General features: G+C 40.0%; 3 protein-coding genes across 4 annotated transcripts; 2 read left to right on the plus strand and 1 right to left on the minus strand.

Moving 5' to 3' along the window:
* Window positions 1–11,801: 11,801 nt before the first annotated feature.
* LOC309707776 (transcription factor JunB-like) lies at window positions 11,802–14,977 on the plus strand. 2 transcript variants are annotated; one of them, XM_082535292.1, is made up of 2 exons: window positions 11,802–12,260; window positions 12,521–14,977. In XM_082535292.1, exon 2 carries the CDS (start codon window positions 12,559–12,561, stop codon window positions 13,447–13,449), a length of 891 nt encoding a protein of 296 aa, XP_082391418.1. In that variant the 5' UTR covers window positions 11,802–12,260; window positions 12,521–12,558; the 3' UTR covers window positions 13,450–14,977. The 2 variants fall into 2 exon arrangements, with proteins under 2 accessions (XP_082391418.1, XP_082391417.1); XM_082535291.1 differs by having other exon boundaries at window positions 11,802–14,977.
* prdx2 (peroxiredoxin 2) lies at window positions 14,804–21,804 on the minus strand. The gene is made up of 6 exons (XM_082535293.1): window positions 21,667–21,804; window positions 20,621–20,741; window positions 20,347–20,500; window positions 18,213–18,335; window positions 17,955–18,085; window positions 14,804–15,199 (listed from the first exon to the last, which is right to left on the minus strand). Exons 2-6 carry the CDS (start codon window positions 20,721–20,723, stop codon window positions 15,117–15,119), a joined length of 594 nt encoding a protein of 197 aa, XP_082391419.1. The 5' UTR covers window positions 20,724–20,741; window positions 21,667–21,804; the 3' UTR covers window positions 14,804–15,116.
* A 4,129-nt stretch (window positions 21,805–25,933) lies between these two features.
* On the plus strand, window positions 25,934–34,102 carry LOC309708227 (protein Wiz-like). Its single transcript, XM_082536043.1, has 9 exons — window positions 25,934–25,997; window positions 26,522–26,615; window positions 26,774–27,262; window positions 27,865–28,674; window positions 28,846–29,202; window positions 30,806–31,020; window positions 31,099–31,240; window positions 31,339–31,498; window positions 33,274–34,102. The coding sequence occupies exons 2-9, from the start codon at window positions 26,603–26,605 to the stop codon at window positions 33,428–33,430; spliced, it is 2,343 nt and encodes a 780-aa protein (XP_082392169.1). The 5' UTR covers window positions 25,934–25,997; window positions 26,522–26,602; the 3' UTR covers window positions 33,431–34,102.
* Window positions 34,103–53,658: the final 19,556 nt, after the last annotated feature.

Here is a 53,658-nt window from a genome sequence, read left to right on the forward strand (position 1 = left end):
AAACAAAGGGAAACAGTTTTCCCGAGAAAAATCTCAAAGACTGTTTTTTCACGCATTGCCTAATGGTTACTATCATACCCATCTGATTGATAACACCCTCCACCTCATTTCTGGGCATCAGGCTCCACCAGTAATACCAGACAGCTGGGAGGCAGAAAAAGCAAAAGTGCAGTTTAACCGTTTCACTGCCAGACAGAATTGAGCTGGCTGTGGTTATCTGACTAAAAGCTTTCTCTCTCAGTCTCTCTATATTAGTAGTTTCATTCTAGTGAGTATTGATGAAAGTGTCCCTAGCCCTCTCCCAGTCACGCCCGTCTCTACTGCTACCTGATACCCAGCTGAACGCTATGAGGACGCATTTTTAAGCCTTGCGCCTCATCGCTAACGGCTGGGTGTTTGCTCTATAATTTGCACCTTTCTGAAATGAATCCAAATGTTTTGATAAACTCAAGAGTTCTCAAGGCAAACGCATTTCCTTCACGTCTTGTGAAATGCTGATAAAGTGTTCACCACTTATGTATTTCAGTGCTTGTGCAGGAGGGTGTTTTTTTATGACTACAAATGACTCTGCATTTCCCCCTTGCTCTATTTCTGTTTCCCTTTGCTCTCATGGGAGTCTAAGGGGGTAAATATGAGGGGTGAAACTATGTAATGAAAAACAGATGAGGATAGAGAGTAGACAAATGAGTTTTGCTAGCATTTACAAATAAATGTGAATAAGGAATAAGCAAATTGGTACATTAACTGGCATGTACATTGCACTTTCCTTGAAGCACTCTAACTCTTCAAACCACATTCAAACAGTCATACAGCTCGTATTTTACATGTACACCACATTAACTGTCACATTCACACTCATACACTGATCGATGCATCAGGTGCAATCTGAAGTTCAGTACCTTGCTCAAATGCACTTGGACTCCTTTTTTCTTTTAATTTGTGGAGCAAACTGTGCTAACCGATTGATTAAATGTCGTGCTATCTGAATGAGGAGGCTTGATTTCACAAAATCTTTGCTGTACTGAACATTTTTGCCCGTGCACTGGCCAATGGAATCAGGAAATTATGCTATCAACACTGCTCGATTTTGCAATAGTTGTGCAAACTGAAATTATAACACCAAACAGAGTCGTGGTTAATGATGAAGACGTTTATGAAATCAAAGTTAATGCAGGCTTTCGGTAAGTTCTGCCTTACTTCTGTTTTAAAGTGAGTCTCTGGAACTTTGGCTAACAACCACAGTATGTGGTCAGAAGTGACATTTCTGAGGAATTCTGAGCTGTTAGAAAAGAGCAGATCAGCAACACGGTGAACTTACTCAGTAACAGCAGTCAACGACAGAATCCCACTCACGGTTCACCATAAACTACTTGTCATAACAGAAAAAGTGGGTCTGTGAGGGTGATTTACTTGAAAAAAGAAAGATATGGTGGAGTTTTTAAAAAAAAATTATTTCTAGGATGAGCATGCTAATTAGCGCTAACTTGCTCATTCATAATATGCAGAAGATTGTTTAAAAAGTAATCAGACCGCAGAAAGCTAACCACAGTGGAATCCACAAAAACTGAAAACAAGTAAAACCAAAACACTTCACACCTATGTAGTTGCACATGTATTTTTTTGAGGTGACGCAGCTGAAAGAGTTTTGCAATCCCACGGCCTTGAAAACCAAGTTTAAATTCATCATGTAAAATTACATGCAAATGCAGATTCAATCTACATTTGCTCGGTTTAACAAATCTGCTGCACAGGGATAAAAAGTTTTCATTCACATTAACACTTGTTTCCAATTGTAGACCACTTCAGTGCAATCAAGTTAGTGAAACTACTTTTTCTCTTGACTCTCTTTATCTTGACTCTATAAATGACAAAAGTTTCCTTATGTCTGTTTTGCAGGACTTGTTTCAAAACTGTAGTGCTTCGGAATCAGTGCAATGAGTTGGCAGCTATTAACTGAAAAAAGACAACACGATCACCTTTGCTTTTCCCACTGATGGTATATTAACAGTTACTTTAAAAAACAGACTCTTAGTTATTCGGAAAATGTTTTAACTTTTCCCCCATAAAGACAGCATGTGACCTCCTGTGTACCCTTGATGACGAATTTTGACACCACAGTATATACATCAATAAAGACGTGGTTTGACAACCATTAGAATAGGTTCTGGGTTTTTCCAAGGGTACCCCTAGTACGCTGTATAGGCAGAGATCACCCTTACTAACTTCTGATGCACACCCAGCCACTTTGTTCTGAAAGCAGGCCTGAAATATGACAGAAACTTCTCATTTCAGAAAAGAGAAACAAGGAATTCAAGGGGGAAAGAGTTAGAGTCACGTTATCAATAGCAGCCTCCCCTGGAGAGCCGTCCGCTCTGTCATATTGCAAAACCTGGTCAGAAATGGTTCAAGCCAGGAAGCTTCCACCTCCTCTGAACCCAAAAGAGCTTCTGCGGGATGTGCTGGAACAAACTCGATTCACGTGGGTCTGCAACCCACAGAACCCAAAGGATCAGCTGCAGACGTCATACGCAAACGCCCACAGTGGACTCATACCCACGCCCCAAAAGGGTCGGGGTCGTTTAAGTGGCACAGGGGCAATCCACGGAAGATTAGGCAGGTGGTTTTAATGTTGTGGCTGGTCAGTATTCCTTGTGGCTAGGCAGAATTTTACAGCGGTACAAATATGTCTTAGATTTGGTTAAATACTGGGTGCTAAAATGGCTTTCTGATATGTGTCACATGATAATTAGCATATCTTTCCCTGCACACTGTGTGGCGGATCAAGGCAGCCACCTATACACCTTTACATATGTATTACACTACAAGATCTGTAGGCTGCAATATGATGGTGAGTAATTTATCAGGAAATTCTTTTTACATCAGAGAGCTGTCAGATAACAGGCATCCCAGTACAAAAGGCTGACAGAATTATCTCTCTCTCTCTCACACACACACACACACACACACACACACACACACACACACACACACACACACACACACACAGATTCACACTCACACACACACACAAACGTCAGTAAAAAGACTTGAAAACAGCAGATCCAGTAAATGATGGAGCAGGCTGCTCATTTAAGGACTGAAATGCCTCTTTTCACAGTTTGATTCGTTTACAGGTTGGCCCAAATTATTGCGGAAGCCAGTTATAGCGCTGCGTGAAGGCATTCAGTGCATGTAGATATAAAAAGCAATCCCCTTTGACCGCCTTTGTACTCTCTCACTTGGCTTTCTTAGTATGAGAACAACTATCCTTTGACAGGAAAGTTCCTGTCGGCGTGTGTGAGTGTGTGTGTGAGTGCGCGCACATATATGCGACTGTGTGTGAAAACCCAAGCTGGTGAACCACTTCTGGTAAGTTAAATAGAAGTGGGCTTCACTTGCTGGTGTCATCGCTACATTGCTGTGAAACAGACAGTAAATAATGAGGTTGAGTGAAACGCTTCTTACTCCTGAATTCAGATGAAAGTTTGAGGGGCTTGAATGACTAATTAGGAGATTAACTTAGCATGTATTATGACTGTAACCCCTCTCACTGTAAGAAATTTGAATACGAAAATAATATTATCTTAGTTTTGTGTTAAGTATTTGATATTGTTGGTTGGTACGCTGTAATGAAATTGCTTTAGAAATCGAAACAGTAACTTCGAAGTTGCACATGCTTATTTAAAAGTTTAACAACATCAATAATCTGATTTTGAGTCTCTTTAAGAAGCGGTCATCTGGAACAGAGTGGCCATCAGGATTCAGCACTGTTATCAAAATGTACATGGCTGCATTGAGTACAGCATGATGAACTTGCTGTTCTGATGAATGAATCAATGGGTGGGGAACCACCGTTGAACCACTGAACCCACTGAACGTAAATTAGCAAGTCGTCTAGATTCCCTCTCTCTGTATATATAGCTCCCGTTTGCTGGTGCACAACATTCAGACTTTGATGATAATGGCAACAGCTATATTATTATACCATGGCATCTGTTTCTATGCACGTCTCTTTCTTTTCCAGGAAGCAATGGAGTTCAGAAGTGCTGAGTTCAATGATCATCAGTGACAGTGAGTGCATCAAAAATGCGCTTTTGGCGCCTACACAGTTTCACCAAGACTCGCAACATTGATCTCTAGTAAACACGCAATTAGATAGACTGTCCTCCCCCTTTGTGTGTCTCTTTGGTAAACATTTCTCATAATGAAGGTGCTCTCGGTTGCATGGCAGTTAAACTTCTGAGGTCTAAGTCATCATCGGTGATGACCTCAAGCCTTTACTCTAACCCGAACTCTCACCACTACTCAGAATATTTCATTTTTGTTTTTATTAAATTGTTCCCTCACGTTTTAGAAATCAGGGAACAAAGAAAATTACACACAAATCAAAAACTTTTAAAATTGAATTTATGTAAATACAACACACGAACAGATTTCCAAGATATCCTGGAAATCTGTTTCCTGGGTATGCTGTTTGGGTTTCAAACTTTTTTCTATATCAGTAACATAATCTAACATTAGCAACACTAACTCTGCCCTGAAAGATAAACATAGCTACCATTTCTCATTTAAATTACCTGCTGGGAAATTGTGTAGGCTGAAGTGAGGCTCTCACCTCAAACCAATACCACAGCTTCTCATTTGACATCCCGAGAGTAAATAACCAAGTCATTTACCCGCTACTGTGATTAATGTTATGATCAACCATCATGTGAATGAGTTCTCTTTCTCACAGGTCAACATATATTTTAGCTCTTTCTTAATTTCACAGGAGCGATTTGCTCCTGTGAAATCGCATGCGCACAAATCCAAAAGGCACAGATAAATTCATGCCCACAGATGAAGCCTTAACATGATGAAAATAAATCACAGCCCTGCTCCTGCTCTCAATAATAATGTTAATTACAGTAATCTAAAATCCAAGATAGACATGCAACAGCATACTGTGTCACGAGTACATGAAGTAAGTTACTCACTACAAAGGAAAGCTATGTGAGAGCTTATTGATAGAAAGACATACCGTCTGCATTGAAACATTTTTGGAAATGGTTGATTTTCTGCCAGAAGCTGTGACTGTATTCCCAGATATGCAACAGAGCTTTTAAATGGAAAACACAGATATGTAGCTTTCCTTAGTCTTCTGGTCATCTTGGAGGTTTGTGTCTGCAGAGAGAAAAATTATTCCTCTCCCAAATTATTATATAATTATTATTATATTATATTATAATAGAGCTATTGCATGAATTGTCAGACAGGCTGTTCAGATGCTTGTAGTGATGGACTATTTATGCACAGAGTCACTTCCTTTTTTGAGTTTTAGGTGGGTTCCCTTGCAATTAAAATAAAACACTCTCTCAGCAAAGAAGTTTACATCACTCAGATCCTGTTGGATAAAAAACAATCAATAGTAAGCCTGCCTTAGCATAAAGACTGAAAACAGGAGGGAAAACCGCCATGCAACTACACTGAGTTGCAGTAAGACATCAAATCATATATCCACGGCAACTAAGACATGGCAAGCAGTTACAGCACTGCAATAAGGACTACTGCGTTATGACTTTGTTTATGACTTTTGAAAGTCATTTGTGACTTTTAAAGGTCAATAAAGTCCATAAAGCACCTGGAGTTTCTCATTGAATCATTAATATTTGTTCTCAAATGTATTTTGGGCTTGCGCGTCCTTTTGCTTGATTCCTGACCTGAACCCTTCCTTCAAAGCTTGCTGCTGCCACACTGGTACCACAGCTGACCCATTACTGCAACTTACTGGGGAAATGAAAATGTGGTGTACCCAAATCCTCCACACCCTGGCCCCCTGCCAGCTCACATTCACTTCTCCAAATTTCACACAAAGAGGAACTCTCGGTTGGTGTCAGACAGGAATCAAACATCCGCAATACACAGCATCTCTTCTCCCTGATCCAGCAGTTTAAAGAAAGCCTGAATCCCACTATAATCTCAGTTCAAATTTTATCTGACGATTGTATTGCCTTGTATTCACAATGACATGGGCGTATGTACTAAAGGTTAAGCCACTCTTTATGTCACAACAGTCTGAGTCTTTTAGTCATTTACAGTATGTCAGCCCTCCCTCATAGTTTCACAACAAAGGTTTGACGTGTCTTGTTTGGATGAGTTTGCGGAAAATGGAGTGTTTGACTTTTTGCTCACCTTTTTCATTTTAGCACTATTTTTAAAAAATCATTAATACAAGTCACGGACCATTTTGAGACAGTCTGTGTGTTTTGTTTTAATTGTTGCCACGTTTACTGCAGGAACAGGAACAGGGGTTATAAAGTCAGGGTTTTGTAATTAATCAAAAAGTCACAATTTTCCTTTAATGTTTGAGTCAATGACAGGGGAAATTTGCAGCTTTGCAAACAGAACCATGTTTGCAAAGCTGCTGAAGGACTGAAAATGAATAAGATAAGATAAGATAAGATAAGATAAGATAAGATAACCTTTATTAGTCCCACACGTGGGAAATTTGTTTTGTCACAGCAGGAAGTGGACAGTGCAAAAGTTATGACGCAAAAATTAGAATACAATAAGAATAAATACAGTACACAGCTGTACAGAATAGAATAAAATAATATACTATATACAGTAGAATAAAATAGAATAAAAATATACAATAAGATAAAAATAGAATACGAATGCTATATACAACTGAGTAAAAATACAACGATGCCAGAAAGGATTATTGCACTTAGTGTTATTGCACATGTGTGGATGTGTGTGTTTGTTCAGTTAAAGTCTTTGTTGTGGAGTCTGACAGCAGTGGGGAGGAAAGACCTGCGAAATCTCTCCGTCCCACACCGTGGGTGCCGCAGTCTCCCACTGAAGGAGCTGCTCAGTGCTGTCACAGTCTGCTGCATGGGGTGGGAGACGTTGTCCAACAGGGATGACAGCTTAGCCGCCGTTCTCCTGTCACTCACCACCTCCACTGGGTCCAGAGGGCATCCTAGAACAGAGCTGGAATGACATTTGTGATCATTATAGGATGTGTTTTATTGATTTTTGGCTAATTTCTCCCAAATTCCAGTATAAAGCTGATATTTGTGGTTTTGAATAAAATTTCTTTTAAATTGTTGAAGGAATTTTCATGTTAAAAAAAAGAAGAAAAAGAGCTGTTTGTGTTTCCTTTCACACTTGTGGCACAAAACAAGAAATGGACTTTATATTATGAAACTAGAGCGTTAAAACATTTTCATAACTGATCCACTGATTGTGCCAGACATTCGTCCTCTCACTACACCTCAATCAGGAAATCTCTAGAAAACTTCAAAGCTGCAGTCCGAAAATGACTTTTGGTTTATTTCTCTATTTGTGACAAAACTCCTGAACTTTATGTTAGAGCTAATTAGAAAACATTAGCATGTTCCCACTAAAAGTTAGATTGTGAACATTAACGAGTTAACACGTAACACTGTCATTGTTCATGTTGTTATGTAGCATTTAGGACACACTCCGCGTAGCGCCTCAAGAAGCTGCCAGCAAGGCAATATACTCGAGTTCTGGTATTAGGTAACAGATCAGTAAGCAATCATTAATAATGGATTGACATTGATATTGCAGTCTCCAACTGCTTTGATTGAAAAGTGACGCATCAAACGATTCTGAAGCTCGTGGTTAACGTCACTGCACTCACAGTTCTCTTCCTACTGATGATAATTATGATATTTTCATCTTTTTGAAACAAAAAAGCAACAAGGAGCCAGCTCAATTAATAACCAAATGAGCATGTAAAATCAGATTAGATCTAATTGCCCCACTTCCTGCTGTTTGCCTTTTTTCTTTGAGACTGGCAGAGTGACATGGAGTTAAAGCATCCGTGTAGATGGAAAGGAAGTGGGAAAGACAGCTCCATATGTGTTACGTCAGCCTGCGGGGACAGCTGGGTCTGACTGTCTTTTCCTGCCACGCTCATTTGGCCCCAGCAGTCATCATGCCTTGTGCTAAAGGTCTCTCGTTGCTACAAGGCTACTTGGCACTATCTGGGAGCTAAAGATGAAAAATATGCTGATTAAACATGCATTCATTAAAGCGATTACATGCACAGGGCGGCTCAATTTCCCACAGGCAGCCAAATAATAATGAAGGGGAGGAAGAAGGAAAGTAAGGGGCTGTTGGTGTATGGAGGGGTTTAGTGCGGAGGGAAGGGTAGGGGGGTGGCAGAGAAATTGATTTAAAATGCGTTGATTTAAAATGACCCTCACAGTCTTTAAGGACTGACTAACAGTCCTTTGACTTATTATGCTGCGCGGGGCAGTGAGCTGTCCACTCCTTAAGGGGACAGCCAGCTTTTTTGCCCTGATGAACACCCCCACCTTACTCACCATACCTACAGGCCCCTTCCAGGTCATTGAGCTTCCAGCATGGAGGACCTTGCCAAAAACACAGGAGAGATGTTAGTTCTAGTTCATTTGCTTAAGCAAGGAAGTGTTTTAGTGCCTGAATAAGCTGTGTAGGAGAGAAGGACAGGAGGGAGTTAAAGTTGAGATCAAGGCCAAATGAACATCAGCAGCTTACAGGCATTTTTTCACTTTTGTCCTTTTTAAAGTTTTGTTTAAAGTCAAACAGACGCATAAAAGAAAATGGTTAGAAAAGACGCAATCAAACAGCATTTTCCTTCTGGCGAGAGAACATTTACACAAAAGAAAGGAATTCAAGCCATCACTTTTCCTGTTAATTCTTCCAAACAACCTGAATTTTGCAAATCAGACTCTCTAATTTCCTGTAAACTCATATTGGCTCTAATGCTTCAATTATTGCACTTCATCTCATACTGTGGTTAAATGTCAGCAGTGCAGGCAATATCCAGATCGCTCAATTCTCAGTAAAAAAAATGTTTTGGAAGTCTGACTCAGAATTAAACTAATACAGGTGTCTCACTGACATTATAGACTTTCTTCTAAATGACACACTTTACAGCTGTGACAAATTTAATTACTTTCTCTTATGTGCTGTTAAGGACTCCTACCTCACTTCAGTGTCTCTGCTGGGTTCAGTCAGTGATGTGCTAATAGCCACTGACAAACCAAACAATCAGAAAAACCAGAAACTATCTTTATACAGTTTAGCCACAGCTTCTGTCGACGCTGATGTGGTTTATATCACCTATATGCTTCTTGGATGCTTTCATCCTTTACTGTTCTTAATTTTTCTGGCTGCTGCTTTTGTTCTTTGCCGTCCTATCTGTCAACCTGAATCATACCAGTGTTCAAAGAAAGTGACAGAATTGCATGTATGAGGTGTTTGCTCAGTAATTCTGTGAATTTCTGTCTATTGCCATACATAATCATGTGCACGGGAGCAAGAAATGTTTCGGAACAGAACAACGATGCAATTAGGGATGCCAAATAAGAAGCTTTATATGCTGTAAATATCCCAGCCAGAGAAAGCATTTTCATTTCCTTGATTAGAACAGGTATGAGATTCTCAGTCTCCTAATCTGCCAAAAAAAGAAAAGACAAAAAAACTCAACACAATAATATACATTAGATTATATCATATACAAAAATATTACCAGAAATAATTGCACTATTTACCATCTTATCTGAGTCAAACAGCTGTCAGTATCAAGCCATGAGTGAGAAGAGGTCACAATTTTGTGCTATCTCAAAGCAGTGACTATCGTGACTTTTAGTAAGTGGATGAGATCACTCTGAAAGTGGAACTGACCACTGACTGATACCTTGCCCTGTTTCCCTGAACTACTTCTGTTTCTCTGTTTCCCCTGGTGTTGTCCACACTGACAGGCTGACCGCTGCATGATAGCTGACCAAACTTCAACTTAGACTCACATCATTTAAAAAAAAAAGTAAAGTATTGAGGATAATAAAACAGTAAAAGTAACAGCAACACCTAGAATGTGGTAAGAGGCACAGCTGAATCAAGGTAACTTAGAGCTGTTTTCAAGTAACTACTGCAATTTTCAACCGAGCCTGTCGCTGATGTGGACGCCGCATTCAGTGAATGCAATCTCATGAAATTTGTGTGGCCGCTAATCAGTACTAGGCATCCTTCAATCAGGAGGTGTGTGTTTTGGGTCCATTTAAAAAACAGAATCGGTAGCATTTTTGGATGGCTACAAACTTGGATCTTGAGATGAAACATTAAAATGGATATATTGTTTATTTTCCTTAATTTCTGCAGCAGTTTTAGGTCTTAAAATAGCCTCAGTAATATCAGTGTCTCTGTAGTCTGTAATTTGGCTTCGATCAAGTGGAAATAAAAATGCAAGTGCACTCTGGAGTTTTACCACTCTTCCACTGGCCTCGTAATGGGGACTGGGAGGTTTATTGTATTCATTGTATCCAAATTCCCCCAAAAGTCTCTCAGCCATGGAGATCAAGGTTGTTCATTTTATTGCTGTGGAGATATTTCAGACTGAATTTGAGTATGTTCATTTTTCTTCTTGGAGGGTTTAAGGTTCACTAAACCAATTTTCCACATGAAGATCAGTTTTTTTCACCAGTATCTTCATGCATTGCTGTATTTGTGTATTTTGAGGAGCTCACAAAAGTCTGACAAATAACCCTGACAAATAACTGTGATAACATCAGGTTATCTCACAAGAGACTTAAAATAATAATCAGGTATTTTCAAACATGGTGTGTGTGGCTTGAATTGCAGAGGCAAAGAAAGATGTAGAAAATGTAGGATTCAGAAGTAGAGTTGTTCAGATTTATGGAGTTCTGTGAATTTCATTTCCAATAATTCCATTCTTGGAAATAAAAGTCAAAATATCTCACCTTGTGTTTTCTGTGCTTTCTACATTGAGTTTTCTTATTTAATCTGCCTTTTGTGATCAAATTACAGCACTAAAATGCTGAAGTAATTCTTTGAAACCACAAATGCAGACAAAATTGCTCAAATTGCCATCCAAAAGACCTGCAATTACCCAGCTATCACCCACATTTTCCTTACTCACATGGCGCAGCCTGGCAGAAGTCTCTAATATTATACAAGATACCGAAAAAAAAACGTTTTAAACGATTAAAGAATGCAGCTAGACTTCTTCTGGTTCCGCCATAACGGAAACACATGTACACTCATGATCAAAACAGAATGTGACCTAAGGACAAGTGTAAGCAGAAGACAGAAAAAACTGAAGAAAAAATATGGATGTGCGTGTGCGCATGGCCTTCTGGGTCGTGATTCAGAAGTCATTACCATACGGGGGAGACAAAGACGTCTTTCTATCAAACAGGTGTTGGGGGCACGTGACGTGTCTTTAGCCTGAAATACCTGAGAGGTTGTGTCATGTTTTCATGCTGCCATAGGAACACAGTAGGTTCAGAAGGCTACACTTACACTGTTAATTAAACATAAATAACACATGAGCAAGTAAACATGGTAAATTCAAAGTACCGAGCACTGAATTCAAGTTGGCTGACTATTATCTCCCTCAATCTTATGAGTATAAGCCTTAAAGGTTGTTTATTACATTTTTTTGCTTTTTTTAATGCACTAATAGTTTGCTCTGATTCACCGAACATGTCCTCCCTTGCCAGACACCCGTTAGGCTTCGTGCGTTTTTGAAGACATCTCGCCCAAGAGTTACCCATCCTCTCCCTGCCTGCGGGGTAAAGCGGGGCAGCGACGAACCTCCTCCCCTTCTCCTCCCACATCCCCCAGAGATGGAGCTGGAAGTGCGCCAGGATGGGATTGGCTTCCTGCTCCTGTCATTGAGGAACCGGTGCGCCAGGATAGCCAAATATGGACCGGCTGATATCAATTTGTAGCACATGACTCAGCACCAGATTATATATCTTCACTGGTGGGATTACTGTTAAGGATGAAAGGCAAAGTGGCAGCGGTTTAGGTGTCCGAACAGAGCTGGAAAGCGCTCGTTGCCGTTTGTGGTTGGCTTTGAGTCGCTTTTGGGCTGTTGGTAACATTTCAAGGGACTTGTTAAAAATGACTATGAGTGTGAATGCTTGAGGGAGCCTATTTTATGTGTTTATGCTTACCTGGACTCAGTTTCCCCCGCGCCGAATACGTCTTGTCGTGTTTACAGTCCGTTTTTCCTGGAAGCTGCGTCAAGTCAAGATCAGACGGAGACAATACAGAAACAGCCAATCAGAGCGTCTTCTGGAGGGCTTATATAAATACAGCAGAGCGCGTCAGCCGCCTGTCATTAACAAGGAAACACAAGTGGAGCGCACACTTGTAGAAGAACAGACTCTCCTTCTCACGAGTGGAATGAAAACATCTGAGTTAGTCACTGGACTCCGCTTTGATTCCAACTAAAGGTACAAATCGACGACTTGGTACAGTACAGTTCCACTATTTGGAAGTTTTGCTCTGTTTTGATAGCTTTGGTCTTCAGTATAATAATACAGCGGGACTTTTGTGCTGGAGATTGACTCATTTTGGGACACTGAAGCCTCGGTGTCCGAGCAACATCTTTTGCAGCGCACTCTTGTATTTGACTGTCTGATTTGAAATATGTCCACAATAATGGAACAGCCTTTTTATGACGACTCGTTTCTCTCTGCTTATGGCCATCCAGGCGCAGCCCTGCAGGACTACAAGCTGCTTAAGCAGAATATGAACTTGAACTTCTCCGATACATATCGGAACTCAAACTTCAAGTCACAGCACCTGCGCGCCGACAGTGATTTCTATCCAGCGGGGACGGCAGAAGTGGGCTCTCTGAAGCTCGCCTCTCCTGAATTAGAGCGACTGATCGTCCAGAGCAGCAACGGGGTCATCACTACGCCGACACCTGCTCAGTACCTGTACAACCGCGGGATCACGGAGGAGCAGGAGGGCTTTGCCGAAGGTTTTGTTAAAGCGTTGGACGACCTACACAAGATGAACCAGATGGCTCCTCCAAACGTGTCCATCGGCACAGGCGGGATTGGCTGCTCGGCTCCAGTCTCGGTGTTCGGCTCATCCATGCAACCGGAGCCGCTTGAGTATACAACCCTGAGCAGCTGCACCACGAACCCCAGCCTGACCTCTGCTGCCAGCTATCCCTCCACCACCATCAGCTACCTGCCTCATCACCAGTACCACCAGCATCCTCAAGCCGTTGCGCACGGATCACACCACTTCCAGCACTCACTGTCCGGGGCCGGCATCCACCCTCAGCGGTTCGGAGGGATGAAAGAGGAGCCCCAGACAGTCCCCGACATGCAGAGCAGCGACAACAGCTCTCCGCCCATGTCCCCTGTCGACATGGAGAATCAGGAGCGGGTAAAAGCGGAGCGCAAGCGGCTGAGGAACCGGCTCGCAGCCTCAAAGTGTCGGAGGCGCAAATTGGAGCGCATCGCCCGTCTCGAAGACAAGGTTAAAGTGTTGAAAAATGACAACGCTGGGCTGTCAAGCACGGCTTCTCTACTGCGGGAACAGGTGGCCCAACTCAAACAGAAAGTCATGACGCATGTGAGCAGTGGCTGCCAGCTCATGCTAGCACCCAAAGTAAAGTCTTATTGAAGAAATAATGCACTTATTAAAACACTGGACAGTACCTGGACTGACAACCCAACCTGGTCTTTATACGTTTTTAGTATGAAAACTGGATTATTGTGATTTCTGCCGTCTAAAGAAACATCACCCATACACAGAAATAATACAAGACTAAAACACTTAGGGCATTTTTGAATAAGTTTTTGAAAGTGTCGTCTTGGCGTTTCCTGTTTACATTTTCTTTAATTGCTATTTGTGATGCTTTTTATGTAAGTTATTTGTGTTAGAGTTAACCTCATGGACCATTCTTGTTGTTTTTTTGTTTTTTGACCTGTACAGTAAATATTTAAGTAAATGACATTATGAAATTAAGAAATGTGTTGCTTTGTTTTTGAGGTCGTGTATTTTTTAAGTGCCACTTCAAAAATTATTGTATTTCTCGTGAGCATTAAACCACACCGCTGTCTCTGATCAGCAGTGAAGTTTACAACACCAGAAGTTGGTTGACGTTGGAGACGTCCCAGCGTAGGATTTTTCCTTACTGACGCACAAGCGTCAGTCCATATATGGTGCATGTTGCTGTCAAACGTCACATCACGATAGGTTTCCGGGAACTCCCTCCCACATTGCCCGTCAGAAGGGCTGCGCGCTCCCCTTTACACCACAGTGTGTGTGTAATTGAAAAGGTTTGTCAATGAGTGGTTTATTCGCGTTAAGGGAGTTTCCCCATTCTGCTTTCATTTTCCCAAAACAAGCCGTGAGAACACTAGGTGAGGAAAAATGGTTAAAAAAAAAAGTTCCAGATAAACATGTTAGACTGATTACTGAGAGCTAGTTTGAGTTACAAGAATCGGCTCGCGTAAAACTGAGAAAATGTTCCAGTAAGCCGAGAACATTCGGTAAAACAAGCAGGATTGTGTACTGGAGCGTTGTTCTCTGAATTAGTAAATAAGACAAATGTTATCAGGAAATCGGAAATATTAAACAGTGAGATATCAAAAATGTTTGTGGAACTGTGAAATACAGGTTGTGGTTAGGACGGTCATATAATCACATCCAGTAATCTTTCCCAATGTGCTTCAGTACCATTTGGCAATAACAGGCTGTTGTGCTGAGTCAAACACAGCAACTCCAATATTAACCAACTCTTGGCAGCTTTGTGACGCACTCAGATCTTCTGCCAGGTACAGGAGCCAAGAATGATACACCACAATAAAAAACACAAATAAAAAGGTTTATTCCAAGAACTAAGTTATCAGTCACAAAGAAAAAGAGCCAAGAGTAGCTTTAGAAGAGTTCTGCCGCCACCTAGTGGTTGCAAGTGGACAGGCATTCACATTTTGATTTAAAAAAAAAAAAAAAAGCCACACACACTTGATCATAACTTTCCTCCATGTTTTAATAAAGATGGTAGCAAATTATTATCAACAGCCAGGAAACAAATTTCAGTGCTTTCTTTGAAAGCACAGGAACAACAAAACTATACTTTCAGTGATCAAGACGATGAGGTTACCCAAAAGTTTGTACACTGGACATGAAAGAAAAAAAAAACAAACATTTCCTCCCCCCTACATGAAGCTGAGGTGTGTTTTAACAGGTTAGTCTGGACGTGATGATACTGCTTTATAGGCATCCCTCTCATCTGAGGTCAAGTGCTATGTTGAAGAAAACAGCAGAGTAGGAGACGTTCACATTTACTGCTTGGAGAAGAATGCTTTGCTCTTCTCGACGTCGGGGACGATTGTGTCGCTCCCGGGTTTCCAGCCAGCAGGACACACTGCGTGAAGTGGCAGGAGGGACAAAGTTTACTTTAAGCTGACATTTATACACACTGAACTTGGTATAATCTAAAGGACAAAGTACATATGTGACTGGTTGGGAAACACAGGAAGGACTAAACCGCCAAATCTAGCCACAGCTTCGCAGTCAATTTTACCAATCAGCTATTTCCATTTTAAGTGTGTGATGTGCAGTTTAGAGCATCTGAAGTTACAGGTAAAATTAATGACATGTATTTGGGTTATTTTTATGACAAATGCATGATTACAGTTTTTGCTCGTTGCTTGAACACTATAAACCCATGCTTAGACTAAAGTAACACAACTTGAAGCTTTTGTTACCATACCTCAAACACCATACCCATACCTTAAACAAAAGTGCTGCTTTGCACTCTGGTTGCAATTATGCAACACACTTACTCCTTTATGCAACACACATGGTCCTGCATAGTACACTCTATTTTATACATAAGACACTTCGTTCAAAAATGAAATTTCAGGATGCCATTTGGAAAACACATGTATCCAAAATACAAAACACATTGGGTAATTGCAACCACTCAAATATACACCTGAAGGCACTTACTTGCAAAACTGAACACCAATTAGCCAACCACAAAAAGCCCTCAGTTTAGCCATTTCAAGAACTTTGCAAGCATGGATGGAGGGAGAGCAAGAGGAAGAGGAGGTCAAAGAGGCCATGCACGGACCCATATTTCTGATGATATAAGAGCAACTTTGGTGGACCATGTCATCAACCACGGCCTGACTATGAGGGAAGCTGGGCAGAGAGTCCACCCACATCTAAGCCGCTTCACAGTGGCATCTGTAATAAGAAAATTCCGACTAGAAAACAGGTCTGTCTTCATCTCACTGTCTTCTACTCTACTCAGATGGTTTTTATAGTACTGTTCTACAGTTACCATATCAAGTGTACAGGGTATTGCAGGGTGCTAATGCTCCTTTTGCAGCCAAAGTGGTAGTTTCTGTGAAACATACCATGATTACTTATATTGAAGTACAGTGTTGTACAGTGGATGATACAGTATATACAGTAAAGTACTGTAAGAAAAATAAGCAAACCGATGACAATATGTGGTTGTATTTCTCTAGAATGACTCGAAGACCTTCTGGGGGAGGACGCCAACGCCTGCTCACACAACGGCAGGAACTTGCCGTTGTGGACCTAGTGAGGGCAGACAATGCTATCCGTCTCCACCAGCTACGAAAGCAAATACTTGCAGACAGGCAAGTGTTCAACAACATAAACCATGTGAGCATCACCACCATCAGACGCATCTTGGGAAAACACAGCATCACCATGAAGCAGCTCTACAGAGTCCCATTTGAGAGGAACAGTGACAGGGTCAAAGGACTTCGAGCTGAATATGTACCATATCAGTACCACATGAATACATTCTGAGAGCTACACAGGTACCCGTGTGATGGGGTGAGGGTTCTGTATGTGTAGCACTGTAGTACAGTAATATGTTCTCTTTTTTTTTTTTTTTTTTTTTTTACAGAGAATCTTGGCCATGGATGGAGCTGCACAGCCTCATGAATTCATTTTCATTGATGAAGCTGGATTCGACCTGTGCAAAACAAGACGACGGGGTCGTAATGTAATTGGCCAAAGGGCAATTGTGCACGTTCCAGGGCAGCGCAGGGGAAATATCACATTGTGTGCCGCCATAAGCCTTCGAGGGCTTCTGCATCATCATGCAAAACTAGGTCCATACAATAGGCAACATATACTCACATTTCTAGATGCTCTCCATGATATAGTTGTACAGAACAGACCAGATCAGCCCAGGTTTGTGGTGATATGGGATAATGTCAGTTTCCATCGGGCTGCTCTGGTCCTGGTTCTCCAACCACAGTCAACTTGAAGTGGTATGCTTGCCCCCTTACTCACCATTTTTAAACCCTATAGAGGAATTTTTTTCGGCTTGGAGATGGCGTGTATATGACCGCCAACTACATGCCTGCATGCCTCTTCTGCAGGCAATGGAACAGGCCTGCGGCGACATTCAGGTGACAGCAATCCATGGATGGTTTTGACATGGAAGAGGATATTTTCCCCGGTGCCTAGCAGGAGGAGACATTGCTTGCGATGTTGATGAGGTCCTGTGGCCAGACCCCAACAGACGGCGGGATCCATGAGCCCACGTATGCACAATTGTCATGATTTTTTGTTTACAGTATAGTGTTTTTTCTATTACTGTATTATGGGTTTTTTGTTTTTGTTTTTTATTTTTGCTTTATCTGAATTCATGGTACTGCAATGTACAGTGCTGCAATGTACAATATTGAGTAGGCCTATTTGCTTTTTTGGTTGTTTGCAAATGTGTCTCCTGAAAATATGCCTTCTGAATGAACAATGGAAATCAAAGACTGCAGTGCTTTATATAAAGTAGACTAGTGTGTTCCCCCTGCTCTGTAAGTGTTTGCATATGATGCAAGTATGTGTCATTTTGTCAACAGAGTTACATTTTGACAAAGGAATGTCAGGTTTTGATAGCAGAGTTTAGGTTTTGAGAGTAGAGTTTCAATTTGGTGCAGATGTGAATGGTATATTTCCCAGTGTTGTGTCATGTTTACTTGTGTTTAGGGTTTTGGCACAATGAGCAAAGTTTTGCAAAATGTGTTCAGGCAACGGGCAAAAACTGTAATAAGTTATACCACTAAACCTGAGCACCAGTGTATGCTGAGTAAACACGGATGAACTGAGGGAAGGTACGGCAGTTTACTCACCCTCTCCATATTTGTCTGTGTGCTTGAAGGCTTGAACCAGGCGCAGAGTCTCGTCCACAGAACGACCCACAGGCAAGTCGTTAATGGTGATCTGCCTCAAGACACCCTTGTCGTCAATCACAAAGAGACCCCTGAAATTCACAAGATGTTGCAGTTTTTACAAATACTTTAAAGTATCAGTAGACCAAGCTGCTTTTTAACAATAACCAGTGGGTTTTTATTAAAATAATTTTATATTAAAAAGGGCATTTAACTGACCTGAATGAGATGCCCTCATCTTCCTTCAGCACACCATACTCTTTGGAGATTGACTTGCTGAGGTCCGATACCAGGGGGATTTTCATGTTACCCAGACCTCCCTGTTTTCTTGGTGTGTTGACCCTGAAGAGAGAGAGGGAAAAAAACCCCAAAAACAAACAAACATTTTTTTTTTATATTATTAACAAGTACAAAACACGTAATGTCCACAGGGAAGGTCTCCTGGTTGATAAACCTTGCGTTTGCCCCGCCACCCCTTCGACCTTGTAGTTCTCTGAAATGGGAGAGTCATTTAACACGCCGTTAGAGATAAGATACAGGCGGTGTCTGAGAGGATAACATATCAGTTGTTCAACTTTATGAGGACACACTGCATTCAGAGGTTCTCCACAATGCTTCAAAAGACAGTCTGACAAACACCAAGTAGCAAAATAATAATGTGGTGAAAACTCTCCTCATACTGCAGTTTTATGTAGTTTACAGATGTCCCACTTCTGGTCTCTGCTGCCTGTTGTGAGATTCAACACTCTGAGGTTAACTAAACCATCTTCAGCGAAGATACCACTTTCCTCTGCTACTGGTTAGCTTTGACCCTGAAATATCTTTCTAACCTTAACTAGCCAATCAAACAGAGTAGCACAGGGCCTAATAGAGCAGGCAAAGATGACGGTGAGGAGTCAGGTTGGGTTTAAATTCAATATCACCTAAAGTTTTGAAACGCAAATCAATATTTGTCAGTCTGCATATATCCACTTATGTAATATTAGTTGGCTACACCCATTCCTTACAGGTAGTAATACAGCTTTTCTTGCACGTGCTCTGGTTACGTGCCAGATTACCTATTGTAATTTTATCCTCTCTGGTATACGGCACAAACTTCTCCAGACTTCATCTTGTTCATGCAGCTGCTGTGTCATTACCAGAGCATGCGCCAACATATTACTCCCATCCTATAACAACTTCATTGGCTTTCTGTACAATGCCACATTATTTCAAGATTCTGCTTGTCTCCATAACCTCATACCTCATCTGTCTCTGATCTACATACGTTCCCATACTCAGTTCCTCCTCCTTCATTGCTCTCACCACCTGCTTCAGAACTTTCACCCAAATTGCTTCTCATTTTTAGAACTTGCCTGCACCACAGTCACAATATCGATTCTCCCCATCTTTAAAAGACGTTTTTATTAAAGCCTGTCCATTGTTGACTTTTTAAAAATCTATGACACATTGATTTTAATGTCTTGAAAGGCATCTACGGTATTAAATTCAATAAAATGATAAAGTGTCTGACAGACTGACAAAACTAATCGTTCAGTATATTTAATAGCAAATATGTTGTGTAGAATTTTAACTATGAGCTTTAGCAGTTAACTGTTGGTTATAATATATACTCATTTTGCTTCAGATTGAATAAGCTGTAAAACCTCCATTCATCAATCTCTTCTCATTGGAAAAAAAACAAACAAAAAACAAACCCCAAAAATATTATATACACTTATTTTAAAGTAATGAATCCGATCAGGTGAGTGAGGAAACATACCGACTGATCTTCCTAATCAAATATAATGCATTTAAACTTTAACACAACATTCCAAATGAAGACCTGTGCAGGTTGTGTAATGCCGCATGTCTTCTTATGCCTTCTAGAAGCTGCTGTATGCCGCCCTTATCAACACGTTGCAGATAAACTGGGCTGGGCACTCCTTCACAGCAGCCAAAATCCTTCACCCTTAACTGTCTAAACAGAAACGGCCAACCGAGGATAGTTTGATGGACCTTGTATAAACGTCTGATAAGTTCAGCCTAAGACGGCCTCGCTATAAAAACAGCAAGACAGACAAGTGCACAGAACAGCTTTCACTTAACTGTTTTGTTAAGTAGATTTTCAAATGCACATGTGAAGATTCACTAAGGTCACCTCTTCCCAGTTAGTTTAAAATTACAAGAGTCAGCAATACAGTTCACCTGCGAAGATAATCACTGTAATACAGGTAAAAAGTCTTTTGTTGAAGTTCTGCTTAATCCACCTGCTAACATGTGAGCAGTGTGGATGTTATTATTGGTAAAGAGCTCAGGAAGTAGTCAAATTCCCACAAATGCTCATTATGTTTCATTATCCGTGAGTTCTTACCATGCCAAGTGAGAGAAGTGAGAGTCCACGGAGCAGCCAATAACCTCACAGCCGATGTTGCGGAACTCCTCTACCCTGTCGCTGAAGGCCACAATTTCAGTGGGGCACACAAATGTGAAATCCAGGGGGTAGAAAAAGAAAACTACATATTTCCCTGCAGCACAACAGGAGGAAATAAAAACAATGTTAAGTATTAATTCTAGTCGAATAAGCTGTTAGTGTATAGGCTTATAAAAGCCAGAATGAGCCAATTAGAACAGATGTAGCTACAAACCTTTGTAGTCTGACAGCTGGATGTCCTTGAACTGTCCATCAACTACAGCTGTGGCTTTGAAGTTTGGGGCAGGGAAGCCAATCTTAGCGTTTCCAGCAGACATGGTGTTTGAGACAAATGACTGAAAGAGAAACAGCACAAACAGTTACCAGAAAACTCCTAATGCTTGCAGACCACCACAGATAAATTCAGCTGGGTGGTGCCTGAGATGAAGCTCTGATAAACAAAAAATATGAGATTTAGACTGGAAAAATAAAAATAAATGCGGTGAGGTTCAATCCAAGAGCCATGTTTTACAGCTCTTAGGAGGCCCAGAGGTTCAAAGACTTGGTAACTTAAGCAGACCCAGATAGTGTCACATGCAAGTCATGTTCAGCCTGCAGGGAACAATGGCCTATTAGCAAGGTTACATAACCATGATACGCACAAACCAACGGCAGGGTTCTCGCTGTGCCTATAAAGACTATTTCCGAGGATTATTGCGCGGTCAGTTACTTTGGATAGTTATTGCCTGTATGCAAAATTAATGTGCAAATAAACGATAAACTTGCAAATAAGATACGCTGTACTAAACAAATAGCAGTCGGTATTAATCCAAAGGCCTATGCTTTTCAGTGATGTATGAATAAATCTGGATTATTTCTCCCTCGTCACAATTTATACGAAAAAACGCTAACAATCGTCAAGGAACTGTGCTTGGTTTTAAAGAGATAAATGCACGTAATGGGTCAAAGTTCAGTCATAAAAGTTAAGCTTTTAATGTTTAAATTTCGTTTTCGAAATGAAACAGAAAAAGCTGTAGTAGAACAGAGCGGAGAGGAAGTGAGTAGTGCATTCTGCAAGCTGCAGCACAGGGACAAAGAAAGAAAACATGGCCAAACACTTCATGAAGGAGCCAGCCGCTCACCCGCCTGACAGGCTAGCTTAATGTTAGCTTTACGTACGAAACTGCTTTCTTTAGTTTCGGTTTGTTTCAGAGGAAATACAAAGTCGATTTTACAGACACGCTGTAAACTTCTGACTAATCCCATAAACATCCTACTCACCTGTCTTGACGTAAAGCGCGAAAGAAGTTGGAAGCAGAAGTCTGCAGGCTGCAAGAGAATAGAGGAGTCAAAGTGGAAAAGCGAGCGTGCGATAAGTACGCAGAGACGGCTGAGGCCACCCGGAAGTAAAAATCAATCCCTTCAGAGTAAAAGTGAAGATAAAAACGATTAAAAGTAAAGATTAGCTGTTTCTAAATATGTATATCTCTGATATAAGATCATATTTTCTAAGTACACCGTGTAAACACTGTCATATGAACAAAAATGCAGGGATGTCGTAGTGAGGGAAAAGTGTGACTGGCTTCTTGGGGCCCCAGTGTTAATGTCAGGGTCAATGACAATGTCAGTTTTATATATAGAGCTCAATTATTACTTGTAAATTCAATGTTCTTAAAATAAAGATAAAAACAAAAACGATGTATGTCTACGACACCTTAGGGCCGGAGTGTCAAGGCTTTGGAAAATGTGAAGATGGAAAAACATTTTGGTTTTTTAACTGTATTTTCACAAGTTTTACAGCTTTTTCTATTTCATGGCCATTTTTACTTGAGACATTAAATATAGATTTATGAATTATGAACTTTTAAAAAATATTCAATATAAATAACAAAGATCACAATGGTTTTTCAGCCTAACCACCAACCGGCAATACTGTTTTGATTAAAAAGTCCGAGAAACTAACAATAATTCAGACTTCTGGCTTGGATGAAAATAATCCATTTGTAAAACCAAAAACAAAAGTCCAAAACAATCCTTGTTTACAAGATTCACTTTACAAAGTAATCCAGTACCCTTTAGCAAGCTAGTTCTGGCACCTCTAGATTAAACTGATGTGCATGTATATGCGCATGTAAGTACATGTAATTTAGGAATTAAGAAAATGTTAAATATTTAAAATCATTTTTAGCTCCTTGGCTACCAAAATACTTTCTGTGTAGTCACATTTTTTTTTAATTGAATTAGATTTTTGTTTCCCTTTTTCTAATAAAACTTATTCATTTGAATTATAATGAAAGTCAGTGGAAGATGTCCTTGTAGCAACTATTCTATATTGTATTAATGGCTGCCTGATCCAAAAAGAACCCCTACCTTCTTCAAGGCCTCTAAAGAAGTGAGACAAATAAATCTAGTGTCGCTATGGTGGTGCCCAGTTTCTTTGTAAAAGTCTATAAAGAAGTAGTGGTTAAGTTAGACAAGTTAGTTGTAGGTAGGTAGGTAGGCAGGCAGGAAAGGAGGACCTTTAATCTCCAGGTCTCCTGGTTACATCTGTTTTCAAGGTGAATGAACCTTGGGCTTTTTTGTCCACTGTTCAACAGATTTCCCACGTGAGGGACTAATAAAGGTTATCTTATCTTGTCTTAACTGATAATCTGGTGGCTGACTCAGACTGTCCACAATGAACCTCATCTGGAAAAAGCATAAAGATTTGATTAAGTAGCGCTTATTCGCCTTCTGTGCAGAAGATATCTACTACAGCATATTCATTGTTCCCAGGAAAAAGCGGGAAACCACTGAGTTCTCTTACACATATCTAGAACTGTAAATAGGTTTTAATGTATCGAAGAGGTTGAAGTGAAGAACAATATCTCAAATCCACTGTTTTAAGTTCACTTTGCAAAGTGAAGCAGTTGCATATAAGGGCATTCATTATTCAAAACTTAAAAATGCAGTTTTCAGCTTTCTGTGCATATTTTTAACATTATTTGTTAGGTTAACCAGGTTGCATGTACCACATGGACTGCACACATGATCTTTGCACAACATCGGAGACATGGTGAGCCAGGCCAAAATCAATGAGCATGACTTGCAGTGGCTGTTGTCTGCAATCCAAAACCATAATATTTTGAGGGTTTATATGAGCATGGATGATTTTCAGGGTCTCGAGCAGGAACAACGCTGTGGTCAGCTGGAATCACACAAATGTGTTCTAACTAAACACATCTGTGCAAATTAGTATTTTTTTTTAAAGTTTGTATTTACACAGTGAAATAGGTAAAGATGGCAAACCTGATGTGAAACTGGGTGAGAGTCTCTCTTGCATATACACCTTCAGACTAAGATCAAGGAGCTCAAATTCAAGACAAATGAATCCTTCATGGAAGAATGATCTAGTCCCCCTTACAAAATCACAGGGCTTGAGATCACGGGCTTGTCTTCAATTTTTTTGATAGGAACCTCTGTGTTGGATACAGTGTGGACACACTTGACGACTTTTCCAAAGCTTCCTTCCCCGAGAAAGTTTTGCACCTCATTGCTGGAACTCAGTAGGTTTAATTGAGAGTCTGAGAAACAAACTGTTACAAAGAGCATGTCAAAGCCAACATATAATTATATTGTCAACACATAAATCCACATACACAAATTCCCCAGGGATTAATAAAGTTTTCAGATTCTGATACATAGATTGATAGAAACATACATTCTGATACATATATATGATTTCAATTTCATATGTCAAAATTATGTTAATTGCTTGCAGCAAACTGATCACACTTTGGCACTCTCAGTTTTCAACAGAAACATTACAAGATACTAAATCATGTTTCCATTTCTGATAGAATAGCCCGGAAATCACAAAGTTCTGTGTTTGTTGAGATGATTATCTGCCACAGAACCTAATCCTTATTTCATAACCATCTAGACTTGAGCTTTGTTCAGTATTATATTTTAGTTTTCCAGGTTTACTGTTCAAAAATGTTATTTTTTTGGCGTAACCTGATAGGCTAGTTGATGCCATGTTTGAAGACAAATGTTGAAACATGGATGAAAAAGATGACAGAAAAGTGTCTGTGTGGGTTTTCAGTTGCTGTGAGGACTGATGGCTTTTCTCAGTACTGTCTGTGATTCCATCACGTCACCCTGTTCTACATCTTTCAGGTCACATAATGTCCCCACTGGTCAGAATGGAGTTCTCCACCTTTTACACCAATTACAAAAAAGTACAAATACTGAATGTTTATTCAATTGTGAGACATACGCCTCAGATTTACCATTTTATTATTTTTTTAAAAAAGAAGAAATATATATTTTACATAACAGTTAGTAACCTTGTAACATTTAGGCAAAAATGACACGAAACATAAGTACAAAAGCCAAACTCTAGGCATGTTCATTTTAATTTACCTGAATGATTGACTGCATTCATATTATCAACCTAAAATTATCATCATTTAATTATGTGAACACAAAAACACATATTCTTTACAGATGTCAAGAGTATTACACCGTACTTCCCATCTTAACACTCAGTTTGAACACAGGCTATCTTGACTATATCTATATGCCACAATGGAGTTGTGGTTGTGCAGTTAGAAATGTTTTGGTTGTCTAGACTGTATTCTGAACAGCCACGTTACAAAACACCTAGCCTACCAAAAAATGTCTGATGTGTGCTGATGCTGATGAGAAATTCAAATTTTAAAAATAGACCTTAAATGTGATGCTAGCAACTTAACAGTCTGCAATTTACCGTCACAGACACACAAGTTTCTTCTCTTCTTGTGATACATTTGGGTCAAAACTAGTTTGATTTATTTCTTTAAATTCACTATACTGGAGAGTTTAAATAAATACATAAATACATTCAATCAAACTATAAAAAAAGTTGTGATATTAAAGTTAACCCTTTAACTTGCTAAATCTGCCTAAGAGGTGAAAGTTAAAGGGTTGAACACTTTGCAGAAATCGGATTCACCACTAGATGGTGACAAACATTGTGACATTCTAACTGAACTTAAAGGTACAGGCAACACCCTGCTAGCAACAAAGTGTCTGAAGACACTACTTAAAGTTGGTTCTTTGGTAAGCTGTCGTGTGTAGACACAACGCTGATTCATTGGTTGATTTAGGTCTCTTTTTGTGCTTTGATAATTTATAGGTCAATATCTGAAAATGGTCAGGTACAAAAACTAGTCTGACAATGAATGAAAAAGCAGCCAATGAACAAAGTAAATGAAACTTTGAAAGACCTCCAGAAAGGCTGGGGAACTATTTCTTAAGACCACTTTACCTGAAAGTTTAGCTGCTTATAAACAAAATGTAAAGAAATAAAGGGTAGCTCAAAATTCTTTCCAAGTACACTATGCATGTGGCATATTCAGCTTAAAAATGTTCAATCAAATCATAAGGGGAGGATTAAAATCACATTTTTATTCAAATATGTTCACATGTCTGTCAGTTTTGTATTGTATTTGTTTGACATGACAAATACCACCCATATAATTCAAAAGACATTATTCCACCACTTTTATTTTGGAAAAACATACAGCCAGGAATGTGTGGAACACTACTTCCGCTGAGCTTGTTACTATAAGGAAAACAGATGCACACAGGTAGTATTTTGGGTTTTTTGGCAAAATTTGCTATACTTTAAAGAGAGGATTTATGATTTGTTTCCATTTAAGGCTTTGGCATTTGTAGCTTGTCTTCTCTAAGCTTGAATAAGATTATTTTAAGGCTAGCACAACAGCTAAAGTTAGCATTATAGAGCAAAACAAAGGCTGTAACAGGGTTAGCCCGAGTTAGCTTAAAGTTACAATGTCTTTCAACTGCTTACAGATGGTTTTGTTAAAGTGTGTACAGTAACATTTATAGTAGATGAGTTTATTTAACTGTAAGCTGTGTTAAGAGATGCAGTCCGGTTTTCATCCACGGCTGTGAAGACGTTTGTGAACAGGGCTTTCTTCATGCTAGGTGTCAGTCGAATCGTGTTGTTTAAGCAGCTAGTTTGGATGTTTTTGTTATAAACTGTAGGATTTCAGGGAAATTGCATTGCACGTTTATTTAATGAGCTATAAAAATGACCTGCAAATTGTTGTCAACACTAATACAGCTCCTCTGCCTTTAAAAATTTCAGCTTTCATTCAGTATTAACAGGATCCAGTGGAAGACGACACTTTCATCTCTCAGAATAAACCAGCAGCATTTTTCAGCATCAATGGATTCACAAGGTAAAAAGACAAAGGATGCTTTTAGGTGAATTACCAAAAATTGCATTATTCCAGGTAATTGGGTTTAGAGTGTCATTTAGAGTCTGCTTGTGCGGTTTCTGCCCATTCTTGTTAATTTCATTTCACTGGTCATCATTAACTTCTAACTCCCCCCACAGCAACCCCACAGCCAGTAATGTGTGAAGTCTGTGGAACGTACTTTGAGACACGGCGAGGACTTTCCAGTCATGCCCGACTCCATCTGCGCCAGCTTGGTGTGACGTTGTCAGAAAGCAGCGGGGCTCCCATAGAGCTCCTCTACCAGATCATCCAGGAGAGAGATGGCTGCCTTCCAGATTTCAAATCAAACTCATCTGCACCTGGGCCAGTGCCTCAAAAAAATACAATGCAGCAGGAATCAAAGACCCCTTCAGAAGAAGAAGACGCTAATACCTCTTACAAGGCCGGGGTTAGACTCACGACAACCCCACAAAAGGTAGATCATCAGGGATCTCCAGCAAAACTGAATGAATCTTCAACAACTGTCCCCCCATCATCTCCTTCTCCTGTTAAGCCAGCTGAAGGCGGCAGCTCATCTTCCTCAGAGCATACAGCCCCAGCAAAGCCACTGTGGGCACCACGGGAAACTGACGCTCCTATCACGTTAGGTATGGCTGAACAGAGCTGTTTTCTTTAACATAATATAGAGATTTCTTTTACAAAATATCTAAACTTATACATAGAAGATGTGTGTGTCAGTGTATTTATCTGCAAAGACCGTGCCCTGTACTTTGAATCTCTTTCTTTCTTCTTATTTCAATGTGTTTCGGAGAATCCACAGATATGCAAACATAAGACAGGAACTTTACGCTTACAAACCTCTGTTTCCTGTAATCTATCTCCCAGTCCTTCTGCCCATGTGAGACTCACATTAATTATTCAAATTAATAGTCGTGATAGCAGGCTTCCAGGTTATCACCAACTCACTTCTCAAAAATGACAAACTGAAAATGATTCTCATTCTGTACTGAAATGAAACCAGGACACACAAACTGGGTAAACAAAAATTAAATATGATTGACTTACAACCTCAAGACGGTTGTAAGGGAAGCCATGCAAATGTTTTATAAGAAACATAAAATTTTGAAGGAGAGTAGCTGCAGGTGCAAGGCACAACTTAATAAAGGGTATTTAAATTTGTAATGTTGATCTTACATTAGTCTCCTGCTAACTTTGTATATTTCTCTCACCAATTTCCTCATTCTTTTAGCTTCAGACCCCCACGATGAGGTCTACGTTTGTGAACTTTGTGGCTGCTGGTATGAGACACGCAAGGGCTTGGCTAGTCATGCTCGGGCACATTTGCGGCAGATTGGAATCTCTGACAGTGACATCAAGGGTAGTCCTATTGATCTTCTTTATCAGGTCATGGAAGAGGAGGACCTCAAGCCTATTGATTTAGAGAAAAATGAAGAGTTTACTTCAAATAGTCCACCTAGAACTTCATCCAAACGCCTTTCTACTCCACCCGAGTCATCCTCGAGCAAACGGCCTAAAGTATCTGAGGAGTGCATCTGCATTCTCTGCGGGGAGGAATTTGAGAATAGAAAAGGCCTGGCAAGCCATGCACGCTCTCACCTGCGTCACATAGGGATGAGTGAGTTAGTGGGGAAAAACTCCGCAATCAATGCCGTTGAGGATCTGGTATCCAGTGGCATGCTAGAAGCTGTACACCCCCCCAAAACAAACAATACAGCCAGCTCATCTGCAGCACCATCTCCAGCCCCACCCTCTCCTGCAACTCAGTCTTCAGGTCCAAGCCAGTCTTGGACCTCTCTTTCCTCTACACCCCTGTCTACAACCCCTGAAAAGGTCTCTCAGGCTTCTCACCCTCCCGTTTACAGGGCACCAAAAGCTAAGAAAGGTTTTCGGCTAGCAGTGGACCCCCTTCATAGAAAACCCAAGCCTGAGCCTATAGAGACGGAGGTTTCTGTTCAGCTGAAGACATCCACCAATGAGAGCAGCTCCCCTGTGCAGAATTTGTCTGCTGGTGCCATTTCTGCAAAACCTTCTGAGTCAGGTAAAGCAAAAAACGTTTAATCAAGTGCTTTATGTTTGGTACCATGTTATACTATAACAGGCTTAATTTGTTATTTTCTTAATCACACTCTTTGCTTTAGCATTTTTCCATCTGTTTGTGTGTGTACAGTGAGATCAGATGTATAAAGTTGTAATATATAATTTTCCCCAGCTTGTACAGATGTGCAGTCCCCACCAACAGTCCTTTGTGATTTCTGTGGCCAGCTATTTGACACCCGCAAAGCCCTGTCTTGCCACGCCCGTGCCCATCTACGGCAGCTCGGTCTCTCTTGGTCTATTAAAACATCACCAATTGATCTTCTAAAACAAGTCATGATGCATGGTGAAGAAGGCAGGAAAGAGTTGGGGCCCAGTGGGTCTGCAGCATTGGGCAAAGTCTCATGGGGTTCTCAAAGCTCCAGAAGGTCCCTAGACAGCCTCACATCTGGGGAGACAGCTTCGAACTCGCCTCTTGATTATTCCATGAAAGAGAAATCACCATCTAGCAAGGGTGGAGTCATACACCTTGGTAAGTAAAGTTTGTTACTTTACTTACCAATATTTTGTCATTTGTTATCATAGCATTTTTCCCAGACGCTTTAGTGAATTATTGAAATGATCTAATTATTGAAACTTTTTGGTGAAACTATTTCCTTGTGTCACTTTTATGTACTCAACATTTGAATAGTGTATAGTGTTGGCCTATTACTGCTTTCAAATATGAAGTGTGGTTAGAATAATGTCCTGACTGGACCCTTACTTGGGGACTATAGACTCTTAAATTGACAGAAAGAACAGTGCTCTTAACTTCCAGAAAAAAGTAGAAAAGCGTATTTTAACTAAGTACAGAACTTAACCACCTACATAAAAGGAAACGTTTTGGGTGTTTACTGATCTGGAGCATTGAGATCAGACTGTACAGACCTAAGTTAACGATAAAAGATAAAGTTGATAACAGTAAAGTTAGAAAGCAAAAACAAGTATGGCTTGTTTGGAAGGTTCATCAGGAGAAAGGCTCTTCTTTCTTAAAAGAACATAATGGGGTTGGGCGATTGGACAAATATATCGACTATTGATAGTTTTTACAAGGGCGATTTATTTCTTTATTTCCCCATGAGTAAGTTTGTTAATAATGATGGAGCTAATTGAGGCAGTCAACAAAAAATAAATAGATAAATAATAACGCTGTTTTAACAGCACCCTCTTTCATCTGCGAACAAATGCACCCTTCTCAGAGTGCGCCCAAATGCTTGTTGATGGAGCTGCAGAAGCTGGTGATAGCCCAGCATACTCAGCCAGATGGTAGACACGTACATGCTCTAGCAAGTTAGTAGTGTACTTTGCTCGCATTATATGTCTGCACAGGTGGCACACCCCTTTGGTTACATCCATAGGTTTACCTCTTTCGTCTGGTTTAAAGCCAAAGAAATCCCAAATTTTGCACCGTCATCACGACTAACGCAATTACAAATGAACCCATCTGGAGCGCAGACTGAGTCAAAATCCCTGAAATGTCTCTGTCAACGCATTTTGGGCAGTTTGTCAAAAGTTTGTTCATTCTGCGCTTCAGATGGGTTGAGCGCATTAAAAATTGTAACCGCATTAATCGTAATGACTGCGTTAGCGCTGCATTAACTCTGACAGCCCTAATTTTTTTTTGTAAATTAGTTCGTCCATGTTTGGACTTCTTCTGTGTTGTAAACATGCAACTCAGTCCATGTGTGATTACATTGTTCCGCCCATCAAAAAGTCTGTGCATGCGCGACTATATCGCCCATCGTCGATTATTGGACTGACAATTGTCAGTTGGAAACTTAGCTTTGCATCGTTGCATCCGAACAAATCACAAGACTTCTGGAACAATGCCCTCCTCTTTCCTCTGAAATGTGAACTCCTCTGCATACCAGAGTATTCTAGAGTCAAATGTGAAGCCTCCCCATGAGCTAAAGCTTGGCCAAAATTGGCTCATGCAACAGGACAATAATCCCAAGCACAACAGTTAGTCTCCAAGAGAGTGCCTGAAAGATAAAATAAGTAGGGTATCGCGATGGCTCAGATATATTTCACACCTCAACTTGATTGAAATAGTGTGGCAGCAGAAGTTTACATGTGTGCCATCTCGTTTGTGTCAGACACATCCTGTGAGCTTTGTGGGTTCGACTTTGAGAACCGTAAGGCCTTGGCCAGTCACGCGAGGGCCCACCTCCGACAGCTGGGCATCATCGAATGGAAGGCAGATGGAGCGACTTCACCAATTGAACTCCTTAGTGAGCTGATCAGGAGAGATCCGGCCAAGGTGTCGGAAATTACCAAGCGTTATCGCATGGGAGACCTTTACATCAAGAAGGTTGGCTGTGCTCTGAGATATTCAGATAAACATCAGTGTATTACATTCATTCTAATTTACTGTAATTTTCTTTTTCAGTCCCACAAAACTCCTACATCCCCATCGCCATCCACAGAATCTGAGTGTGTGGCTGGCGGTAGTCTGAAGTCTTCCATGCAGCGCTATGAATACAAAGTAAACAGGAAGGACTACAGCAACCACAGCGTGCGCTCCTCAAGAGGTGAAGTAACGGGACTAAAGGGCTGTGGAAGATAGCTGGATACAGATGCAGTGTAATAGATTAAAAAGCAATACTAAAACTTCTCTGTGGGATTTCAGGGGTGCATTCACAAAAGCACGGGGCCTCTGCAGGTAGAGAAAATCAGAACGGCAACTCCCAGCAACCACCGCGGTCTGGCAATATCCCTGCTCTGGTGCCAAAGCCCCCACTAACTCCACTGGTCAAACTGGTGGGTAAAATGTATTCCCTCAAGTGCAGGTGAGTCTCTATTTGACAGCTGTAGAAATGCTTTATAAAATTTTAGGTTGTCTAAATCTTAAATTTGATGGAGAGGTAAGCTACATTTGAACAATATTTAAACATATTGTCAAAATGTCTGAATGTCAGATGCATTATTATACATTTACTAACCCCTTAATGAGATACACCTTTGTTCTACTGGATTGGATTGGATTCCTTTTGCCTTTCCAGTGGCACACATTCATCTCCGATGGAATCATTCTTTAGACATTTTTGTCCAATGTGACATGATGTCAATCTCCTGTGTCAACACATCCCTGTTGGATTGAGATCTGGTGACTGTGGAGGCCATTTGATTACAATGAAATCATTGTCATGCTCAAGAATTCAGTTTGAGAGGACTTTAGCTTTAAAACATGGAGTATTATCCAGCTGGAAGCAGGCATCACAACAAAGATAGGGAGCAGCAATACCCAAATAGGCTGTGGCATTTAAATGATGCTAATTTGGAACCAAGAAAATACACTACACTGTATTCACTTACCCATCCAAATAATTGAATTTAAGTGCTCAGTCAGTTCCATGGACACGTGTATAAAATCAAGCATCTGGGCATGCAGACTGCTTCTACAAACATTTGGCAAAGAATTGGTCGCTCTCAAGAGCCCAGTGAATTCCAGCATGGTATCGTAATAGGATACCACCAAATCCAGTTGTAAAACTTCCTCCCTTCTAAATATTTCCACAGTCTACAGTGGTGTTATAACAACGCATTAAGCATTCCAGTGAAAGGAACTCATAATGCTTCAGCATACCAAGACATTTTGGACAATTTCATGCTCCCAACTTTGTGGGAACAGTTTGGGGATAGCCCCTTCCTGTTCCAACATAACTGCACACCAGTGCATGAACCAAAGTGCATAAAGACGTGGATGAGCGATTTTGGTCTGGAAGAACTTGACTGGCCTGCACAGAGTCCTGAACTCAGCCTGACAGAACACCTTTGGGGTGAATTGGATAGGAGACTGTGAGCCAGGTCTTCTCGTCCAACATCAGTGTCTAATCTTATAAATGTGCTTCTGGAATATTGTTCAGAAATTCCCATAAACACTCAAACTTTGTGGAAAGCCTTCCTAGAAGAGTTGAAGCAAAAAAATTATCCAAAAAAAAATCACGTTAAAGCCTCTGGATTAAGAATGGGATGTCACTTGGACTCATATGCATGTGGAGGCAGACAAGCAAATTCTTTAAGCACTGTAGTGTGTCTCACACCACCATCACCTCGAACCATCGATACTGAATGGATCATTTTTCTAATAATTAGTTATCCAATTTTGGCGAGCCTGTGTGAACTGTAGCTTCAGTTTCCTGTTCGTTGCTGGAAAAGCGTTGCACCCGCTGTGGTCTTCTGCTGCAACTCATCTGCTTCAAGGTTAAACATGTTGTGCATTTGGAGAGGTTCAAATGCAGTGAGTTACTGTTGCCTTCTCATCAGCTCAAAGCAGTCTGGCCATTTTTCTCTGGTCTCTGGCAGCCCATTGGATATTTTCTGCATAAATGCTGTTTGTGCTGGTAGAACAGCACACATACCACACTTCAACTTCAGCAGGTTGTGTTGACCATGTCGACATGGTTAAATGCACTGGCCTAATGAGGAGCTGTACAAGTGTCTCGAATGAAGTGGCCAGTGAGTGTAGACTGAGTTAATATCAATGTTTGTTTTTGTGGGGGGGGGGGTTCTTTTTCAGCTTCATATGATGCAGTTAATAAAACTTCTCTATCCTGCTGTTCAGGTTCTGTGAGGAAGTATTTCATGGACCTCTGTCTGTTCAGGAGCAGTGGATCACACACCTGCAGAAACACATTCTGTCGCTGGGCTATAAAGACAAAGTGTCTCCTCCCGCTACACCTGTGACAACTCCAGCGCTGGTCCATCCAGTAGCTGTCTAGACATGTATTTATTCAGTTTTTCTTCTCAGTCTTTTAAATGTCAAAGTGCAAGAAGTTGTGTTATCCTAATGTCTACTTGATGTCAGCAAATTGTCAAAAAATTAGTTCCTTCCTTGTCCTAAAGAGGGCAACCATGAGCCATATGAGAAACACAGCACAACCTAATACACTCAGGTTAAATCCATTAGATATCATAGATCAAAGTAATGTGGATGTGGGTTTTTTTTGACAGAGCTTTTCTACGTGGGCTCTAAAATTTCTTCCATTTGAACAGATGTTAAATGTATTTTAATGGTATTCAGCCTTTGATGTTAAGAAACTAGAGAGACTGACATGAATTTCACTTTTTTTTCTTTTTTTTACAGTGTGTGTAAACTGCTGTGGTGGTCATTTCATTTCAAAATAGCTTTTTTCTTTTAATTACCTTTGAACTTTGTTTTATACATAAATGTTTACGGCATTTTACCTTAAATATGTAGGGCCAATGTTTTTCATTGTGTGTTCTGTACACAACAACACTGTTACCACAAAGCTTAATGCCATTGTTGTAGAAGGTAGTTAAGTGTTTCCATTCTTTTTCTTTACAAAATGCAAAACAAGCTGACAGTGGATGGAGATTTTACATTTTTTTTAACACTTGTATAAAATAAATTATATCTTGTATATAATTAATATCGTGTGTGATATGCTTTTTTCTAATCTCTATAGGAATGAACTTCAGGAACATTGACTTAACCAGATATTCTGAATGGTATTTCCTCCGTTTCCAATACTACAGCAAGAAAAGTGAATATATTTTAAAATTAGGATTTAGCATTTAATCCATACTCTAAACCAGGGATCACCAACCTTTCAATTGAAACAGCCATTTGTGCGCAAACCAAAAACATTTGAACCATATGAGTGTCTCACGGCACATAGTCATTATTTTCTACTTTAACTTTGCACTTTTCATTATAATAATATTTTCTGGGGTTTTTTTTTTTTTGTTGTTGTTGTTGTATTTATGAACTTTTAAAAGTAACATAAATGGCTTACTCATTTTTATTACCAACACAAAAAACTGTAAAGCTGTAGAAGTTACTTTTTCATACTTTTTTTGTATGATATAAAACATAAACCGCCTGAGAGTTTTAAAAAAAAAAAACGTTTCAGTTTTAACTCTAAAAGTTCAGCAGGTTTTGCTGTAAAGGATCACACAAATATATCCCCACACAATTTTCCTACTGCAACTTTTATTTATTTATTTATTTATTTCAATTTTTGATTTGGAGAGAAATCCCAAAGCCCAGTACTGAGGCTTATCAAAAGTAAGAGTATAAGAAACTATACCTCATAAAATATTCTTTTGTTTTAATTGGTTGTGTAAGCTAAAAATTTTAACTTTTGGACTGGAATAATTTAATCCCTTTCTATCATGTTGTCCCAAAAACTCTTTGAAAAGTCTTCTGTAGATCCAAAATGAAGCAGATTTTATACAGTGGCCTTTAAAATCCAGAATTGATTGATTTAGAAATTACTGCCATGTGCAAAAGTGACAGTCAGAGTCTCATGCTGTGAGATCCCTTTTCTCTTGAACTGGCTTCTTGTTTGGGTTCAGCCACCTTCTCTACTTTTGAGATTGAGCTTCAAACGTTCCTTTTTGATAATACCTAGAGTTCTCTCACAAACTCAGGCTGCTGGGTAATTCCCCGTGATGCTTCTTCTCCATTCCCCTCATTCCCTGTGCTTTCATAAGCCACTACTGCACGCGATTAATGTTTTCTTTTTTCTCTCACATAGTTTGCACTTGGTTCTGTGTTGTTATCTCTTTTTTTTTTTGTCTCTTTCAGTTAGCATAGAAAGATGCTGCCAGTTTCTGGACCAAGAAAGGCCTTTTTTAGAGCCATGTGATTGCTCATAGAGGATGGTTGACTCACTGGATTTCTATCTATGACTTTGTGGTTTCTTTACATTATAATATAAAGTGCCTTGAGATCACTTGTGATGTGGTGATATATCACTGCTTCTCCTCCGTTTTGCACCCCACTTTCCTTTTGTTGTGTTAGCTTGCCGGTATTGATGGTTATTTAAAAGAGCTGTTTGGGAACTCACTTCAGCTGATTTTGCTTTATCTACTAATTAATCACATCTTTGTTTAATGATAATTTTCAAGGCATTTTTAGTGCTTATTACAGACTATGGGAATGACGTGAGTCTCCTGCTGGATATAAACCTGGGACACCACAGGTAATGAACACGTAACAAGGGTTTCCTGTCATACTGTGGTTTTGAGGTCTTGTTTGCCCTTGCAGTTGCACGTGTTTCAGCATTAATCATCACCCCAACATAATCAAACTAATTTATAAGAAGATGTTAATTTAACTTCTGAGGACATGAAAAAAGGTGCATCTTCATCCAAGCTCCTCTAAACTCCTCTTCCCTGTGACCAACCTGTTCCAAACATGGCTTTATATTTAATTTCCTCCACTTTCCAGGCTGTAGCCACCATTGTCTTGATGATGGAGTTTATGAATCTTACTACCTTTACAACCTCTGCAGCAGTAATTCATCCTTTAGTGATGAACTGTGGATGAAACTCTACACTGTCCCAAAGTAATAACAGTAATCATCTGCCCCTCTTTATCTGCTCAAATTCGCATAAACTGTGGTGGATTTTTTTTTTTCCATCAACATAAGCTGAGAATGAATTTTAAATAAATATAATTATTTAATTGTGCTTGTGTTCAGAGAGGAAAATTTGTTTTTTAATTGAAAAAAAGTATTGAATTGTTGATGATGGGACCCTCTTCTGTGCAGTGATTGAACTGAGAGGAAGATCCATTAGAAGTTTCCAGGCAGCATAATATTACTCCTGTTTTCTGCCGGTGCAATAGATGGGATATGATCATCACTCTCCGCTGTCTCTCTGTTTCTGTCTCTGTTATATTTTTTGCAGCAATGGTCCCTGGAGTGTCATTTTCTGTGATTTACTACAACCAAAATTCTGCCTCCAACCACAGATGGATTAATCTGATCTGCACTCCTCTGCTGCTGTGCCAACCTTTAAGGCATTTACAAAGCGAGCAAGTTATCCTACCTGACAGGAACTAACCAGGCTGTTGCTCACAGCTGTCAACACCTGACGGTTCAAAGGCAGGCATAAGCATCTCACTTTCAAGGGACAGAAGTTTCAAAGTGCTTACTGAATTGGGAGCCCAAATTAGGAGCACATCTGTCTTCCATGGGCTGTGGGATTTGGAAGACGTGGCCAACAATTTTAGGTTTCCTGACTGTGGTTCATGGGTTTTAAAACCAACATGGCTTCAGTATGACTGCTTTTCACAATGAAGCTGGTCAGTACAGTTCGATCATTTACGTCTTTTTGTCAGGCATCATCCTTATGAGGCTTTCCTAACAAATGTACACCTGAATATGGACTAGTAATACAGGAGTGATCATCAAAACAAAATCCTTGTTTTTTTTATATCCTTATAAGAGCAATAATTAATTAATAAGGATTTTATTAAGTTAAAGATAAAAGGCTTTCAATGGACTTTTAAATTAACGTTGCATTCAAGGCAGCTGTTGCGGTCTTTGTAGTTTAAATTAGATTATCAGCTACATATGATCAGCTGCAGGCAATACAAGTCATGATGCCTCTAGCGTCATCTGGGCTAACTTTAACATGACATGCTTTTTGAAAAATTTAATTATATATATTTTAGCCTCACTGTGCATTATGACATTTGTCAACCTAAAGATACAATATTTTTCGCAGTGATTTATTGAAGTAAACCTGCTGTGAGACTAAATGGGTGCCAAAACATGGCTCCATATTAATGCAAAAAAATGTTGGTCTTCAATATGACAATAGCCAGAGCATCTATGTCCCCTCTTTGCATTCAGTGCAGACATGCTCGTTCCTCTCTGTTTCTTCTCTCCCCTCCCTCGTTCTCTGTCAGTTTGTCTGCATCCTTGTACAATAGGTTTGGTTACTCATCAGTTCCTGTTAAATACTGGCCGGGACAGCTGACTGTAGAATCAATTAATCACCCACCTGCTTATGTAAAGACCAACTGAAAATCTTCTGGGCTGAAAAATGAAGCTAACACTGAAGTGCCAAATACTTCTTTTATTCCAATGGCCACTTGAGGACCCAAAAGATAAAAATGAAATAAAATCCACAAATAGAAAGGGAACCAATCAATATAGCAAACAATGTAAAAGACAGGAATAAAAAAGAAAAATGCCTGAAACCATACACCAGAAAATCTAACCAGAATCAGAAAAACGAACAAAAGTAACTTAAAAAGAGAACAAATGTGAAGGGGGAGTGGTTGGAAAGCTTCACTAGAAGTTTCAAGAGAAAGATGCAAGCCTGCTAACCAAACTAGCTTGCTTTTGCTAATAAGTTAGCATTTCAAGTTCTCTAGTTGTGTTGATTTGTAGCTCCAAAACAACAACAAAAACCCCTTTTCCATGGCTACATCTTTATTTTGAATACAGTCAGTGTTAAAGAATGTCGTGTTTACCCATTTCTGTTTTTGCTCCATGATCTCAAAATTTGCCTCACCTGCTCACTCTCCCCAACTTCTTGTACAGAATTCCAAGTTTTTGTTCAAGTTTAGTATTTTAAGGTTATGTCAAGATGTGAGGGTTTCAGAGTCAATCAAAGCACTATAACTGCAACATTATTTATGTAGTGTTGTACTGTCACTTCTGAATACTAATGAAGAAGACTTCATTCCATTAGGGAGTGCATGCTATACACAGAAACTAGAGTCATAAACTTCACCACCACCGTAACCACCACTGACAACATGCAGTCCTGCACTTTGACCAGAATTTGCCTACTTAAATTTGAGATAGCTGCAGAGTGTCTGTACATTCACCAGATAGCTTGTGTTCCTCACACCAGCAGTAAGTCTGGTGAAACACAGTGGTAAGAAAAAAGCTTTAAGTGGTTCTTAAGTTTCTATTTTCATAATTTAACCATCTTTTGCAAAAATTTTTTAATGGTTTTATCACTTGCTGTGTAAAAGGTGTTTTGCACACTTTACAAATATCCAGAGATAAAGCGTACTAGCAGCTACACGGTAAATCATTTTATGTTTTTGTTCTAAAACTAGGAAGCAAGGGAGTGTATCGGGAGGGAATAAGGTTTTCTTTCCTTTCTCGAGTCTGTCTGTGAGTCATGTTTCTGGAAGTAAATTCTTCCAGCATCTCTAGTATGATTTATAGTTTGCTTTGGGGGCTTGGCAGAAGATGGAGTTTTATCACACAACTTGTGGCTTTGCAGACATCTTTCCAAGAGGACAGATTCCCCCAAGACTGTGCAACTCTGGCACCGTATCTGTACTTTTCCGTTTAGTTGTTTCCAGTTTTTGTAGCACATACATTGCAACACTGGTCTGTGTTCAAGGACAACTCACACACGCATACACACACACAGATGGACGGTTTTCAGCACGTATACATATTTGCATATAAACATGTCTGATTAGAATTAATGATTTGTGATGAAACAAAAAAGGTAAATGATTTTTTTCCCTCCAAAGGAAATCACATGACCTCATTTGTCAGTTTACTGCAAGGTTATTTTCGTGCAGGAAGATTTTAAGATGGTCGTGAGTGTACTTGGCTGTAGTGACACTGGAAACCAGAGATGAGCGCACAGCTTTTTTGGGTGGGCTGTCTTGCTGCTGGTGTCATAACAGTGCTCCTCTAGCTTGTCAGGTGATCTTGGATGACTCCTGCATTAAGGTCACTTCAGATCACGGATTGGCAAAGAGAATCTGAAACCTATTTGCCACCAACAACTAATTACTACAGTGATTTTCAGTGGAACAACTGGATGGCTTTCTGCCAAAATGCTTTCTGGAAATGCAGCCCAGACTCATATTTGTGTATCACAACTTGGCTACACAAGAAATTAACAAGCGAAAGCTGTGCAGCACCAGAGAGCAAAAACAAAGTACCAGGTCATCAAGTGAACAGATGCAACAGATGCAGAGCAGGCCTAATGCAACTTTACCCCAATCCTCCCTTTGTAAAGGGACAAAACAAACTTTTGTATATTTTCACCCTCTGTGAAAGTTTTTCATCATTATTATGTTCATTATAGAAACGTTTTGTTTTTGCCAAAATGTCAAAGAATCCGTATCCCCAAGTTACAAATTGAGCATAGAGCTTCTTAATTTTCATCCCTGTTATTTATTTTCTGAAGAGTGATGTGTGATAATGATTACTTGAGTGTTTTAGATTTATTATTCCACCCCAAGACAGACCGGACCATAAATCTCTAACCACTGTAAATATTCAGAACAGACAACGGTCACACTGCATTGTTTCTACAACCAAAGATTTGAGCCCCATCTTAGCCTGGGTGCATACACAGTCAAACACACATCTGGTTTGTGTATGCACAGATGTGTCGGTCTCCTGTGTGCAGTAGTAGCCTTTGGATGTAGAGTGGTGTGCACACATTAAGTGAGGTAAGTAGGTAAGAAGTCCTATTTATCAGTTGTAATCATCCAAAGTAGCGTCTGTGTTTGAAACTCATTTGGAGCTTTTTCCCGTATTTTGGTAACTCAACAAAAAAAGTTTCCACAAGTAGCTACAGATTAATAGGTGTTTTGTCTGGTTTTTACTCTCTTGAGACCCATGCATGTTGTATACGACCCCTGAGTAAAGCACATACACAATGTCTCTGGTTACGCTCTAGGTTTCTATCAGTGTCAGAAAAAATGACTCAAATGCAGAGTGAAGAAAGAGGTAGTCAAAAGTCAAGTTTATTCGAGATAAGTGATTCTTACTCAGGTTCCAGGTTTAGCTGAGGCACGGCTAGATCAGGCTATACAAAGACTGGAAAGCTCTATGAAGCATTAAAGGACAATCTGGCAAAAGCATGACTGATTGGCTGCTAATATGTGCACTGATGGCATTTATGGTTGAAGCCTATTTCAGTTGTCATTTGGTAAGAGTCAGTCGGTCACACAACACAATTCATTCACAATGACTTGCACACCAAAATTAAGAATCACTAATTAACCAAATAAGCACGTCTTTAGGTTGTGGGAGGAGATTGGAATATCTGCAGAGAGCCCACACAGGCACAGGGAGAACAAAAGACTCCAGCCAGCCAGCAGGACCTTCATGCAGTTAAGGAAGTTAGTGATTGATGTGTAGCTACTATGTGTAGCCACTATGTGTAGCCATGTGCAGTGGTTGTGCCATAAGTTTTTTTGGCTATGCTGCTATGCTGCAGTAGGTGTAGGCTGCTGGGGGGATACCCATAATGCACTGACGTGTTTTGTGTCCTTCCTGAGTAGATTAAAAACAACACCCATCCCTGACAAAAAGCAGGAACAACTTACCAGGTTTGTCAACCATGTCACATTCAATGTGCTCACCACACTCCATGTCCAAATCTAAAGCAATAGTATTCACCTTTTTAGCCCCAGTAAAGCACCCTGTAGCCCAGAGTACTGGGCAATTCATCTTCCATTGAATTGACACCTGAAAATTTACACACACTCTCTGCTCTTGCTTGGAACTGCCCTGGACCCCTTACCTGGAAACCTCACAATAATCACGTAACTTACCATCACCTCTACATCCCTCAGGCTTCCCGAAATACTCACACTGGGTCTTGTGAATAAGAAAATATTTATCAGCCAAACATGCAGCTCCTGAAGCAGTTTTAACCCTGCGTTCAGCCAGTGTTGTCCAAAAAAACTTGTTTAAATAAATAAAACAAAAAAGAAGCCTTACACAAACCATGGCGTGTGTAGTCAGTATAATCAGTGGTGCAGATGAGTGTACGGGTGGAAGAATGCGGGGTGCAGCAACCAAAATCCAAAGAGATGTCTCAGGGGAAAGCACCAGCAAGCAACTGAGATCTGAAAGCTTTTGTAGAGCGCTGGCACACCGGGCGCAGGTGTTGTCATTATTTGTTATCACACAATATTGTTGTTTACAACACTGTATTTTTATAAAGCTATGTGACAGTGCAACTATTTTCAACACTGGATCCCTTGAATTGGTTCATATTTCCTCCAGAGAGTTATGATGGTTGCACATTCATTATTGGTCAGCCTTATTATTTTTCCTCCATGGCTGCATTAATTTGTATTGACTGTAGTCCAATAATTGTTACCTGCGGTCAAGAATTAAATGAGTAATATCACTCATAGTGCCAATTCCACAGACGATCAACCGGGCAAGCAGTTGCAGTTGTTTTATTTATCGGGGACAGGTTTACACAGTTAAAGCACTGGTTGTGTTATTTACCCCACATAAGATAATACTGAATTACTAGAGGAGTTAACAAAATAATATTTTTTAAATAAACTTTGTACCAACATGTGGCGGTTTGCCACGGTACTGGGCCATGAGGCTCAGGGTTTAAGTTCTAATGCATATTTTTGTATCCACATGTGTAGTTTAACGCATCTAGTTTTCTAGTTTGCAGTTTAGTCCTTGGTTTCTTAGTCCCTTTTGTCATCTCTCCCTGGTCCATGTACCTGTCATGTTTCATGTCTCTGGTTAGGTTAAGTTCATGACTATGTCTCTGTGTTTCCTGTTTTATTCTGAAAGAGAATGGTGTTCTTTGTTCATTGTAGTTAGTGTTACTCTCCCCTGTATTGTCATTATGTTTCCTTCTAGTCAGCTGTGTTCTCATGTGTCTCCACTTCCCCTGATCACCTCATGTGTGTATTTAAGTCCTCAGTCTTCCTTTGTTCGTCGCCGCGTCGTCTGTTCAACTTCCCCCATGTTACGCCAGGTTTCAGGACTCTGTGCTGGTCATGTCCATATTGCTTACGTGTATACGTCTCACAGTTCTTTGTTGTTCCAGCACAGAGTCCTGTTCATAGTTGTCTCCGTCATATGCATCGTTGTCACCCTGTCTTCGCTTTCCCTGCTGTCTGAGTTAAGTGTCAGTTCTTAGTTTTCCCAGTTCAGCTTCTAGTTAGTTTTGCCTCTGTGCTTTCTGTTTTTTGCCACGTTAATCATCCCAAATAAAGGCTCGCTTTTCGTTTCAAGTTCAGTAATGTCTCCTCGTCTATGTCTATGTCAGAATTATATTCATACACACAGGGGATCCGAAGCATTAAAGGGGTCTTATGTGGTGGAGCGTTAAATGCCTTATTTCTCTATAGGAGGTTGTCAAAAGCAATAAAATTGCACAGGAATTTGAGACAGGCAATCCTGAGGCATGTTTATGCTGTAGAGTTTCTGGATTCTACCAGTATGCCACTTTAACTGTTTCATACTCTATTTGTAACACTTCAAATAAATATGAAATGCAGCCTACTGCAAAAATGCACATACATAAATATGTTTATGTATAAACATATTTATATATAAATATAAATATATTCCCCCTGCAGCTTTAACTAATGAACTCCTGATTTAAACATCATTTTCCTCCCCAACAGTCCCCCTTCATATCAACCACATAGTGTAAATCCACCCAGGGATAAATCTCATTTCAGATGAATGAGCTGAGACATCTTTGAGTGAAAGCAAATCATCAAAGTGGCTGAATTTCCAACCACCAGCAATAGTTCACTGAAAATCCATGTCTCCTCTGCAAACACTGTATAACCTTACATGAACCATTTTTAACTTGCCAGGATAGTGTGACAGGACACAGGCAGACACTCTAGCTGTGCTCATTACAGAGGAGCTTCTAGCCAAACGCGCTCTGTTCCAAACCACTGTGGTTCCTGTAATGTAGGAGGCAATGAATTATCAGGTGTAAACCATGGAAAATGGATATTAGACCTCCAGTCACAAGAGCTGCGAACTTACCGTGTCTGTTTAAGAAGAGGATTTGTATTATCGTCCTAAGTATTAACACTTGCGTTTTGTTGATCTTGGGTTTTCTTCCGTATACTTTGGTACCCGACAGACGCCTTACTTGCATGTGCAAAAACAAGGGAAAGCGATAAATCAGTTGCTATTGTTTTTTAAATATACATTTTTTTTAACCCTCAAAACGTTTGAAACTATTGAAGTGACCTTCACCCGTTCTGTTACAAACTTGGTTTGCATGTTTGATAAAGGTACAGCTTTTTTGGAGTTTTTTCACTTCCTGTATTGTAATCCCAGTGTTAACTGCTAAATGCAGATATATTTCATCAGACTGTTATATCAATTTGTTTAATAAAAATGTATTAACGCCACAGAGTATTTAAAAAAAATCAATGCAATTTCCAATTCTGAACAGTGAAGTGAATGCAGAGTGAACCAGGATTAGCCGGTTCCTTAAACCTGCATTTATTTCTCAAAACCAGCATCGGGGGAAATCCTGTGCTTGCAAAAAAGTAGTCTGATTGTATAAAAGTCATTGGGAAAATGGAGACCAGCTTTTTAATTTATGACCTCAATAAAGACTTTATTTAGTAAATTATTGTTCCCATTAGATTCAGAAATAACAAAGCTGAGTATGCTTTACAACAGGCCTACCTTGTAATTTGCAAGTCACAACCTAATAAGAATGCAGTCCACAATCAAGTTGTCATTCAGATCAACCCCATACTCTTAAAAACACTCAACTCGGGGCTTCTTAATGCGACCTCACTGTTGATGTTGGTACCTAAGGACAAAACTAATCTCAAAAGCCAGGATCTCTTGCCCTGTATGAGTGGTAGGAAGGATAATGCTGCTATTATCTTGTTTCTCCTTCTCCTCTTCACCTTACAATCATGATAAAATGCTGAAATGACCACACATTAACACATCAAATAGCTCAATATTCAATTATTTCATAGATTACATTTTGCTATGCAATGACGGAGCCAAAACATATCTCCATATGCAAATTTTAACTCCCAAAAGACCCCTAAATGTGCCCTGCGATATCAAATGCAAAGACATGAGTGGCAGATCCTTGTAAGTCCTGCAAGGTCAAAGAGGTTCAAACATGTTCCAGCAACTTGGGTCAAGATTTGTCTCTCCTTGTTACTCACTCTATAAACCACACATTTTGAAGATGAACTAAATTGTTTGGACGTTATAACATTTAGTCATTTTCCCTGCATCCAACAGAAACTGGATGTTCTCTTACCTTCAAATGTATTCCAGACGTTGACATGCACTGTTGTCACACAGTGAAAAACATAACATCGTCAAGCGGCTTTATCTCACTGGTTTATATCTTGGTTGTGATGTTTTTTTTTTTAATTTTTCTTCTTTTGCTACGGGGAACTCTACAGGCTGACTCATCAAAGTCAAGTAAATATATTCCAGGAAGTGTATACAGTGAGAGTTTGTCTTCTTTTTATACTCGTTATTGGTTACTATGGTTCATTTGAAAGTCTGTAGATGACAGACACATTCAGACAGTCAACAAGGTCCAGACTCAGCCGATCCAGGAACTAAACATGGAACATACTCATTAGAGGGTAACCTGAGGTAAGGTCCCTGCCCACACGTAACAGGTGTCTGACTGTTTAATTTGGAAAGTAAACATCTTAATATATTACCTGTGATTATTTAAAGTTCAAAACCTGCTTTGGTCAAATATATAACTGGCTTCACTCACAATCCCAGAGTAATCTCACTTACTATGCACCTAACAGACACTAAAAATAAGTTCAGCACTATGTGTAATAAATAGTGCTAGTAAGGAAGAATAAAATCCTTGTTTCAGATTTTTGTAGGTCTCACATCATTTGATGGGCAGAGTGGAAAAAGTATACATTGGATGTTATGTCTGTGAAGGTTCTCAGTCATCCAGGTCATCGTAGTCAAAGGAGCTTGCAACGAAAAGCGTCTGGACTTCTATAAGTTGCTTGAAGACGTTTCACCTCTCATCCGAGAAGCTTCTTCAGTTCTCAGGTCAAATTGTGGGGAGTCCCAGATTTAAACCTAGTGGGAGTATCCCCCCAAAGAGGGACAAAAGGACCCCTGATGATCCTCTAATCGCCTGAGCCAAGGTGTGAAACTGGGTGTTCATCCCAATCAGCCAGGGTTTTGGGTGAGCTCATTGTGAAACCTGGCCCCACCAGGATGTGAGTGGGCGTTAAGGCGTCTGGGGAGGGAACTCAAAACTGGATTATAGATGGCAGAGAGTTGGTGTCGTAAACCACCGCCTCTGTTCAAAGATGGTCGCTCACAGTGGACGTAAATGGCTTCTTTCACTCCTCTTTCAAACCATCTGTCCTCTCTAGGGATGGGTATCGTTTAGGTTTTATCCGATACCGGTGCCAAATCGGTACTTTTGAAACAGTGCCGGTGCTTAAACGGTGCTCGAACCGGTGCTTAAAGAATGGAGAACACAAAATTGGTCCAAAAACCTCTCATGTTTAGCTGGGTTTTTTTGTAAAAAGATAACAATGTGTGCCTTTTCTGCAGCTATGGGGCATATATGGCATCACTCTTGGCTGGAAGCAGTGCTTAAACAATGGAAAAAACACAAACTTAAACCCTCTCATGTTTAACTGTTTCCCACTTTTTCTTTGGTCATTTTAGCCTTTTTGGCCAGGGTGAAGGGAGTATCTGCCATCAAACAAGAAGACAGCCGCATGTAGCTATGATGATGTTTGCTAGTTCACCTTACATGCATTAATGCAATAACGTGGTTAGCCTACTCAACGTAAATTGCACACGAACAACATGAAGCTACTCACGCAGAGAAGAACGGCTGCTGCTGCATCATCATCCGTCATCATTTCTGCTACACTGGCAGGGCTAGGGGCCAGGACTCTATTCTTCGGGTTTTTGGGGGATGTTGCTCCGGGTCCGATAACTGGCAACCCACCCGACGTGCACGGTATGAGGTCTCGCAGCAAGCTATCAAATACGGCACATTTCTCGGCTTTTAAAAAAAACGCTCTGCGTCGCCAGCTGTTTAATCTGATTCTTGATGTTACCTCCTTTGACAGTATCACAGTATCACCTTAAAGCACTTGTTGCAGGCTGCTGAGTTTGCATATTTTGCTGTGAAGTACAGCCAGACTTTTGACCGCTTCGCCTTGGACATTTTTAATCTGTAGCTCTGCTCTAACAGAACGTACGTACCTGGCCCCGCCTACTATCCTCGGAAACGTAAAATGATTGGCTAGAAGTGTATCACAGCTCAGGAAAAAAAGCACCGAAATAAAGCACCGAAATGTGCGCTGCTTTTCGGTCTGGTTACTACCGTTTATGTCAGAACCGGTGCCATCATGGCACCGGACACCGGTACCCATCCCTAGTCCTCTCTGTCCAAAATATGAACATTGGCATCCTCGAAAGAGTGACCTTTGTCCTTAAGATGTAGATGGACTGCTGAGTCTTGTCCTGTGGAGGTGGCTCTTCTATGTTGCGCCATGCGCTTGTGAAGTGGCTGTTTGGTCTCTCCGATGTAGAGGTCTGGGCATTCCTCGCTGCACTGTACAGCATACACCACATTGTTAAGTTTGTGTTTTGGAGTTTTGTCTTTCAGGTGAACCAGTTTTTGTCTGAGTGTGTTGCTGGGTCTGAAATGCACCGGGATGTCATGCTTGGAGAAAACTCTCCTGAGTTTTTCTGATACATAGGGGATGACAATGTTGTTGCGTCTGGACAGAGAGGACAGATGGTTTGAAAGAGGAGTGAAAGAGAATCTATGTCCACTGTGAGCGACCATCTTTGAACAGAGGCGGTGGTTTACGACACCAACTCTCTGCCATCTATAATCCAGTTTTGAGTTCCCTCCCCAGACGCCTTAACGCCCACTCACAGCCTGGGCCATCTGACCTCAGGAATTCGCATGATAAGGTGGGGCCAGGTTTCACAATGAGCTCACCCAAAACCCTGGCTGATTGGGACACACACCCATTTTCACACCTTGGCTCAGGCGATTAGAGGATCATCAGGTTATTAAGGTGGAGAGTTGAAACGTCTTCAAGCAACCTAAGTCCAGACGCTATTCTTTGCAAGCTCCTTTGATTGGATGTTATGTACAAGCTCCAAGTGACTCTTCATTGTGTCACATAAACAGAAGCCTCCTACATAGTGCAGTGATGCTCTGCAGGGCTGCACAAACTCCAAATATGGAACCAAAATTATTGGGAAGTGACCAAATTCTTTCAAAGCTTACTGTTTTATTTTATTACAGGGGGCTGTTTATAATGATGCCTCATTCAGCAGCAAGTACAGGCTAATATAGCCGCTCGCCCCATCTTAATCCCGCTGAGGGGGAAAAACGCAGAGTTTGGCTGATGAACAAACGTTGACTCATGTAGTTTCATAACCGATTGTTCACTCTCTCCCCTTGGACTCATCATGTTCCTCTTTCACTCTCTGTGAAGGTTCAAGTCAGCAGCAGTTCTTTTCAAACATGAAAACACCATCTAAATTAACCCTCGAAACACACACTTTAGTGATAGTAAAAAAAAAAAGAACTAAATAAAACAAAACTTATGTTAGTTTTTTTCCAATTTCAAAGCTCACTTTCTTATAAGAGGCAAACAAACTCATTGTGTACCATTGTTAAATCCACACTTAGAGAGACAGAGTACAAAGATTGTATATAAAAAATGGAAATAGTTGCTGTGATGCCACCCACAGTTTCAAAAGACTGTGGGTGACATCAGTCTTTTGAAACAGACTGGAAAAAAGTGCTATCAACCTCTAGTAAAGGAACTGCATTTTTTTGGCACCCGGAGGCCTTGGAGGTTCCTGCTTGCTAGGGACCAACACACAGAGGCACAATAATTCATTAAGGTGATAAGGCACTGTCTACAAGCAACTGCAAGTTAAATCATTTTTAGTCCCACTGGGGTTGCAAACAAACACTAATGACCTTTTCATGATGAATCTTGCTGATATAATATTGGCAGACCTGTTGATGGAGTTTAATGGTGTGTTTCTGTGGCAATAAGTAAGACATACATCTGCCTGGTTGGATTCAAAGCAGGACTTTGTACCAAGTGTGTGAACGAAATGGTGACTATAGTCAAACCAAACAAGGTGACTAATAATAGGTTTATCAGTCTCTGCCTCTTAGTGTTTCTGCTTCCACACAAACACCTCTGTCTCTCTGCATATTTAGCTGTTGCCCTTTTTATTCTCTCGAGAGCTGTTTTTAGATGTTTGTGGAAGTTGGCCAGCAGGCTCCACCTGGTCCCTTTGTGGATAGAGGATAGCAGTCCAGTAACCCAATGTCCTCTCCACCCACAGTACACAGAAGCCAGTCAACAGTTTTTCACCAAGGGATTTTTACATCATACTCTGGAGCTATAAATTTTAAATTTCCCATAAATTCACACAAAGACCACTTCAGGTCCTGATGCATGTTAAACTGCAAAGTTTTAAAATATTATTGTGCAATGACTTACAAAAAGCAATCCACCCAGACTCCACAGAGAAATAGGCAAACATGAGATCTGCATAGTACAAATCTCATGCGAACAAAAACAGAATAAAAAGTTCAGCCAGTCGGCTGCACAAACTGCCAAAAAGAATGTACTGTACTAAAATCTGTGAAATTACAGGATTTCCAGCTTCACACCCATTGGATTAAGCCTCTATGTAGTTTCATTTTTCATCACTTCTTATAATTGTGCTTCTTTTCCCATTCTCCTCTTTTCTGTTGGGATTAGTGTTTCATGAGTTGAAACATTCCAGAATGCCGTGGAGATCTGAGGTCATACATGGATAGCAGTGCTGCTACCTTTGGTGAAAATTAGGGACTGCTCACTGTAAGAAGGAGCAAAGAGGAAAAATTGTACATTCCACTCTTGCTGCACCTGTTCCATATTTCATAACCGTTTGGTGCCAAGTTGCCAAAGTGGATTCAAAAATTTATTTCACAGTTTAATAAGGCTATTTGAAAACACAGACCAAAATGCAGAGACCCAGGGAGTCAGTGTTCAGAATACAAACAGAACCATTTATTAAGGCTGGTTACAGGACACAGGATAAAGCAGGAAACAAACAGACGGCAATACAACAAAAAACAGAAATAAACTGAGGGCTTAAAGACATGAGAGGTAATGAAAGAAGCAGAAACAAGTGGAGAACTAAACATAGCTGAAACTAACCAAGGATGACAAGACAAGGAAGGTAAAGCTAGGAACGAGACATGGAAGATAACAGCTTCCAAAACAGAACAAGAAGTGACACAGACTTAACAGGATGCAATGGAACACAGGTTAAACTGAAGCTCAAGGACCCCCCAAAAGGTTAATTCTGTTCATCTGGAGGTTTTCAGTGGGAGAAACATTTCGTCACTCATCCAAGTGACTTCTTCAGTCTCAGGTGACTGCAGCTTTCCCCAACCTTAAACATAAACATTGCATTTGCATTTACATTACTGAGGAACAATGGGCTGTGACGTCAGTTTCTTGATTATTAATGTGCAAATTGTCATGACCATTGATCAACAACCACTGATCAAAGCCCATTAATCCATAATCAATGACCATTGATCAATGGCTATGAGTACCATTTACAGAGAGTTAGGGAATGGCTGCAATCACAGCATTGTAAGATGGCGATGTACCCTTAGGCTCCCTCCTTGATTCAGAGATGGTCTTTCCCTTTTCACGTAAATGGCCTCCTTGACTCATCTGGACAGTTGATTCTGTCCAGATGCACAACAACAACTTTTTATGATTTCCTTACCATGATGATTGAGCATGCATCATGAAACTCAAGCCTTTAAATATAAACTCTAACAATAAAATAGAAACGTCACTGTAAAACACAACAAAAATGAAAATAAGAAAATCTAAACCAAGAAAATAACCAACCAGACAATCTGTAACATAATAATAACACAAAATTCAAAAAGAACTCAAAACTACAAAGGACAGATGCTTAAAAATCGGATGAGTCAAGTGGAGGATACCAAAAACAAAAAGGTAAAAGTTCAAGAAGGTGACAAAAGAGCTCAGGAAGAGCTCATCACCAAAGGAAACAGGCAGGTTCAAAATCCAGAGTCAAGCAGCAAGCTGGAACATTCAGTTCCAGTTCAGTTTAGCTGCTTAACATCTGACATAAAGACGCTCTAAGAAGGAATGAAAAAGGTCTTATCACAATGCAGCCTGTAACCATGTTTGCTTCATTAGTGTATTGGTGTTAAACAGTTCCCTACACTGGATGCTGTTCTACATTAAAAAGTGTTAAGTGGATGTGTTGGTGCAGTACCTGTTCTGTGTCCAATATAAAGGAAAGTCCACACAGTAAAAGATACAAGTCCCATGTGTTTCTTTCAGAATCCTTCGTCTGTTTGGGAAAGACAAAGGTATCCTAAAGCTTGCTGTTCTTTTTTCCTCCCCTACATGTTAATTAAGTAGTAAAATAATCCAACACCGCATCAGCTACAGTGTTGACTCTACACTGAGTTACACTTGTCACAGAGTGGGAGGGTGTATGGTATGGACTGGAATTGGGCCGCAGACTATAAACACACAGAGGGATACCAATTAGGCACATGTGCAACACATTAGAACAGGAGAAAGCAATCTTCCTGGTGGTAAACACAAGAGGACAAAAACTGAAACCAGAGGAGTGGGGCGGTGTTGGGAAATAAAAGAAAAGAACCGTAATTTACGATGGAAATAGTGTCTGACTCAGAGACAGACAGACAGAAACAGATATAGCTGATTATTTTAACTTCACAGGTGCAGCTGACATGTGTCAAGTAGACTTTTTAAAAAAGATTTAAATACAGCATTGTGCTAAAGGTCTGTGACTAAAACAAAATATCCCACAATGATAATTTGGTAGCCTTGCCAGCTGAAGATCAAACAGCATTGTTCTTGTAAGTAATACATATGTAGCAATCTCATATCATCACATCATGATGCTGCCTCATAACTGGCTCCTGTGAAACTACTTATGATAGGTTGAAACTAGTTAATGATATTAACTATGGATATACTACTGAAGTTAATGGTTGCTTACATGAGAGAAGATGAACATGTATCATATAAAAATATGCACTTTTCCTTCCAAAGGCAAAACTATTTGCATGTAGAGTTTGCTGCCTTGACAACCTCAGCCATACAGTGTCAACATAAGGAGCAACTGAAAGCATCTGCACTTTTATGCTAAAGTGTCTAAGACAGGATTGGACCACTTAGTGCAACAGATATGGATTGATACATCTGTTGTGAATTGCTAGCACAGCCTTTTAGGTTGTCAGCACTTCCATTTAAGTTTTAAAGCAAGTGGCAATACTGTTTCTCAAGAGGGATCTGTGGGACATCTAATGGGTTTCCAAGTAATAACTTGGATATCCAGCAAGTGTAGGCCAGGAAATAAACTATATTTCCTTACTGGTTTTACCGGCAAAGTCTAAAGGTTTATTCAACTGTTTCAATAAAAAAAAAAACCTCATTTAGATTCCAGATGTTTCAATAAAATCAACCAAGGCAAGTAAAAACACAGGTAGCTCACAATTGGCTGCACAGCTCATTTCCTCTTCTAGCTGATCATTTTAAGGGTGAGGCATAGCCTGTATTTCAAGTTAATGGATATGTACAACATGAAGACTCAAACACTGAAAACCAGTGCTCTGAGATGGGCCTAAGTTCAAAGGAAAAGAGATTTACCCCAGCCAGACTTGCTAATGATACGCAGATGCAGATTAGTCAATTGTTCAACAGTCTGCTGAATGTCATAGCCAAGGTTTTCCAGCACTAGTTCTTTGGAACTATACTTTGGAACTATTTGGCATTTATTTCAACCTTTCCCTGATGACAACTGTAAGAGGGCTGCTGATGTGGTGGAGGAAACGCACTTGGAGACAGGAATTCTCTTTATTTAAAAATGCTGATAACAAGGCAGCTCAGGTATACAAAAACACAAAAGCATAACAAAGAAATTCTACTTACCACAAGTCTCTTCTTACAAATACACAAGTGTGTTTGTGATGTTTAAAAGACTATTTGAAAATATTAACAATAAAATTATAAACTTCGCTCTGTGTTAGCCAGTTAGTAAGCTCCAAATCCCCTTTATTTCAAAAATGTTTGGACAACGCCACTTCCTGATTGATAGTCTGGACTTTGAGGATGGCAACAACCTTCAAGCATTTGCAATAATAAATTAGATTGGATGCGTGAGCCCACTGTTTAGTTATATTTATAGTATGACATGAATTATGTTAATGCTTATGAAAATTACAGCAAGTATATATCAAATTTATTCTAGCTAAGTCTCAAGAAAACCAATGAAGGACGGCCCACAGCATTAGCCTCACATTCACAACTAAAACAACTTTGTTTTGCCTGCTAGATGTAATAGAGCAATAGAAAACATTAAGACACATTTTATTTTAAACTTAACAGACAGAGTTGAAAGAAATAAGTCACCGCTGTATGCTGACTGTCTCTGCAGCACGAGCCTCTGGTCACGAGGAGTTTATAATTGCCAGCGCCAGTGACGTGTTCACTTAACATGAATTCTCCTGGTTTAGTTCATTTTTGTTTCAAAAGCAGTATAAATCAGCACTTGACCTACTTTGAACTGACATGAACATATCTGAAAATTGCCAACAGATGTCTGACAGGAACTATTACTGTTGTCACGCATACATAAATATCTTATTACTAAATATTTGTTATTACATGTAATAACACTGTTGGACAAACTAGAGTTTTAAATTAAGCTTGAAATAGAACTGTCATCATCATACCAATCTTATGTTCACCATCCATCTGTCTGTTTAATCACTTATCCAGGGTAGGCTAGTGTGCACCATGGACAGACCATTAGTCTGTCAAGTCCATCACAGCCATAGACTGAATAAAATAAACTTTCTTTCTTTCATAACTATGAAATCTAAACCAGAACTCTGCATTTAAAAATGAATGATTTAGGCTGCTTCTTCATGGTATTTGTGGTGTTTGAAATTATTTCCTTTCTTACAACATGGACGCATTTAACATGGTAACATTGACTGCATGAGGATTCAGTATGAGAAATTCTAACAGAGAAATCGTTAAATGACAGAAAGTTGGCACCAGTCAAGTCACTCTTCATAAAACTTTGGCTTTCCTTTGTTCTCAGTATTAAGGCTTAGTTCTTTTCTTTTTGCACTTTTCTTTTAAAATTTCCTTTCTTCTTCTTCCATTCATTACCAAATGACAATTTTATTTACACACACTCGGCTCATTTGTTTTGCTTCTGTTTTTAGAGACAAAAAATCCAAGATTCAATTTATTTTTTCTCTAAATTTGATCTGCAATATGTAAATATGTTGGGAGGAAAAAACAGCCATTACATATCCACAGTGTTGGGAAGGTTACTTTTAAAATGTATTC

This window comes from Aulonocara stuartgranti (genome assembly GCF_965226115.1).
Source record: "Aulonocara stuartgranti genome assembly, chromosome: 6".
NCBI lineage: Eukaryota > Metazoa > Chordata > Actinopteri > Cichliformes > Cichlidae > Aulonocara > Aulonocara stuartgranti.

Excerpts from the sequence above, each read along its gene's own strand:
- LOC309707776 (XM_082535291.1), top strand. The coding sequence starts at position 12,457 with ATGTCCACAATAATGGAACAGCCTTTTTATGACGACTCGTTTCTCTCT.
- prdx2 (XM_082535293.1), bottom strand. The coding sequence starts at position 20,723 with ATGTCTGCTGGAAACGCTAAGATTGGCTTCCCTGCCCCAAACTTCAAA. Across the intron at positions 20,501-20,620 it reads CCAGCTGTCAGACTACAAAG|GGAAATATGTAGTTTTCTTT; the intron begins GTTTGTAGCTAC and ends GTTGTGCTGCAG. Across the intron at positions 18,086-18,212 it reads GATGAGGGCATCTCATTCAG|GGGTCTCTTTGTGATTGACG; the intron begins GTCAGTTAAATG and ends TGTGAATTTCAG.
- LOC309708227 (XM_082536043.1), top strand. Across the intron at positions 29,203-30,805 it reads GGGTGGAGTCATACACCTTG|ACACATCCTGTGAGCTTTGT; the intron begins GTAAGTAAAGTT and ends CGTTTGTGTCAG. Across the intron at positions 31,499-33,273 it reads ATGTATTCCCTCAAGTGCAG|GTTCTGTGAGGAAGTATTTC; the intron begins GTGAGTCTCTAT and ends CCTGCTGTTCAG.